Raw genomic sequence first — 72,089 nt, forward strand, 5'->3', positions numbered from 1 at the left:
TAAGCCCCTTCCGCACCAGCTACAATATCTCCCCCAGCAGCCAGCATCAGCCCACCCCAGCAACCCTTACCATTAAATACATTCAGTACTGGAGGTGCCAGAACTGCATTCCGCCACGTTCTGAAAACAAAGTCCCAAATTTAGTTGTGCTAGCTGTATTAGTTTTCTTTTTTAGGCTTTATTTTCACCTGGTGATTCAGCCAGTAACTGTGTTATTTTTCAACTTTAAACCGGTATTAAACCAAAACCAAAAACTTTATATATTGCAGCTTACCAATCCTTAGATATTGTGGCTGCATTTCTTTTCTTTTTTTAGGCTTTTTCCCCCTCTGTTTTCACCTGGTGACCTGGGCAGTAACACACCTCTTGTATTAGAATGCCTACACTCTGGATGAAGGAGCACAGAGGGCACAGCAGACAGAAGCATTGTCAGTCTGGGGGCAGGGGAGTGTTGGATTTACTAGCAGATTTAGATACAGTTGTGTCCAAAATTATTCAACCCCCACTGAAATTGAGTGTTTTGGCCAGTTTGACATTGCTTTTGATCATTCAGTCATCTTGCTTACATTTACATTAAAGAGGCACTTGTAGGTCAGACAAATATAACATAACAGTTATAATGAAATAACCACAAATGTCTTTTCTGTGCTCACAGCATTATCAGTTTTATTCAACCCCCAAGTGACATTCAATCTTAGTACTTAGTACAGCATCCTTTTACAGTTATAACAGCTTTTAAACGTGAAGCATAGCTTGACACAAGTGTCTTGCAGCGATCTACGGGTATCTTCGCCCATTCTTCATGGGCAAAGGCCTCCAGTTCAGTCACATTCTTAGGCTTGCGCACTGCAACTGCTTTCTTTAAGTCCCACCAGAGGTTCTCAATCGGATTTAAGTCTGGTGACTGCGATGGCCACTCCAAAATGTTCCAGCCTTTCCTCTGCAACCATGCTCTAGTGGACTTGGAGGTATGCTTGGGATCATTGTCCTGTTGAAAGGTCCAACGTCTCCCAAGCCTCAGGTGTGTGACGGACTGCATCACGTTTCCATCCAATATCTCCTGGTACTGAAGAGAATTCATGGTACCTTGCACACGCTGAAGCTTCCCTGTACCTGCAGAAGCAAAACAGCCCCAAAGCATGATTGACCCTCCACCATGCTTCACAGTAGGCAAGGTGTTCTTTTCATCATAGGCCTTGTTCTTCCTCCTCCAAACATAGCGTTGATCCATGGGCCCAAACAGTTCTAATTTTGTTTCATCAGTCCACAGAACACTATCCCACAACTTTTGTGGTTTGTCCACATGGCTTTTGGCATACTGCAGTCGACTCTTCTTATTCTTTGGAGACAGCAAGGGGGTACGCCTGGGAGTTCTGGCACGGAGGCCTTCATTACGCAGTGTGCGTCTTATTGTCTGGGCTGAAACTTCTGTACCCACATCTGACAAATCTTTTCTCAGTTCCTCAGCAGTCACACGGGGACTTCTCTCCACTCTACGCTTCAGGTAGCGCACAGCAGTCGAAGTCAGCATCTTCTTTCTGCCACGACCAGGTAGCGTTTCAACAGTGCCCTTTGCCTTGAATTTGCGAATGATGCTTCCTAAGGTGTCTCTTGGTATGTTTAACATCTTTGCAATCTTCTTATAGCCATTGCCCTTCCTGTGAAGAGAAATCACCTCTTCTCTTGTCTTCCTGGACCATTCTCTTGCCTTCACCATGTTTGTAACCACACCAGTAAATGTCTAGAAGGAGCTGAGTATCACAGTCATTTTAAAGCTGCCTAATTGGTGCTTATTATGCTTGATTGCTGCTCGGTGACATCCACAGGTGTTTTCAATACCTGATGGAAAGCACCTGTATGAACCTCTGTTCTTCAGAGTGGTAGTCTTTAAGGGGTTGAATAATTGTGGCAATGAAGAAACCACATAAGAACCATTTACTACTGTATTACATAAACAATTGATGTCATTTTAGTTGCATTTGGGTAGTTACAACGTCCTTGTAGGATTTGATTCTGAATACAATTCCAAATGTACACTATAGTCCCTAAACCCCTTTACAGCATTGGGGGTTGAATAATTTTGGACACAACTGTATACTAAACCAGTGTTTCTCAACCTTTTTTCAGTCAAAGCACCCTTTAAATGTATGCATAATCTGCAGGCACTCCATTCTAAAAATGAAACTAATAGTTTTACATAACACAGGTTTCCCTTAGAACAGGCTTCACTAATTGGTGGACCGTGATTCAAAGCTGAACAGAGTGACAGTCCTATACGGGCCACCAGCCCACCAGTCAGGTCCCCAGCATAGGTCCCCCCACAACAATCATTGGTTGTTAGGAGCACCAGGATCATAACAACCAATGATGTAAAGTGTGTGCCCCACCCCCTGCAGCCTGCTTTGCCTACTAGCTCCTGTCCTCTGCCTGCCTGGCGTAAATGGAAAATACTAGCAGCAGAGGACATACGTTAAGGCAGGGCTTAAAATGCCAAGTCCTGAGCTACTAGCCAGGCCTTAAGAGTTACTCGCCACCCAATCCCTGCCCTGCTACACCCCTAATTCCTCCCCTAAACACGCCCTTGTAAATTATTTCATGAAATGACACTGTTAAATGTTACCCACATTACATCAGGGCCTCCAATGTCCCCCTAAACACTACATGTATAATTACACACAGACATGTACATACACACACAGAAACATTTACACACACGCACAGAGACACATGTACACAAACACACATACAGACACATGTATACATACACAGACAAACATACATGTACATATACAGAAATACACACATACAGACACATGTATATACACACAGACACATGTACATACATACACAGACACATGTACATGCACACAGACACATGTACATACATACACAGACACATGTACACACAGACACATGTACGTACATACACACACATGTACACGCACACAGACACATGTACATACACGCAGACACATGTACAGATACACATGTACATACACACAGACACATGTACATGCATACACAGACACACACAAACACACACACAGATACATGTACATACACACACACACACATGTATTTTGTTACCTTCACTCACAGAGCCGGGTACTGCACTCTAGGGGGAGGCAGAGAGCACAGCACACACTCCTTCCTTTGCTTTCTCTTTGCTCAACTATTGAGCAGTCTGATGGCTCCCAGTGCGAGTGACAGATCCAGCCCTGAGTTCCGAGCCTGCTCAGTAAGACGTCCCTGGGAGGCACACTCGACCCCATCATAATTTCCACTCGCCAATGCGAGCAGGCGAGTGGAAACTTCAAGGCCTGCGTTAAGGTATGAAGGTACTCTGATGGGTGTACCAGATGTAAGGGGGTACCCTGATGGGGGCACCTGATGTAAGGGGGTACTCTGATGGGGGCACTTGATGTAAGGGGGTACCTGATGTAAGGGGGTACTCTGATGGGGGCACCTGATGTAAGGGGTACTCTGAAAGGGGTCACCTGATGTAAGGTAAACTCTGAGAGGAAGCACCTGATTTAAGGGGGCACTCTAATAGGAGGCACATGATGTAAAAGGTTACTCTGATAGAAGGCACCTGATGTAAGGGGGCATTTGATATAATGGGGTACTCTGATAGAAGGCACCTGATGTAAGGGGTCACTCTGATAGAGACACTCTACTGCACGCTGGATGGACTGCAAGCAAACACCCTGGGAAACATTTCCTACAAGTTTGAGTCCCACTCCGTGTACCTTTTAATATGCCAGCTCTACTCCTCCTTTTCATATTACTATCCTGTGTTCCCAAAATTTCATTTCTTTACCTCTCTGCTCCACTCCAAAGCTTATACATCTCACCCTCACTGCTACCATCTCCCTACTACTGCTCTCATCACCTCCTGCTGATACTTTACTCACCTGTTGACCAAAACACTAGGATAGGAAGGTATGTGCACTCATATACATCCCGCTCCCTCCTTACTTTCCTCACCGTCCTCCTTCTCCTAACCTCTGGGGATATCTCCCCAAACCCTGGTCCTCCACTATTTCACCCCCACACCAGGCATCCTCTTTCCTCCAGGAATAGCCGCAATCCGCTCAATTTAATATCAGCCCCCATGCTCCCAAAAACCACCCTCCCTTTTTCATGTGCACTCTGGAATGCCCGCTCTGTCCGTAATAAGCTCACCCCTGTCTATGACCTTTTTGTCTCCCGCTCCCTTAACCTACTAGCAATTACAGAAACCTGGCTTTAAGCAGCAGATTCTGCTTCTCCCGCAGTACTTTCCTATAGAGGCTTTCTCTGGACCCACTCACCCAGACCCAGTGGTCGGAAAGGAGGTGGGGTTGGTTTGCTTCTATCCCCACTGAACACCTTTCAAGTCCTCCCTAACCCTCCCTCTCTATCCTTCTCTTCTTTCGAGACTCACTGCATCCGGCTGTTTTCTCCCATTTCTCTGAGGATTGCAGTGATCTATCGGCCTCCTGAACCGATGTCCTGCTTTCTTGATGATTTCTCCGTCTGGATACCCTACACTCTCCTCTGAATTACCCACTATCATTCTCGGAGATTTTAACATCCCCATTAATGTGAACAACATCCCAACTCTTCAACCTAACCTCATATTTTGCCTTAACATAATGGACACAGTCCTCCACTCACTCTGATGGGAATACATTAGACTTTGTTTTCTCCCATTGTTGCACTCCCTACAACCTCACAAACACACCCTTTCCTCTCTCTGATCATGATCTCATCATCTTCACAGTGTCCTCATCTTCAAACACCTATCCCTCCAAGCAGCAAACAATTACCCGCAGAAACCTTCACAACTTGAACCCTTCTCTTTTCCACTCTGCAACTGACCAACTCTATGACAGAATCTCTCCCCTGACCTGGCCACTGCTGTCTACAACAGTTTGCTTTCATCCAAATTAGACTCACTTGCTCCTCTAACAACACGAAGCATCAGGCCTTGACCATTACAACCGTGGCAGACTGACGACACCAGAAATCTGAAACTACATAGTCGTGTGCTGGAGTGATTGTGGCATACAACCAAACCTCAGCAGGCTTTTACCCTATATAAATATGCTTTCTTAACATATAATTCCTCCCACCATGCTGCCTAACAAGCCTACTTTGTCACTCTCATCAATAGCTTGTCATCCAGTCCTCGTCATCTCTTCCCCACTTTTATCTCTCTTCTTTATCCACCTCCACCCAGTACCTCACTCACTGGTTATGGGATTGCAAATCGTTTCAAAAACATGATTGATGCAATTCATAGGCGCATCTCCACTGCACAGACATCCATACCTTATACTAAACTTCCCTCAACACTTTCCTCTTTTGACCTTGCTACTACCGAAGAGGTCCCTAAGGTTTTCTCAGAAGCCCTTCTCACTACCTACCCACTAGATCCTGTCCCCTCACAACTACTACAATCACCCTCTTCTTCCATCCTATTCTCCCTCACTCACATCTTCAATCTCCCCCTCTCTAACGGTGCCTTCCCTTCCCCTCTAAAGCATCACTCTCACACTTAAAAAGCCCTCCCTGGACCCCACCAACCTGAACAACTTAAAACCCATCTCCCTGCTCCCATTTACCTCTAAACTCTTAGAACTCTTAGTCTACAATCGCCTGAGCTCCTACATCACTGAAAACAACCTTCATGACCCTTTACAGTCTGGCTTTCGCTCACTCCACTCCACTGAAACGACCCTACTAAAACTCACTAATGATCTACTAACTGCTAAAACCAATGGCCACTAGTCCGTACTCTTACTACTTGACCTCTCCACGGCTTTTGATACTGTTGACCATCCCTTCCTCCTCAAAAAACTCCACTCTCTTGGCCTCCGAGACTCTACTCTCTCCTGGTTCTCCTCCTACCTATCGCAGCGCTCCTTCAGCGTTACCTATAACTCTGGCTCCTCCTCTCCACTCCCTCTTTCTGTAGGGGTCCCTCAAGGTTCTGTCCTTGGACCCCTACTCTTCTCCATCTACACCTCCTCCCTTGGTCACTTGATAAACTCCCATGGCTTTAAGTACCATCTCTATGCTGTTGACACACAAATCTATCTTTCTACTCCTCACCTCACCCCTTCAGTCTCCTCTTGCATTACTAACCTACTAAGCGACATATCGGCATGGATGTCACTCCACTTCCTCAAACTCAATCTTTCCAAAACTGAGCTCTTAGTATTCCCTTCAGCCCGTGCCCCGTCCCCTGACTTCTCCATCAAGATCAATAACACAATCATCTGTCCCTCCCCTCATGCCAGGGTACTAGGTGTAATCCTAGACTCCCATCTGTCCTTTCAACCCCAAATCCAATCACTGTCCAAATCTTGTAGACTTCACCCCCGCAACATCTCCAAAATACACCCTTTCTTAACCTCGGAAACTACTAAGCAACTTATTCACTCCCTTGTTATCTCTCGCCTTGACTGTTGTAACTCCCTCCTCATTGGCCTACCTTATTGTAGGCTATCCCCTCTTCAGTCTATCATGAATGCTGCGGCCAGACTCATCCACCTTACTAACCGTTCTGTATCTGCCACCCCTCTCTGCCAATCCCTCCACTGGCTTCCCATTGCCCAACGGATAAAATTCAAAACATTAACAATAACATATAAAGCCATATGTAACTCTGCCCCAAATTACAACACCAATCTTGTCTCCAAATATCACCCAAACTGGCCTCTCCGCTCCTCACATGACCTCCTGCTCTCTAGCTCCCTTGTCTCCTCCTCCCATGCTCATCTTCACGACTTCTCCAGAGCTTCCTCCATCCTCTGGAACTCTCTACCCCAATTTATCAGACTATCGCCTACTCTGCTCACTTTTAGACAATCTCTGAAAACCTATCTCTTCAGGGAAGACTATCCTGCCCTCAGCTAATAATGGAATCTTCTACTCCTCCTACCAGTCCATCCCACACAGTTACTACCTTTTGTATCACTAGCCCCTCCCTCTCAGATTGTAAGCTCCAAGGAGCAGGGCTCTCCTAACCCTCTTGTATTGAACTGTATTGTTGCTGTATTGTCTCCCATTATATTGTAAAGCGCTGAGCAAACTTGGCGCTATATAAATTCTGTATAATGATAATAATGTAAAAAGGGAATTTTGATAGGGGGCACGTGATGTAATGGGGTACTGTAATAGAAGTCACCTGATGTAAGGGGGCACTTTGATAAAGGTACCTGATGTGAGGGGGTACTCTGACTGGAGGCACTTGATGTAAGGGGAAACTCTAATAGAGACACCTGATGTAAGGTGTTACTCTGGTAGGGCAGCACCTGATGCAAGGGGGCACCTGATGTAAAGTGTACTCTGAAAGGGGTCACTTAATGTAAGGCGGACTCTGATAGGGAGCACCTGATTTAAGGGGGCACTCTAATAGGGGGCACATGATGTAATAGGGTACTCTGATAGAAGACACCTGATGTAAGGGGGCACTCTTATAGGGGGCACATGATGTAAGGGGGTACTCTGATAGAAGGCACCTGATGTAAGGGGGCAGTCTGATAGAGACACCTAATGTAAAGGGTACTCTGATAGAGGCACCTGATGCAAGGGGGAGCTCTGATAAAGGCACCTGGTGTAAGGGGGTATCCTGGTTGTGGGGAACCTGATGTAAGAAGGCACTCTGCTAGCAGGCACCTGATGAAAGGGGTACACTGATAGGAGTCACCTGATGTAAGTTGGACTGATAGAGAGCACCTGATTTAGGGGGGCACTCTGATAGGAGGCACATAATGTTATGGGGTACTCTGATAGAAGGCACCTGATGTAAGGGGGCTCTCTGATAGAGGCACCTGATGTAAGGGAGCACTTTGATAGAGGCACCTTATGGAAGGAGGCACTCTGATAGAAACACCTGATGTAAGGGGGTACTCTGGTAGGGGGCACCTGATGTAAGAGGGCACTCTGACAGCAGGCACCTGATATAATGGGTACATTGATACGGGTCACCTAATGTAAGGCGGATTCTGATAGGGAGCACTTGATGTACGAGGGCACTCTGATAGAGGACACCTAATGTAAGGGTACTTTGATAGGGAACACCTGATGAAAGAGGGCACTCTAATATGGGGCATTTTATAAGGGAGCACTTTGACAAGAGGCACCTGATATAAAGGGGTACTCTGATAGGGTCAGCTGATGTCAGGAGCTACACTGGTAGGGGGCACATAATGTAAAGGGTACTCTGATAGGGGTCACCTGATGTAAGGGGACGCTCTGACAGGGGCACCTGATGTAAGAGGTTAGTCTGATGGGGGCACCTGATGTAATGGGCTACTCTGATAGGGGGCATGTGCTGTAAGGGGGCACTCTGATAGAGGCATCTGATGTAAGTGGTTACTCTGATGGGGGCATCTGATGTAATGGGCTACTCTGATAGGGGGCATGTGATGTAAGGGGGCACTCTGATAGAGGCATCTGATGTAAGAGGTTAGTCTGATGGGGGCACCTGATGTAATGGGCTACTCTGATAGGGGGCATGTGCTGTAAGGGAGCACTCTGATAGAGGCATCTGATGTAAGTGGTTACTCTGATGGGGGCATCTGATGTAAGGGGCACTCTGATGGGGTACATATTGTATATCCTATCTGACTCATACTACAAACATGTGATTTTGACTTTTGCTGGAAGAAAATCTTATTGGCTGGACCTCTTCATATGTTAATTCACTACCTTGCTGTACAGGTTGCAGTGAGCAGTGTTGAAATCATTCTATGTGGTTCAGTCAACACTAACCACTTATGATAGGGGACACCAAAATGTTCACTGTGTTTCCTTTCTGTTATTATTAATCAATCTTAAAATGATTACTAAAATACAAAGAAATAGAAGGTGTGTGTTATCAAAAATGATCTGAGTGTGCAGTACTCCACTTATACCTCCTTCTTTACCTCTTTTATATAAAACTGTCTACAACTTCCTGATGAAGCTGAGCTGTAGGTAAAATCATTTTAGCATTTTAGCAAGGGTTCCCAAAGAGCTTAAACATTTTTTAGGGTTACTCTGGGGTAAATAAAAATGAGCAAGGTGATTTTTTTTTTTATGTGGGATCAAAAAATCGCCTGAAATGATACAAATTCATTGTAGTGTTATTGAGCAATAGAGAGCAAAACTGAAAGTTCCAAGTAAAACAGCTGATCGCTATGCCCAGTCCCGGCAGTAGGGGGCGTGTGGCCTATTTTTCCCCAGATATAAATATCAGGTCAGCTGTTTGGTATCTTTAGTTTGGAGACATATCACAACAAGACTAGAAGGGCACCGAGAGCAGCCCCACCTTGGCCGGTGTGAAACCTGAAAGTACAAATTGTCATAGCAGGAAAACAGGAATGTGTGGAAAGATCTGAAGAGGGACACTTATAGTGAACCTGCAGCAGGATAATCACTGTACTTGTTGAAGACCCTCATCCCACAATAGAGAGGAAGACAAGCGGCTCTTCTGAAGACCTCCACAGGGAAGCCTCCTCTGAGTATCAATTCTGGATGGATGAATTAAAAATACCTTCTGAAATAGACATACTTGCAAATGCTGCAGCCAGAGGAGACGTCCAACTGGTCGCGAAGAAACTGAATGAAGGGGTAGATCCAAATGGCAAAAATTCCTTTGGGAGGACACCTATCCAGGTAAGTGCGACGACAATTCTGCCGCTGCTCCTGCGCCGCACTGACTGACTATCATGGATGGGGATGGATATTCCATTCACTGCCAGCAGGGGGCGACATTTACCAAAAGGTTGATGTAAGGAAGTAAGGCATCCACCCACTAGTCCGGTCCATGAATATAGATAGGGGTGTCCTATCACTGGGGGTCTGTGAGGGGTGTCCGGGTCCTGTATGGGGGTCCTAATTAGTACGAGAGGGGCAATGTCAGCTATGCCCGAGTGATCGAGTGATCGTATACATAGTATAAATCGTATATCGCTTACTGTGTTCACTTCTCTAGACTCAGGAGTTTCTATACATAACGGTATCATACAGTAATACATATACACAAAATTTGTTTTTTAAATTATAGTTTGTGCTGATATAATATTATGAAATATTAAATGAATATACACAGTGTTTGTTTATTAATTTTTTTATAATCACATGATATTGTTAAATAATAAATACATATACGAATAATGTATTATTTAGATATTATTATTATTATTATTATTATTATTATTATTATTATTAATGCATACATATGCACAGTATTTATATTAATATCATTTTATAAAATAAATAAATACATATACATATTTATTTATTTATTTATTTATGCATTATTTATAATAACATGAAATTAAATAATAAATATATATAGTGTTTTTGTTTCTTCATTATTAATAATAATAATAATAATATATTAATCAATAATAAATACATCTACACAATGTATTTAATATTTAAAATAATATAATAGTAATATTAAATAAGACATACATTTACAGTGTTTTTATTTATTCAGTATTAATATTAATATAATATTATTAAATAATTTATATATATATATATATATATATATATATATATATATATATATATATATATATACACAGAATGTATTTAATATTTTTTATTATTATTATTATTGTATTCATTATTTATAATAATAATAATAATATTTAAAATAATATAATTGTAACATTAAAATCATACGTACATATAAACTGTGTTTTTATTTGTTCAGTATTAATAATAATTTAATATTATTAAATAATATATATACACAGAATGTATTTAATATTTAAAATAATATAATAGTAATATTTAATAAAACATACATATACGCAGTGTTTTTATTTATTCAGCATTAATAATAGTAATAATAATATAATATTATTAAATAATTAATATATAGACAGAATGTATTTAATATTTAAAATAATATAATTGTAACATTAAATAATACGTACATGTACACAGTGTTTTATATATTCAGTATTAATAGTAATAATATAATATTATTAAATAATTGATACATATACACAGAATGTTTTTAATATTTAAAATAATATGATAATAATAATAATAATCATAATAATAAATAATGCATACAAATACACAGTGTTTTTATTTATTCATTATTAATAATAATATAATGTTAATAAATAATAAATAGAATGTGTTTATTATTTAAAATAATATATTAAATAATACATATATGTACATAGTGTTTTTATTTCTGTAATATTATTATTATTAATAATAATAATAATAATAATACATTGTTAAATAATAAATATGTATATCTGTTGTTTATTTATTATTTATAATAACGTGATACAAATGCACAGACCTTATTTAATATGCATAATAATATAATATTTTACCTACATATACACAGTAGTTATTCATTCATTATTTTTTATTATTATTATTATTATACAGTATTTATATAGCGCTAAAAGGTTTGCTCAGGGCTGTACATTATAGTGGAGGACAGAACATGAAACAATACAGTAACAAAACAAAACACAAGGGGGTCAAGGGCCCTGCTCTTTGGAGCTTACAATCTAGGAGGGAGGGGATAGTGGTACAGGAGGAAATGGCTATGGGGGATGGAGTGGTGGGAGGGGTGGAGGAGATCGGCTGTTAGGTGAGGGCGGGGTAGGCTTCTCTGAAGAGGTGGGTTTTCAGGGTGCGCCTAAAGGTGAGGAGGGTAGGTGACAGAACATGATACATACACAGACTATTTGTTATTTATAATCGTGTAATTTTATTAAATAGTAAATACATATAACACAGCATTTGTTTATTCATAATTTTTTATACTATAGTACATATATATGGACTTTATTATTTGCAATAATGTAATATTACTAAATAGTAAATATATATAAGACGGCATTTGTTTATTCATTATTTTTTAATACTCTAATACATATACACGGACTTATTTATAATAATGTAATATTATTAAATAATGAATACCTACACAGTGTATTTTTTTATTCATTATTTATAATAATATAACATTATTTAACAATAAATACATATAGACAGTAAGGTTTATAAAAGCATGGAGAATGTTTACTTTAGTAAAGTGAAAATGATCTACTATATGAATCAGCTCTAGTAGTATTACCTTCTACCAGCTGACAATGAAAAGTACATTTTATCTTAGCCTGTACCCAGGTTGAATGATGTAAGAAAAAAAAAATAAAATAAAAGTTGTCCTCTGATCGTGAATGGGTGAAGCGGTAAATCAGGCCCTATAAAACAGACCATATACTATACAATTGAATTGTACAATCTTTTTTAGATCTAGAAACAACTATGTAATTGGAAAGTGCTGAGCAAACTGTTGGCGCTATATAGATCCAGAATAATAATAATAATGTAAAGACATTCACAATTGGATACATGATGAATGAATTATTTAGGTGTGTCCCCTTTTTCATAGTGTTGGTAAATTTAAAGGAGACTGCGCAGGGAATGTAAAATCAGATTGTGGTGTATATGGGCAGCCTTCAATCTATGAAAATAACTCTTGTGATAGAAAGAGCTTCACAAATGATCATCTTCTAAGAGCTCTTTCCTGTGAAACTTCACCTATGCAGAAATATTCTATCGACAAGAGATGATACATAGGAGGGCAAATAAATGATTCCACTCCAACCTGGAGAATGAAAACCGTGTTCTTCCTCGGTCTGTGTCTATACACGTCCCTTGTACCGTGTTACATCATCTGTACCTTGTGCACCGCCATATGGCCGTTTCTATTTCAGCAGTGTAATCCATGGATGTTGTTTTAATGGGTGTGTTTTTTAAGTTTCCAAACAGTAAAGAGAACATTAAAAGAAATTATACATTGTATCGATTTAGATTTCTAATATTGCAATTATTATTATTATTACTACTATTATTATTACTACTACTACTACTACTACTATTATTATTACTATTATTATTATTATTATTATTATTATTACTACTACTACTATTATTATTATTACTACTACTACTACTATTATTATTATTACTACTACTATTATTATTATTATTACTACTACTATTATTTTTATTACTACTATTGTTATTATTACTATTATTATTATACAGTATTTATAAAGCGCCAATAGTTCGCTCAGCGCTGTACATTACAAAGGGGGACAGAACATGTGACAGAACAATACCAATACAATGCAAAACATGAGGGGATTGAGGGCCCTGCTCTTTCGAGCTTACAATCTATTATTGTTATTATTACTACTACTACTATTATTTTTATTACTACTATTATTATTACTACTATTATTATTATTACTACTACTACTACTATTATTTTTATTACTACTATTATTACTACTATTATTATTATTATTATTATTATGGTGGTGGTGATGATGATGATGATTATTATTATTCAGTATTAGATCCAGCATTTTGCGCAGCGCTTTACAATATAAAGGGAGACAGTACAGTTACGATACAATTCAATACAGATGGGATAGAAGGTGCCTGCTCATGGAGCTCACAATCTTGAATCCACGTTTCACAGAGATCTGCACTCACTGTTTTAACGCATTTATAACTCTCCATAGGTGTTATGTGTAGAAGATCAGGCTGGCCATACGACCTGATTGTACAATCTCTGGCCATTCAAAACCATGCAATAACCTAATCAATCGATTTAATTAGTGTCAGATGAGGCAGGCTCTTATTATTATACAGTTTGTACACGGAAAGTGAGCCATCATCCAACCAGTTCCAGTAACCGCATGTCATTCATTGTAAGGCTGACCATACACTGATACATCACAGTACAATCGTGCAGCAGTCCCACTAAAATGTTCTATATATGTAGCATCGAATATACTTACAGATATGATCTACCAGTACACCAGGATTCAGTTGATTAAAAACAGAATACAATTTTCTTTAGATCTACCTTCAAATATATCGCTCAAGGTTACACCTACCGGATACTAGAATGAATGTTCAGGTTGGTAATTAAGGAAGATCGTATAATCAGATTGTATAGTATATAGATACAGCAGGGAAGTAGAGGATCAGCATACTGGCCTGTCCGTTGAAATGATACCTCATTCACATCTGCTATAAACGTACAGTAATTGTTTTGGCTGTCTGACCTAATGCATGTATTATATATGCCTCCATATGTAATGAGTGAAGTGCTGTAAAAGGACATCAGTCACCCTTCCATTTATAATATATAGATTATACACTGATAAAATCATAGTACTCTAATCAGTTTTAAGCAGCAATCACAATAACGACCGAACCGATGACAAGGCAGCAAATCCTCTAACGTGTCTAGTATATTCATGATTTTTGATAGAAGCTGCGACTTCTATGTCTCATGGAAAGGCGGATAAATTCTTGGCATTGTCTGCGGACGGGTGTTTTTATGTCCTGTATTACTAGACAGTTTGTCCAGCAATAGTATATAATTGTGCATCCTGCTTTCCAGGGGCCGGACTGGATTTCACCATACAGAGCGGATGGTATATTTTCTGTACAGCCTGTGTGTAATAAGCGGGCCATGCAGAATGAATAAAATCATGTTGTTTTCAATGAAGAATAATTGAAGAATCTTTCTCCTGTACGGTTCAGCGGTACTATGGTTTAGCAAATGCTCCAGGCTACTATACTGGATCAAAAGCAGGCTTTTTTTTAAAGGGAAACATAACAATTAAATAAACAAACAAAACAATCAGACATTTTGAACACGACACATTGGGGTAACCTCAGACAATTTGAACAAGACCTACTGGGGTAACGTCATATACACTTTTTTTTAATCTCGTCTAGATCTCAGATTTTTCAAATCTTCGAACTGCAATCTGCCAAGGAAGGACAAAAAACTAACATGTACTTGTCAACCATAACTAATGTACAGTAGTTAATAATGTGGAGGACATTAATATCTCACTATCCCTTTCCATGTCTAATATTGTATATATTACCAGCACTTTGCTTTTCCAAAATCCTAAATTATTATTACCTCCTCCCTTGTCGTTTTAAATTTGTGACGATTTTTTTTTTCGTCTCCCACAATTAAGCATGTTTCTATTCATGCAATGCTTTGGACATATGTCGTTGCTAATACAAATGTATTTATTGGCTATGTTATTTTATAATCATCAAACACCAATAAAAAATATCCATCTAGAAACAATTTCATATTTACCTAATTATTTTATGGCCTTGACCCCTTTTTTATACAGTTGAACATAAAAATAAAATCCAACCCTTTAGGCAATACGCATGTATCATACTGTATATGAACTGGGCTGGGTTCCACGATAGTGCTGGTTTGTGTTGTACTTTCCGTATAGTCTGTGTTAATACGTAGGAAATGCAGAGTGGAATCATGTTAGTTTTCAAGCAATACTGAATGATAATGCAAAAATAATATACTGTATACACAAACACACACGCATAGTCTATTATTAATACTATGATATATATTATATATACATACACACATATATACACACATAGTACTGTAATGAAAAAAGAAACATTGTATTTAGTATTACTGTTTATTTTTTATATATATATATATATATATATATATATATATATATATATAAATAATTATTTTTATTTTATTATTATTGATAATAACAATTATTATTATTATTATTATTATTAATAATAATAATAATAATAATAATAATAATAATAAATAGTAATACTGTATACAATATTTCTTTGTTTCTTTTTTCATTACAATACAATAGTGCAGTAGACCCACTAAAATGCTCTATATATGTAGCATCGAATATACTTACAGATATGATCTACCAGTACACCAGGATTCAGTTGATTAAAAACAAAATAAAATATATGAACATTCTCCTTATAACCTTTTCAAATACATGTAATATTGTAAATTGATTTATTTCATAATTCTTCATATCTCCATTGAATTGCAATGTACTAAGAGTACAAGTACTAATGTTTCTTGGAGGAATAGTGAACTTCCAGTCGGACTATTGTTTTATAATTTCATTACACAGCATGTACATGGTAAATCTATGGGAAATAGTTGAAACCAAACCAGTGATTAGAATTCTGGCTAGCATCTGACCTTTAATGCTTGTATACATTGTATATAAAGATAAAAGGCTCATTTTACAAATTATACACACCATAGTAAATAAGAGGACAGATTAACACATAAATCAATTTTATTACAAGTGTATGTGCAATATAGATATAATACCTATAGATATTAATATAATGTACTGTATCATAATTATAATATTATATCCATAATATGCACAGATAGATAGCTTTTTGATTTGGTATAAAAATATGTCAAATGAAGTGACACATTGTGCGTTTCTGTGCGATTCATATCAGTTCTGTGCAATGCGATTTTAATATTGCAGCACACCAAAAGTAGTGCATGCAATACTTTTGGAAACACGCTTGAGGCTTCACAGCCGGGTGCCCACTGCACATGTGCGAGAAGCGCTGTTCTTTGTGAATGGCCCCGTAGTCTTCTGGGACCTGTCACGTGACAGGGAGGGAGGACAGCTTCAGCTTCCGATTGCCTACGCCAGTGGTGGGCAACCTTTTTTTTCAACTGAGCCAAATCTCGCCAAAACCACGATTGAAATTTATTTTGAGAGCCACATTTTTAAAACTGAAAATACATAGGATGGTACACTGTTTTTAGTTTCAATAAGTTTTTATAGTAATTCATCCCCCATAGTAATTCATCCCCCATAGTAATTCATCCTCCATATAGTAATTCATCCCCCATATAGTAATTCATCCCCCATAGTAATTCATCCCCCATATAGTAATTCATCCCCCATATAGTAATTCATCCCCCATAGTAATTCATCCCCCATATAGTAATTCATCCCCCATAGTAATTCATCCCCCCTCTAGTAATTAATCCCCCATGTAGTAATTCATCCCCCATATAGTAATTCATCCCCCATAGTAATTCATCCCCCCTATAGTAATTCATCCCCCATATAAATTCATCCCCCATATAGTAATTCATCCCCCATATTAATTCATCCCTCATATAGTAGTAGTAAGTAAGTAGCAAGTAGTAAGCCAAGTCCCCCCTGTGTCAATTCACTTACCTTTGCTCTGCGCGTTCTCGCCGTGTTCCCGTGCCGTTCCGGTCTTCAGGGCGGACTGTGAGAGGAGCCTAGCTCCTCTCCCGTTCGTCACGCTGCCCCGCCTACACACATCCTGACAGCCAATCACTGGCTATCAGGATGTGAGTGGCAGCGAGACTGGCCAATCATTGCATTTGAGCGCGCTGCCCTGACTGTTTTATTTTTGGATCACGCTCCGCGGGCCGGATTAAAAGGTCCGCCGGGCCGTAGTTTGCCCATTGCTGGGCTAGCTGCAGAGTCCTGACTTTTGGGGCGGCCGCCCGAGAGGAGGGAGGGGAGCGGGCGCCCGGCACACAGAAGAGCCGCATTAAAGTGTGTAAAGAGCCGCATGTGGCTCGCGAGCCGCGGCTTGCCGACCACTGGCCTAGGCGATCGCAGTGAAAGTGGTTGTGGATACATGTCAAATTCGGGTACCCGCTCCCCAAAGGTGCCAATCCTTAATGGGGAGCAGGGAACAAAGGCTTAAAGCGGAACTTCCCCTTTTGGTTGGAGCTCCGCTTTAAAGTGTCTTGACTTTAGAACCATTTTAAGGTGGAACTGCACTGCATCTGAGCATCAAACACCAAAAATGCTATTCAATTCATTTTTAATATCCAAAGCAAACTTGCCCATCCATTTCATCTTGCTTTTTTTTTTTGCTGAGAAATCATTTTGAAAAACACCCCCCGGCATTTCTGACAATGGCCATCTTAAGTAAGGGCAGATGATCCATGTATCACTTACTTCCTGGAATCCATCTGCCCTTAGCTCAAGTATTGGATGAGCTGAGAACCCTCCCTCCCCTCCTGAAGACTCCTGTGATGTATGACATTATTTGCCTAGGCATAGAAACCAGGAAGTAACTGAAGAAATGAAAAAAATATATATCTTAGAACAAGTAAATATGATATACAGGTGAAACTCAAAAAATTAGAATATCGTGCAAAAGTTCATTTATTTCAGTAATGCAGCTTAAAAGGGTCCTTATGAAGGGTGTCATTGATGGTTTTCTGCACAACTGTCAGGTCAGCAGTCTTTCCCATGATTGTGATTCCTACTGAACCAGACTGAGAGACCATTTAAAGGTTCAGGAACCCTTTGCAGGTGTTATGGCGTAATTATCTGATTAGAGTGGGACACTTTGAGCCTAGAGTATTGCACCTTTTCACAATATTCTAATTTTCTGAGATTGTGGATTTGGGGTTTTCATGAGCTGTAAGCCATAATCATCACAATTATGACAAATCACAGCTTGAACTATCTTGCTTTGCATGTAATGAGTCTATATCATATATTAGTTTCACCTTTTAAGTTGCATTACTGAAATAAATGAACTTTTGCATAATATTCTAATTTTTCGAGTTTCACCTGTACTTTCCTGTCTATTTACTAATGCTAACAGCATGAGGATTAAAATAGTCAATTTTGATTAAGAGAGTAAAGTTTCACTTTTCACGTGTCCCAAAAGACTACTGAGAGAGAGGGAGGGATGACACCTTCCATTTCCTATCACCTAGGCGATCTGATCAGAAGTGGGAACGGGTACCTGTTAAATTCGGGTACCTGCCCCCCGCCCCTCAAAGTGCCAATCCTTAATGGGGATTGGGGGAGCAGTCCTTAAAGCGGAACTTCCCCTTTTTGGTGGAGCTCTGTTTTAAGGTAAAAACTGTCCCACTACTTACTCCATCCCCCAAAAAATATTTTTCTGAGCCCTCTCTTGATCCCATCTGCAGCAGTGCTGCTCTCTCTTCCACAGAGGCTGCCAATTAAAATCCAATGAGGGAGGGAGCATGTTCAAGTCACTGTGGGTGTCTATGGATGCACATAATTCACTTGGTAGCCCGCCTGCACAAGTGCCCCTTTAGCACACAGCTTGCTGAGGGGTCACTCAGAGGAGTAGAAGAGCAGAGAGCATTGGTACAGGACTCGAGAAGAGGAGGTAAAGGGCCATTCAGTGTTATACCATTGCACAGAGCAGATAAATATAACATGTTTATTATTTTAAGAAAAAAAGTAGAGCCTTTAGAATCACACAGATGGCTAATTAATCTATTTTTTTTTTTTTTTACAAAATGATTTCTTATTGTAGTTTTCTGCCTTCTTGTAAAGTCCTCAATGGGCTCCTGAACCTCTCATTTTCCCTCTCACTTCCATTTGTTTGTAACCAGTAGCATATGTTTGTTGCAGTTATATGCACTGCTTTATGTACACTACACATCCCATAGTCCATAATCCCTAGTCCATCTCATCAAGCAAGAGAGAGGATTGCTTCCTTCCTATACACAGTGGGACCATGGGGAATAAATGTAGCCACCCTCTAACAGGAAATCAGATAATCGCTGCAAAAAAACAAAAAAAATTGGAGGAGGCTGAGAGCAATAGAATCAACTTTTCTGAGTTAACCTCCCTGGAGGTATTCCCGAGTGTAGCTCGGGGTAAAGTTTCAGTACCAAAAGCGGTATCCCCGAGCTACACTCGGGCTTACCATGCGGCGCTGCTCCGGGATCTGTTCTTCACTTACCTTGTCCTGCGCTCACGCGATGTCCCTCCTGCGGTGTCCCCGGCAATGTAATCCGGCGGATGCCGCCATCTGTCATCTTGGTTCCGTCCCCTGCAAGCGTCGGGACGTACGGGGACGGAACGGTGGGAAATTTAAAAATGACCAAAAATAACATTCACTAAATACACTAAAATCACATAGTAAAACATTACTGTATCAAACCATTTCACATACATTTTGTCCCTAGTGCTTTGTCCTGTGCCCTGCCTGCATTTGTACCGTTCTTTCTGCCTGGAAACTGAGAAACGTCCATGGCGTCCAAAAAGCGTCCCTTTAGGTCAAAATCGGTTTTAGATCAGCTAGAGAACAGCGATAGTAAATTAGAACCACTTGCAGAATTGAGTGATAATGATTCGTGGGGAAATTCGTCATCAGACACTGAAAACGATTTTGCGACTTTGCTCAGTGATGTGCGAACTTGGCGCTATATTTCAAATTTCAGTGTTTTTGGTTTGATTATATTATTGAATTAAATTTATTATTATAATATTATTATTTTTTATGATTATTTATTATATTATAATTTATGATTTTGTGTTTCAAATTTTATCATACCCGGGATGTTTACTAGACTCTTGTTCGGACAGATTTCTGTGAGTTATTCCTAAAAATTACAGGCCTACAATAAAAAACTATATATTTCCATGCAAAAAAATGTACCGCTTTGAGCACAGAAATATGGACATAATCAGACCGCTAGGGAGGTTAATAAATAGTGAACAGCATGTCCTTTTTTTGTAGGTCCTTTTTTGTGGGTCCTGTCACAACATGAAATGCACAGGAATGAACATGCGATTCAGCTGCAGGGCAATTTCAGCCCATTCATTTGAATGGACTGAAATCATGCTGGAGCGCAGCAAAAGTATTGGATGCACTACTTTACAAAATGCACAGCACCCAGATTGTATTGCACTCAGGGGCGGACTGATCATTTGGAAACTCGGGCACTGCCCGAGGGCCGGGGTCAGTAGGGGGCCCCATGAGATGCCCCTGGTACCTTTTTCATAGGCTTTTTTGAGTTTGGGCAAGGACACATGGGCCTCATGATCTTCTATAGCCCAGGGGCCCCATGAGTTGACAGTCTGCCCCTGATTTCACTACTGTACCATGCAATTCGGTGCAGACAAATGCACTGCATTTTAGGATGTCATCATCATCACAACGACACCTGCTGCAGATTGCAAGTGCAATGCGTTTTGAACACGGTGCGAGAGACATTCACAGAACATGGGTTTCCATCACCGCGTTCTGGTATGAACTGGCCCTAAAACCACAGTTTAGTGTCACTTAAAATTTCCTGGGTCCTGATGTACAGTTTGAAAGATTTTGCTAGAATGTAGTGCTAGAAACAAGAAAAAGAAAACTAACTATAATTGTAATATGACGTTTCATTTCCTGATATCTGAAAAAAGAAACATTTCCTGGAAGGGTACATCATGTTCACTTTGTGAATTTTTACCTAGAATGAAGGGAAACTCCATTTTGAAAAGAATACCCAATCATGTGCAATCATAAACACAGACAGGTAGGGTTTCTTTTATGACAGAAGAACCCCTATCGGTCTCTTCTGTCATAAATACTTCTCCCGGCCTGTCCACTATAATGTACACTGAACATTTGCAGCTTGGTGTACATTTATGGCACTGCTCTGTGCCATGATGAGTGATGTCCAGGGGCAGGGACTGACCATTTGGAAACTCGGGTACTGCCCGAGGGCCCGGGGTCATAGGGGGCCCCATGAGATGCCCCTGGTACCTTTTTAATAGTTTTTTTTGAGTTTGGGCAAGGACACAGGGGCCCCATGATCCCATATTGCCCGGGGGCCCCATGAGTTGTCAGTCCACCCCTGGTGATGTCCTTATCTTATGTAAGGAGGAGGGATCCCTGTACCATCATGAGAGAAGCTTAACATTTTTCTCCTGTGCGCAAAATAGAACAAAGTCTGCCAGTCAGCAGCAGACAAATCTTTCCCCAAATCTTTCCCCATATTCACAGACCACACTCTGGTATAAGATGGAAGGTCAGCATGAGTCGAGGAATGCAGTACTTTACAGAGGGAGGCTAATAGATGTGTGGGTAACACAGAAAGGGAGCACAACCGCTCATATTCAGTGAGTGGACGATGAATTTGAGAGCTAGTGTGCAAGTATCTACAGAATGATGATAGATGGAGAGCAGTAAGCCAGTCACCCAAACCACCCAGAAGGTTAGGTAGGCCCAAATGAGGATTAATAAAAGAACAGGCCACCGACTATGTAGCACAAGGAAGGGGACCAATCAGAGTAGACCCCAAGCCTTGTGGGAAAGGTTATCAAATAAAGGTGTCAAAGGGGATGGGTCTGAGGACAGGATAGTGTTAAGTATGTGCTTATACCAAAGACATAGGGTGGCCTCCGTTAAGGGTGAGAGGGAATGAAGTTGGTGTAAGTCCTTCCTATGACCCCAGGGAAGGGCCCTGAGGTCAAGAAGAGACAGGTCCTGTTCCACCATAGTGGATGCCTTGCTGAAGGGTCGTGGGAACCATTCAAGCATGTGCACCATCAAGGCGGCTTTATGATAAAGATCAAAGTCTGACAGGCTGACCCCACCTCGAAGTTTCGGGTAGGTAAGTAATTGTGTTTTAGTCTTGAAAAGCCGCGGTGCCCAATAAAATGAATCAACATGGAACATAACATGAGGAAGAAAATTCCTAGGTACTGAAATGGGAACAGTCTGGAAAATATAGATACATTTTGGAAGAGTATCCATTTTTAGGGTGTTAATACCTCCAATCCAGGGTATGGAGGATGCTCCCCAGGATGCTAAATCTTTATGGATGTCAGATAATAGGTGGATATAATTAAGGGTATATAGATCTGAGAGATAAGAAGGAATGGTAATGGGATGCTATTCGAGCGGAAGTGGGTTGCCTGGAGAAATAAAATTTGGGATCGAGCTTTATAAAAATGGTACAGTATTTGGCTCCATTTCTCTACAGTTCATGGAAGAAAGTCTTACTTGGTTATAAACCTCCATGACAAGATGAAAAAAGGGAGGAGGGAGTCTCATGTAGTGCCACCCCGTCCTGGCCATGACCCTCAACCACAGACCCTGTGCAGGGTAGGTCATGGATGAAAGCAATAAGCAATAACAGAGATGGTATCTACCCGAAAATAAAAAATGAGGGAGCCACTAGGTGGCTCTAAGGAATACATTAAACATACAACAGATAACCAACAGACATAGATTTGTCTAAACATCGAACCATGCATAACGGTAGAACCGAGAGGCCTAGGTGGGGAACATGAAAGGCACATAAAGCAGATCCCAGCCCAGGCCTCCCATGGGGAATGAACGGAGTGGAAGACCACTCACCTGTTTCAGGAACACATAAGTTGAAGTAAACCCTCGAAAAAAGAAAAAATTGGTTACAACATATTAAATGTGCTGCATAAGTAATTCCAGGGTGCACCCCAGAGACAATAATTTTGATATTCCCTATGTGATTGTAGAAAGCTCCACGCCAACCAACTAGCGGACACATACAAAGGGACATGGGAGCGTACTGCAATCTAAGGTGTTCTAAACATAAAATCACCAGTGGAATTCAACAGGAGTAATTGACTAGCAAAACCCAGTAAGGTTTCAAGTCGAGGGTAGAGACCCTCAAGGAGGGGGCAAAGAGGGAAAAAACCCTAACTTAGGCAGAGAATCAGTCAGTCATCTGGGGCCTTGTGGGAGGAAGACATTGAATGTTTCTTCTTGCCCTGTCGAGGCCATTGCAGGGTGAAAGGAAATCCTGCAGTTGTTGGTGGAAAAGGCCAAACCAGCAAAGACACTTGGGGCAGTTCTAACATGCCAAGGAAGCTCGGGAGATTCCCAAGAGTGCGGAACTGTGCAGTCTTGCCATTTTGGGAGGTTCAGAGTTGAAAAGGGAATCTCCACTGGTACCTGATGTGGCAATCTTGAAGTAGTTGTGTGAGTGGTTTTATGGCCCTTCGCATATTCAGTGTCTGACGGGAGAGGTCTGGAAGGAGCATGACAGGAATCTCACTGAAAAGTATGGAGTCTTGCATACTGGCTGAGCGCATGATGGCATCTTTGACCTTGTAAAAATGAACTCTGCATAGTGTGTCACGCACAAATGAGGTGTCGGGATTTCTCAGGCCCAAGGTCCTATGTACCCGATCCAATTCAATGGGTGCATCTTTTGGCTGCTGCATTAGTTGATTGAAAATAGCAGTAGTTGCTGCTAGATCCTTAGGTTCCACTGATTCCAGAATGCCCTAGATTTTGATGTTATTGCTATGGGTCCTATTTTGTCCTGTTGGTACAAAGGTTTTATTCTATTTTATTTATTTATTACAAGGACTTATATAGCGCCATCAATTTATGCAGCGCTTTGCATGTTTATATATATTGTACATTCAAATCAGTCCCTAACCCTCAAGGTGTGTACAATCTAAGGTCCCTAACACCCATTCATACATATAGTAGGGCCAATTTAGACAGGAACCAATTAACCTACCAGCATGTCTTTGGAATGTGGGAGAGAACTGGAGTACCTGCAGGAAACCCACACAGGCACAGGGAGAACATGCAAACTCCAGGCAGGTGGTGTCTTGGTTGAGATTTGAGCCAATGACCCTAGTACTGCCAGGTGGAAGTGCTAACCATTTAGCCACTGTACTGCGCACTGTTGTTGTAATAAAACTGTGTGGGAGTTAAGAGTCTCTGCATCCCATGTAAATATCTCCTAAACACCACAAGTTTAGGAGATATTCACTGTACCTACAGGTAAGCCTTATTATAGGTTTACCTGTAGGTGCAAATTCAAAAGCAAAGTTCACTACTGCTTTAAAGGCTATGGCTTATTATGTAAGTACTTATGCACCCCTGCATTTCTATCAGATAATGCACCACTTTGCCCAGAAAATTGTTGCAATTACAAATGTTTAGCCATTCACGTATGTACAGTATTTCTTTGGTTTGTATTGGTGCAACACAAAAAAGTGGAGAAACAAAAAGCCAAATCTGACACATTCCACCCAAAACCCCAGAAATGGACTGGACAAAGTTATTGGTGCCCTCAATTTAATATTTGGTAGCACACCCCTAGGAAAAAAATAACTGAAATCAGTCTCTTCATTTAACTATCAGTGAGTTTCTTACACCTCTCTACTGGAATTTTGGAGCACTCTTCTTTTGCCAACTGCTCCAGGTCTCTCAGATTGGAAGGGTTCCTTTTCCCAACTGCTGTTTTGAGATCTCTCCACAGATACTCTTTGGGATTGAGATCTGGACTCATTGTTGGCCAGTTGTCTGAAACCATTTGTGGGTGCTTTTTGATGTGTGCTTTGGGTCATTGTCCTGCTGCAAGACCCATGACCTCTGATGGAGACCCAACTTTCTGACACTGGGTCCTACGTTGCCCCCCAGAATTCTTTAGTAGGTTTCAGATTTCATAATGCCATGCACACGGTCAAGATATCCAGTGCCTGAAGCAGCAAAGCAACCCCAAAACATCAGACTGTTTGACTGTGAGGAGTGTATTCTTTTCTTTAAAGGCCTCATTTCTTTTTTTTTTTGCTTGTTAAAAAACTACAATTACATTAGTAAAGAGGGTGGGCAGAGTAGGATTTTTCAGAGATAAGATTATGAATATGGGTATAGTATTTATTTATTTCAGGTACTTATATAGCGCCGTCAGTTTACACAGCACTTTACATATATAATAATATTGTACATTCACATCAGTCCATAACCTTCAAGGGGCGTACAATCTAAGGTATACTGTATATGAATTTTGCAGATGCCAGTTGATGTTTTTGTACTATGGGAGCCATACAGCAGCCATTACTGACTTTATATACAGTATCCAATAGTATTTCATAACAACAAGCAATGATTTTGCTTGCATGCAGTAAGCTTACAGGGTATTACAGGATTTACAAATTTAAGATGAAGAGGAGTGAACTAGTTCAAGGCTATAGCATACTTACAGTGTTTTATATTTTGGATACTTAGTTGCAGATTTTGTTATACTGTATGTGTTCATTTGTAACTAGTAACTGTTTACTTATAAGGAAGAGTGTGTAGCAGTTTTCATTGCATCAGAATAAATGGCTAACGTTTTTATTTCCCCTGTTGCAAATTCTCTGATACACAGTAGGGGAAATTGACTAAAACTGGTGCAGCCGTGCATAGTAACCAATCAGCTTCTAGGTTTTATTGTCAAAACATAATAAGCTGATGTTAGTAGCTGATTGGTTACTATGCACAGCTGCACCAAATTCTGTGTGCAACAGTTTTAGTAAATCCCCCCCAGTATGTTATTTAGTTGTAATAAAGGTGTCCGCCTAGCCTGCAATCCTCTCTATGACTAAGCTCCTAGCAGGTGGATTGCCCTTGTACCAGATAACATAAATAAAATTCATTCTAGGCTTTTACAAGATGAGCAGCTCTACTTTGTTTTTGGTGTTAGAATTGTCAGCGGATCACAAACTGCTTAGCGCTAGCAACCATCAGTTGGTGGAGCGGGGATGGAAAGCTTGAAGTGGCATGATTGGGCTTTGAAGAACCAAACATACCTGGATTCAGGGCGGGTTTGACAAACATTTCTAAAGTTTGGGTGCTGAATCTGGACACCACTGAAGTCAATGGGATTACAGAGCGTTTAGAGCCAGCACTCATCAGTTGGTGGAGTGGGGATGGAAGGCTTAAGCAGCGTGATTGGGACTGTCATGAATCAAACATATCTGGATTCAGGGCAAGTTCTGGGTGCCAAATCCAAACACCACTAAAGTCATTGGGAGCCAAATGGTAAAAAAGAGTGATAACGATTTTCTAGACTAACATGCAAATGATTTTTTTTTTTTTTTTTTTTGCTTTGGTACATGCCCTGGGGGACATGTACCAAAGCAAAAACAAATTGTAAAAAAAAATCTGTTTGGCTGGGAGCAGTGAACCTAGTAATTCTGAGACAATGCTGAAGATTTAAATTGGTAAAATCTGTGGAATGACACATCTGTACAATTCATTTTATCTGTAAACAAACCAGCTAGGTATTCCCTTCAGCTATACCAGACCATTATCCAAGATGCTCGTATCCAGGACTTCTCCAGAGCTTCCTCTGGAACTCTCTACCCCAATTTATCAGCCTACTCTGCTCACTTTTAGGCGATCTCTGAAAACCTATCTCTTCAGGGAAGCCTATCCTGCCCTCAGCTAATAATGGAATCCTCTTCTCCTCCTACCAGTCCATCCCCCACAGTTACTACCTTTTGTACCACTAGCCCCTCCCTCCTAGATTGTATGCTCCAAGGAGCAGGGCCCTCCTAACCCTCTTGTATTGAACTGTATTGTCTCCCGTTATATTGTAAAGCACTGCGCAAACTGTTGGCGCTATATAAATCCTGTATAATAATAATAACAATAATAATAATAATGAGGGTCTGGTATAGGTGTTAAAAGGGGACCCCCTAATACAAAATAAAATGACACGACGTTATCCCCTAGTTCACACCAGAGCATTCCAGTCTGGTATGGGTTTTAAGGGAGAACCTCATGCAAAAAGCAAGGAAAAAAAAAACATCCCTAGCCTGGTGATCATGAGGGTGTGGGCAGGGGGCTATCAGAATGTGGCAGCCCCAATAATAATAAGTGGGCCCCCAGTTAACGACCCAGCCTAATCAATTACAAAAATAAATGCAGAGTGTAAATAAAGGATAGAGATAGTTTTTGACAAGTCCATTAATTAAAAAGCCTCAATCACATTGTCCATTGATACAGATCCATGTCAGTCATAATACGCGATGCACCAAAGAAAAACTCACTAACACACATCTGGTCCTGTCACTTCACTCCCACTGAATGAAAGGTCCGGTGAATGACAGCTGATATAAACAAAGGGGCAGTGTCTTCTGTGTGGCATCATTGACCATATATGGACATGGCCATATATAGTCAATGCTGGGAGCCACTAAATTACCAAAACTTATTTAAAGAGTCCTCCTTTCTACCCCCTATCTCCCTGCTGAATTGATGAGGTCTGAAAGGGCTATTAAGTCCTAGCTCCTCCTCCCTGCCCCCAATGGTGTGTGTGTGTGTATATATACACACACACACACCATATATATATGTATATACACACCATGTATATATATATACATTTTTTTCAATTATTTATTTATTTATTTTACTTTTTTTGTGGGGGTGGGGGCTCACAGGATTCTTACCTAGGTGAGGATGATGTTCAAGTCACCTGCAGCCTCCTAGAATTGCACATCCCAGGAGTCCTCTGTATACTCTGAAAAGCATGCACTGTGGCACATCATTAGGGAGAAACTGCCTCTTTCTGATTCTTGCAAACCACCCCAGATTATGTGCCATGGTGCGTGTTGTCAAGTAGGTTGTACAGAGCTCTGACTTGGGATTTGGGTGATCAGAATCTTTATACACTATAACTGTGTTAGGTTGTGAATCATAAGTAGGAGTAATGGTCTCATCCAGTGGCGGTTGCACTTGCGACCGAGCCCTGGAGTTCTGCTACTGCGGGTAGGAGGCCCAAGACCCCAGACTGTGGTTCCCCAGGCTGCAGGGCTCTGAGCTGTGAGTGTCTCTCTCACAGCCCAGAGCCAACACTGTCAGTTCTCCCCTCCCCACGCATGAACGGGAGAGGAGAAGAAGAGCTGATCAACTTCTCTCCTCCTGTGTCTGCCCTGCCCACACTGTCTGGCAATGTTTTGCCTCAGAGAAGGGGAAGTGTGGGCAGAAAATTTGAAGCCCAGCAGGCAGAAGAGAGAGGTGCTGACAGATTCTCTCCATCCATCCACTCTAAGTGGAATGCCCCCCCTGCTTCCTTCCTCTCTCCTGCCTCCTAGTGAGTACTAATGTAAGAGGGACTCAGATGTAAGCAGAGCTCTGTGGACTCAGAATGGGAGCTCTGTGAACTCTGATGCTTTGATGAGCAGAGCCCCCCTTACATCAGAGTTCCCCTTTGCACTAGAGTCCAAATCCCACTTACAGTGTAAGTGGAAATTCTGCAGACTCTGATGTGAGGGGACATCTGCAGCCTCTGATGTAAGAAGGGCTCTGCCGACTCTGATGTAAGGAGGGCTCTACAGAATTTAATGTATGGGGGGCTCTGCGGACTCTGATGTGAGACGGGCTTTGCAGACTCTGCTGTAAGGAGGGCTCTATGGATTCTGATGTAAGGGGCCTGTGCAGACTCTGATGTAAGGGTCTGTGCAGACTTTGATGAAAGGGGGCACTGCAGACTTTAATGTAAGGGGGGTTCTGTGGACTCTGATCTGAGGGAGGGCTCTGCAGACTCTGCTTTGGAGGGGACTCTGCATAATCTGATGTCAGGGGTTCTGCATACTCTGATGTCAGGGGGGCTCTGTGGACTCTGATGTAAGGAGGGTTTTGCAGACTCTGATGCATGGGGGGTTCAGCACATTCCAGTATAAGGGGTGCTCTGTCTGCAGACTCTGATTTAAGGCTGCTCTGCAGACTTTAATATAAAGAGTGCTCTGGGACCCTGATTAAAGGAGAAATCTGGGAACTCTGATGTAAGAGGGGTTATGGTTACCAGAGACCCCCTTATATCAGAGTTCCCCTTTACACCAGAGTCTGCATCATTCCTTTTACATCAGATTTCCCTCCTTAAATCAGAGTTCTTAGTGTTCCCCCTTAAATTAGAGTTCCCAGAGTTCTCCCTATATCATTGTAAGGAAACTCTACAAGTTCAGATGTAGGGGGAACTCTGCAGATTCAGATGTAAATGGGAACTCTGTGGATTCAGATGTAAAGGGGAACTCTGCAAATTCAGATGTAATTGGTGAACTCTGTGGACTCTGACTCTGACATGGGGGGGGGGCTCTTGTAATTAAATCCATATGATTAGAAATGTTATTTTATCACAAAATGTATGTATAGTGTATACTACAAAAAAAATGTTGTGTGCCTCTAAAGTGTTTGGGTTTGGCTTGAAGAAAAGGTGGCAACCCTACCCAAGACAGTAGGAAGGGGGCCTGCTGTGGGACCATAATAAAGGGCCCCGCGATGGGACTAAAGAGCTCCATGATCAATGGGAAGAGCCCTGGGCTCGGAGGGAAGAGGGAGGTCAGGGGCATCCTTCATGGATTCTTGCACCAGAGCCTTGAAGGTTTTAGTTATGCCTCTGGTCTCATCTGTTGTTTTACTATACTGGATGTGAAGCCAAACACATAGATGCTTTATGTTTGGCAGAACCAGTAGTAATGTAAAAAGAACCACTTTATTAATAACTTTTATGTATTCTACAATTCATCTGGCATGTCTGTATTCTTTAGAATGTTCTCTATGTGCAGCCAGGCTTTTGTAGAATGTTTTACGTTTGTGAACATCATTATATGGAAGTTATGAGTTATTATTAGCAATTTGTATGCATACACATAGACTGATAACCAGTGAAAATGTGCTCACGGGCCCCTGCTGGGAAGGTATTAAAAATAAACACATTTCCTCCATTTTTATACTGTAGTGCTAAAATGTCACATATATTTAGAATTAGCTCCTTCCTGGTTGGACAAGGAGAGATTTGTACTGTGATATAACAAAAGGCTTTTTGGGGAATCATCCAATATATGACTCAGACATACGCAATCTTATTTGAATCATAACAGAATGGTAAACATATCTAAATGTGAGTGCTGACTGTTACATCAAACAAACATACAAAAACCAAACATGCTGTAGATTACTGAAGCCGGCAAGCAGTTTGTTTAAAGTGGCAATTAGCACTGCCATTAAGATTTTAAGATCTGTTTTTGTTGAAAGTCTGGAGTTTAAGTGATACCCTTTATTATTGGGTGATTTAAGATATATTTAATAAAGATGCAAACCTTCAGGATTTCTTAGATTACTTCATCGGGCTTTTACATTTCGCTTACATTTGTTATAACTTAAAGTGTTTTTAAAGTCTATTTCATTAAAATAATAAACATGTTATACTTACCTGTTCTGTGCAGTAGAATTGCACAGAGCGACCCCAATCCTCCTCCTCTACGGTCCTATGCCGGCGCTCCTCCTTTTCTCCGTGTGCCCCCATAGGAAGCCACTTCCTATGGTGGCACACCTGCAGGCTCGATCCTGAAGGCTCTGCAAATGCTTTGCAAGCTATGGTGTCCTTTTATGTAACTGAGATCAGCAGCGATCCTGAGGATCGTTGCTGATCTCAGATCATTAATGGTTTAGGAAACAGAGATGAAAATGTTCTCCACTGATCATCTCTGCACACAGAGAATCTGTCACTGACAGCCAGTGTATGAAGGAGTGATGTCAGCTCTTCACTGGCGGTCTGTGTGAAAATTCTCCCTCTAGATTCTCCAGCCCAGATGCGGAGAATAAGGGAGACCGCAAACGAAGTAGTGGTAATTTACCGCTGCTTTGTAAACTGTGTGTTTGACTGATCTCTTACTGTAATCTCGTGAGTTTCTAGCGTTCAAAGCGATTGTAGATTGCTTCTCCTAACAAGGAGAGAAGCGATCCACACTGCTTCATGAACAGGCACTCACAGAGAGAACTGTCTTCTCTGAAAATGCCGAAGAACTGAGCAGCAGCCATTTACCACTGCATGATAAAATGACACCTATATTCCATGTGAACAAAGCCTTACAGTTAGACAAAAAAATAATTATCAGGATCACTTGTATGATTTTACTTATTTTGCAGTGGAAACCATGGTATGCTATTTGTGTAAAAATAAAAAAAAATAAAATAAAAAAGGTTTCAAAGTATAACATGTTTTGCAAACATATGCTAAGTGTTTTTGGTTGCATTATTAGTCACTCACATAATCTGATGCAGTGTAGAAACTTGCTAATATGTCTCATATTTATCAGAGATATCAGCACAGTGCATACCGTACATGTTTCAAAGTGTGGTTTTTCATATTTTAGCATGTGTTTCAGGCAGTAACTTTCAATTTGGATGGGGAGCAACACACAGCAATTGTCAAAAAAGTTCCTGCAGCCTTTTTTAATGCAGCACACTACAACACACAACATGAGCATCATTGCATTGGCACATACTGTAGTTGAATGCTGGGACAACAAAGCACTACACAAAGTGGTGTGTGTTACTGCGCATTGCAATAATGCAGGCATTTTATTATTATTATTATTATTATACAGGATTTATATAGCGCCAACAGTTTGCTCAGCGCTTTACAATATACTGGGAGACAATACAGAACAATACAGTTCAATACAAGAGGGTTAGAAGGGCCCTGCTCCTTGGAGTTTACAATCTAGGATTACAGCTTACTATTAACACATGACAGTGAAACCAGCTCAAGGCCTTGTTCTATCTAGTTCATTTCATTGTGTAACCACTCTAGAACCACGTTTATTTCCTTCACAAGGCAATGCAACCAACAAGAGAGATCTTTGTAAGGAAAAACCAGGGGATAAAGAAAAATGTGATAATTTTAGTGTTTCTAGGTAGTATGGACTACTTAAAATAGTGTGCTGACAGCAATAACCCAGCCTTTATTCTGCCTGGGGTCAGAATCCAGCTTAAGGTTGGGTTCACACTAATGCTGTGCAGTACATCGCATATGATTCACACAGGAACCGCACCGCATTCCTATGCAAATCGCATGCGAATTGTGTGCGGTGCAATTGGAGCCATACATTTTGTATGGCTCAAATCGCACCGCATCCACACAAAAAGAGTGCAGGACCCTTTTTTTGGTCCACACTAGAATCGGATCGCACGGGTATTCACACCAATGTGATCCAATTCTGCACATTGCACTGCATTTTGCAGACCAATTTCGGGGTGTTGTTAACTTAACATATACATCCTCAGCAGTTCACATGAACAGGATGTGATTGTGATGAGGTGCGGAATTCGTACAGAAAACGCTGCAAATTCTGCCCCGCATCAGTGTGAACCAGGGCTGAAGGAGCGGTCATTATTTATGGGCAATGCACATCACAAATACATGATTTTATTGCTAGTATAAAAAGCTAAATCCTAGACCATCTGCATATGGATAAAGTAACTTCCAGCCATTGTGGAATTTAAAGAACAGTCATACAAGACTATGATGCCTTTTGAAGTGTTGTCTGTGATTTATAGCCTGGCTTCAGCTCCTCTAATTGTGTGGAAAGGAAAAAAGGGGAAATAACCAGGTCTCTGGGGAGCGACTAGAGCAGAGCTTGTTGGCAGATCCTTCACTGGAAAATGGTTCATATAGTGAGGAGTTCATATGTGGCAGGGTTGTCTGTAAAGGGTTCGCTTTAAAGTGTTGGAACAACAAACTGCTTGTTCTTAATTTATTAGGAAATCCCCTTCTCAGTTCAATGTTACCATACAGATGTTACAGCAAATGATTCATTTAAAACACATCTTAGAAAATAAACTCCTCGTCACACCACTTCTGTAGACGTTAGAAAAAAATCATTGGAAACAAAAAATTTAAAGGTATATTACAAACAATTTATTTTCCTACCCTTTGTTATTAACCAAATGTCGCTTCTAACAAAAAATGTCCCATGGTGCAATATCAGGTAAAAGAAGTTTTCCCTGGCGGCTTCATGTCAGCACAGCTGGGTATGGGTTGTCCCCCCATGCTTCCAGAACCTTACTCATTAATTTGAGCCCACCTGTAGTCTCTGACATTCCTCTTTTTTCCGCCTATGTGCAGGACCTAGGTGTGCTCCTCTACCTGGATGGTCTAAAGGGCTTAATGTGTATCCATGCGTGTGAGTTTAGGCTAGATGAGGTCCCTGGTGTACTCGCTAATTGACCCATAATCCAGGGAGCCCTGCTGCTGGTTCTCAGGGTAGCTTTTATCACAGCTAACAGCCTTGTTTGGGGTCTGCTGGGTCCACGTGAATTTGACAATGATGTCAGCAGACTCTCCCCTAGGCACATGCACCCATGAAGTGCCAATGTTTAAAGTCAGACGGCGGAGGTTGGATGAGCTAAATTTAAAAATGCTTTGTATCCAAATGAATTCTGCATTGCTAGGTATTGTTTTTCCTTGCTCCGTGCAGCTGCTGTGCACACGCTGAGCTCCTCCAGATGTAGTACTCTGCATAACAGGTGCACAAAGTAATACTTTGTTCACACATAGCATTAACCCGTTGGCGGTTTTTCATGTTTTCTTTACTATTGTGCCATTATGACAACCCCCTCAAAAGACCAGCATTTCCAAAGCAGGTAGATGAGTTGCCTGTGGAAGACTACTGTAGCCAGCTATAGCCTATTGGAGTTTCTCAGCCAAAGAAAAAAGAAGAGAAAGTCTTTATGATGTCAACTATTCCCTTGGATGGTTTGTGTACATTGCAAAATATTATTGTAATTATGTTGTTGCAGATTCCTTTTTGTTGCTTTTCTGAACAAAACTTTTTCATCTCTCCCTGGCAAACCACCTGCTTAATCTTAGGGCTGTAGTTGGAAGCTGCAGGATCAGCCATCCCTTTAACAGTAGTTAACCCTTTAGAGTTTGTTACCAATCAAGCTATTTTCTACTGCATTGAATAGTTTTTTTAGCTGCTTTGTCAAGCAGCAGGCAAAACCCTGTGAAAAGATTATCTATTCTAGAAATGAGCAGTCTCAGAGCTTTTCCAAGCAAAACGGCCCTCTTCAGGCTTTTCAAAAAAAGAAGATGTAGATGAACATGAATATATGAATCGTGCATTGTTCAAACAATAGAGCTGAGGATGATGACATCTACAGGTTGTCGCATTTATTAGACAAGTGGCGAGTACATTCAAAGGAGTCACCCTGTGAAAGGGTTATATTTACTGGCAATGAGCAGTCTCATAGCCTTCCCAGGCAAAACAGCCTTCCCTGGCAAAATAAACTCTCCAAAGATGAAGATGCAGATAACTATGACTGTATGAATCTTGCTTTGTTCAAGAAACCAGAGATGAGGATGATGACACCTAACAGGTTGTCACATTCATTAAACAAGTGGTTAGTACACTCAAAATAAGTTGTTTCCACTCACCCTGTAAAAGGGTTTAATGTTCTGGTATTGAGCAGTCTCATAGCCTTTCCAGGCAAAACAGCTCTGTTCAGACACTAAAAAGAAGAATCTGTGGATGAGCATGAGTGTATGTATCCTGCTTGTTCAAGCAGCCAGGGACAGAGATAATGCAACATAGCAGGATGTCACATTCAATAAACACATTGTAAATACACTGTTAAAGTAGTGGTTTCAACTCACCCTCTGAAAGAGTTATCTGCTCTGGCAATGAGAAACCACCTAGCCTTCCCAGACAAAACAGCCCTCTTCAGAGTTTCCAAAGCGGATGATGTGGATGAACATGACAGCATGAATAATGCTTTGTTCAAACAACCAAGGATAATAATGATGAGACCTAATAGGTTGTCACATTAAATTAGTGTTTCCACTCACCTTGTGAAAGGGTTATCTATTCTATCAAGGAGTAGTCTCCTAGCTTTCCAGACAAACAATCCTCTTCAGACTCTTCCAAAAAGAAGATACAGGTGAGCATGACTGTATGAACCCTGCTGGTTCAAGCAGCCAGGGATAAAAAAATATAAACACCTAACAGGTTGTCACATTCATTGAACGTGTGGTCAATGCATTCTAAAGGAGTTGCTTCCACTCACCCTGTGAAGGGGTCATATATCCTGCCAATGCACAGTATCAGAATCTTCTCTAGCAAATCAACCCTTGTTAGATTCTTCCAAGGAAGATGTGGATGAACATAACTGTATGATTCCTGCTTTGTTCAAGTATACAGTTTTTAAGATAATGGTGACCAAGTTGTCACAATTAATTAAGCATGTGGTCATGACACGCTAAAGGAATTTTTGAAAGTACCATCTGCAAGGGCCATCTATTCTGACAATGCCCAGCCTTCCATTCAGCGCCATTAAAACTTGTCTTTAAGCCTTCTCAAGCCAATAGATCTTATTTAATCTCTTTGAACAAGAAGATGAGGATGACCTTTGTCCAGGCTTTTGATCTCTCCTTTTGTATGGTTGGTGAAATACCTTTAAAATAGAAGCAACGTTGTGGAAGTATTCAAGTGCCTCCAGAGGAAGACTTGACAGCGGTGACTAAATCAAGTGTTCGTTCTACACAACTGAAGCATGTTGTCACAGCAGGAAGTCAAAAATATACCTTTCGAATAGGAAAGTGTTCAAGGTTTGGAATCACTTGTTTGGTTGATGTATCCCTTATGGAACTGGCCAGATACATGACCTCACCATTAGAAGATGCTGTGGCCTTCAAGGACATACATAATAACTGCATTGTTCCTGATCTTAGAAGGTGAAGCCTATATTAACAGTGGTCAGTTTGGCTTCCTGTCTCAAGATGAATGTCTGTTGGGTTAAAGGAGACCAAAGTTCAATAGTCAGTATCCATGCTCACTCCAGATAGGTTAACTTCTGTATTTCTGGTTGGGAGTCCAGGTTAAACTGGTAAGCCAGCACATAATCCAAGACATTAGCGAAAAGCTCCATATAAGAAAGCTTTTTGGTATTTTGGGGATTGTGCCACCCATACATGTCATATGGGCCCTTAGTGGCTCCTCTTTGGACATAGGTGTGACAATCACGGCATCAGACCCCGTCCTTCTCACCAAACTCGTGACCGAAGGACTGGCCAATCTAAAATCGTGATGTCACGTGCGTAACAATGCCACACCCAGCTGCACCCTGCACAACGATTCTCCAGCTAATGGACCACAAATTGATGCACTGGCAGCCTGAATGCGATTGTTACTGGGTCAGGTTAATTATGCAATTAACCCTTCACACTGCCACTACCTCCTTTTTGTACAGAGAAAGAGGAAACTCGGCAATCTCAGCAATAACACTATAATGGTTTAGATAATCGTCTGTATAGCACGGTCACCGCAGACAGGTTATACAGAGGGTTAAACAAACACAGTAGCGCTCTTTTAGAGGCAGGAATTCATAAATTGCATTAAGGAGCTTTAGAAACAGTTCAACACTTTCAGAAAGAAGGATTTATTACTAAAAGGTCAAAAGGGTGCAATAAAAATATTTACAGAAAAAAGATGTAACCAATATATATATAAATATACAGAGAACAACAGCACAGCAAAAAGGTAACAGAAAGGAGGTTAAAGGGTTAACGTACTTGCCAATCAGCCTTGGGTTAAGCAGATCAAGATTCAGAGTGAAAGGACACGATCTCCCACGGTGGTTCTGATGTTAAAAGGGAGAATTCTTCAACTTTCCTTCTCTTAGGCCTGACAGCCCATTTTGTTGTCCCCCAGCAGGGGGTGTCTCTGAAGTCAAGGACCAATGCCTCGTTTAGGGAGGGATCGTCTGGGCAGATACCTAAACTAGAGCCAAAATATCTCATAGTTCATATTTTGCTCATAACTTTCCGTATGCACAAGTGACATACCAACCGCGGGTACATTAATATGCAGACACATCTGAGGAACGGCTACATATGAAATACATATTTGAAGGATTCAAGAGATGTAATTTTCTGCTGTCCTAGGTATTCCAGTCAGGGAGTGTGACCTATCAAACTGTTTGTCTTCTCGTGGGCAATGTGAAGATAGGCCTGGTTTTTATGTAAGTCTCTCATATTCCAAGATATAAGACATAGCAGAAAAATGGATTTTAACAGTGTTATCTAGTTCCTACTCCTCAGGAATGTCTTTGAACTCAGGGGCAGGCTTTGTTTATCTTTTTATAATGTGCTAGATTGCACAGGTTCTTTGGACAGCCCCAGCTCCCTTGGGGGTTTTATAGCTCGTAGCCCCTGCTGGGCTCTGGCCTCCTGTGACACTGCCAACACACAGGCCATATGTCACTGTGGCTGAACAGAGAGGAAGAATGAGAATGAGGGGGATATGTTTGTACAAGATGGAGGATCCTTTGCCAAGATAGAGGTTGGAGCCAAAATGGTTGAACCGCATCCATCTCTGTGGGCATGATTGCTACAATAGGTACAGCTTTGGTGACAGTTGACTCTCAAGGCAAACATTTCAGGCCATATTTTGAGAAACCGCTTCGCTCTGGAAGGTAGGCTCAGTTGAACTCTCGTTCCCTTTCAAGTTGGGTTTCTGGACCAGTGGCAGTCAGAGGGCCTAAGTCAGAAGATATGAATTACACCCTCTATGAAAACAAGCCTGACCTGGTGGTTGGAGAAGCTTTTTCTTCTGCCATGTCATTCCCTTCTAATGCCCTAGTGGCTGGTGGTGCAGTCAGACACCAGCAAAGTACTTGGGGAGTCCTATTTCAGGAGCAATGAGCTCAGGGTCAATGGCCATTTTTAAAGGTCCAAGATGGTGTCCAACATACTGCAGTTGAGAGCAGCATTTCAGACTATCACGTACCTGGTGATGGAGGCCAATGGAGAGAGGGCTTCCCTTGCGGCTAAGTTCCAGACTCCCCTGAGAGTGGGACAGCGGAAATCAGGCCCAAAGTGACACAGGTCGCCTGTAGAAGTACTTTTTGGTGGTCCATCGAGAAGCACAGCTGATGCACGGAGATGAGGTCTGCAGACAGGTGACGCCTGTGCGAGGTATGCAAGCCCTTCCTGGAATAGAGGATTACTGAATAGCCGGTTCAAGCCAAGGTCAGGTACCAGGTGGGAATCAGAGCAGACATAGTCAGATGGGATAGCCGAGATCATACACAGAGGAGTGACAGAGAGTATCCGTTAGCCAAGCCGAGGTCAGATCAGGGGTTAAGCACAGTAGACAGGTCCAAGAGCAAGCCAAGTCGGTATCAGGAAATCACAGGTCACAATAACACAGAAAACAGGAACAAGGTATGGGGAGCTAGAGATCATCCAGCAACTTGAGTAAGTGATGAGGCTCCTTATAAAAGCCTTCCTATATCATTCCTTTTTTGGGGGGGATGCTGTCTTTTATTATTTTGAGTTTTCAGTTATCTTTATATGGTCAGTTTCATCTATCTTTGCCCCCAAAAATATGGTGCCTGAACTGTTTTGTGTCATACATCTTTACAGTGTGAACTGAAATCCAACCAAATTGGATCTTTGGTGGGAACTAAGAAAGAAAGCACCAACTAATAAGTATTGTAGCGTCCATGAACACTGGCTTAACCACTTCAAGTCTGGACACTTTTACCCCTTTCCAGTCCAGGCCAAATTTCAGTTTTCGGCACTATCACACTTTGAGTGACAATTACTCAGTCATGCAACGCTATACCTTTATGAAATTTGTATCCTTTTTTTAAGACAGTTAGAGCTTTCTTTTGGTGGTATTTGAACACCACTGGGTTTTTTGTTTTTGCTGTATAAATTAAAAAATACTGAAAATTTTGAAAAACATTAATTTTTTGCATAGTTTTTATAAAATTTTGCAAATAGATAATTTTTTAAAATATATTTAGGCGAAAATGTAATGTGCTACATTTCTGGGGCAAAAATAACCCAAAACAGTTTACATTATTTAGTCTGTGTGAAAGCTATAGAGTCTGCAAACTATGGGATATGCATTTGAAAATTGATTAGCTGAGATCCTAAAATGCCAGATGCTGTTATGGCATCTGGTATTGATCAGGATGCTGGTATGGGGTATGGCAGTGATCAGGTCATTAGCATGAGGTATGGCGGTGATTGAGACACTGATATGGCAGTAGCTAGGATGCTGTTATGGGGTATGGGGGTGATCAGGATGCTGGCATGGGTATGGCTGTCATCAGGATGCTGGTATAGGATATGGCACTGATAAAAACACTGGTATGGGGTATGGTGGTGATCAGAGTGATGGTAAGGGGTATGGCGATGATCAGGACACTGGTAGGGCATATGGGGTGATCAGGATGCTGGCATGTTGGTGATCAGGACATTGGGATGGTGTATGGCGGTGATCAGGGCGCTGGTATGGTGTATAAAGGTGATCAGGGTGCTGCTATGGCGGTGATCGAGGTGTTTGTTTGAGGTATAGCGGTGATCAGGACATTGGTATGGCAGTGATCAGGACATTGGTATGGTGTATGGGGGTGTTTTGTGTGCACCGGGACAGGGTCTCCCTGCATTATTTATTATTGATATTGTGGGCAGTGATCAGGGACACATGGGCACTAAAAAAACTGTGGGAAAGCTATAGAGTCTACAAACTATAGGATATATATTTGAAAATTGATCAGTTGAGATCTTAAAATGCTGAACACTGCTATGGCATCTGGTATTGATCAGGATGCTGGTATGGGGTATGGCGGTGATTAGGTCATTAGCATGAGGTATGGCGGTGATCAAGACGCTGATATGGCAGTAGCCAGGTATGGCGGTGATCAGGACACTGGTATGGTGGTTATCAGGGCATTGGTATGGTGTATGGGGGGGTTTTGTGTGCACTGGGAAAGGTGACAAGGCCTCCCTGCATTATTTATTATTGATATTGTGGGGCAGTGATCAGGAACACAGGGGCACTAAAAAACTGTGTGAAAGCTATAGAGTCTACACAAATATGAGATATATATTTAAAAATTGATCAGTTGAGATCCTAAAATGCCAGACACTACTATGGCATTGATCAGGATGTTGGTATAAGGGTATGGCGGTGATCAGGTCAATAGCATGAGGTATGGCGGTGATCAGGACACTGATAAAGCAGTAGCCAGGACGCTGTTACGGGGTATGGGGGTGATCAGGATGCTGGTATGGGGTATGGCTGTGATCAGGATGTTGGTATAGGGTATTTAGCTGATCAAAACACTGGTATGGGGTATGGGAGTGATCAGAACACTGGTATGGGGTATGGTGGTGATCAGGGTGATGGTAAGGGGTATGGCAGTGATCAGGACACTGGTATGGGATATGGTGGTGATCAGGACACTGGTATGGCATATAGGGTGATCAGGATGCTGGTATGGGGAATGGCGGTGATCAGGATCCTAATATGGGGTATGGCGGTGATCAGGATGCTGGTATGGGGTATGGAGGTGATCAGGGCGCTAGTATGGTGTATGGAGGTGATCAGGGCACTGGTATGGTGTATGGAGGTGATCAGGGCGCTGGTATGGTGTATGGAGGTGATCAAGATGCTGGTATGGCGGTGATCAGGGTGTTGGTTTGGGGTATGGCGGTGATCATGACATTGGTATGGTGGTGACCAGGACATTGGTATGGTGTATGGAGGTGTTTTGTGTGCAATGGGACAGGTGACAGGGTCTCCCTGCATTATTTATTATTGATATTGTGGGGCAGTGATCAGGGACACAGGGGCACTAAACTGGGGCACTGGGGTGGCTGGCACTGCAGTGTGTAAGTGTACAAGCAGCCTGACAAGCTCCTGTACACTCACACACTGCAGGATCGCTTTTCTCTGCTTTCACACTGAGAGCAGAGAGAAGCGATCTTTACTTTTAGTTTCAATGTTTACTATATGAGTTCTGTGATTGGTCACAGCAGTCTGTTAAACATTAATTCCAAATTCATAACTCAGCACTTATAGGAATTATATTATATTTATGGTACGCTTGCAAAATATTTGGTTTTTATGATTAATCATAATTAATATTAAAATGTGTGGTTGACCTTGACAAGTGATAGTGTTGAATTCTTCCATTATAACTGAGCCAGAAAAATGTCAGAGTATTTGGCGTTATGTTAACTAGCTGGAAGCTGAGTATTTAGGACATTTCTATAGATGGGCATAGCTGGTTAAAAGATCTTTTGGTGTCGGTTAGTCAGAAGTGAACCAAAATAGAATCAGTATGAAATAATATATATTCTAATAATATAATATTATTATTTTTTTGAGCATCTCCCTATAAATTTAGATCAGCTCATGGGGGAGATCTCTGATGGGGGGCACAGTCCCTGATGGGGTGCTGCTTCTGATTGAGTGCGGCTTCGAACGAGTGCATAGAAGAAGCAGTTAAACGCAGCAGTTGAACTAAAGCAGGAGAACCCAAGCAGCAGGAAGACACAACAACAGCAAGAAACTCTACTGCATGCTGGAAGACTGCAAGCAAACACACTGGGAAACCTCTTACATGCCTGAGACCCACTCTGTGTGCCTTTATATAATACGCCCCTCTTCTCATCATATTACTACCCTCTGTTCCCAAATCTCATTTCTCTACCCCTCTGCTCCACCCCACAACCTGTACATCTCCCCCTCACTGCTATCATCTCCCTACTACTGCTCTCTTCACCTCCCCAAAATGTCTCCTCCACTCCTCCTTCTCATTTTCCTCTCCTCAGTTCCCAAATTCCATTCACTATATCCCTCTGCCCCTCCCAAACATTTGTATATCGTGTCCTCACTGTTTCCCTCACCCCTCTATGGCACCCACCACCTCCTCCTATTACTCCTCTCTCCCACTGACCCCAACACCTCCACTAGGAGTTTCTCACGCTCCTGCACATCCTGCTCCCATGCCACCTTTCTCACCCTTCTCCTCCTCCTAGCCGCGGGGGACATCTCCCCGAATCCTGGCCCTCCACCTCCCTCACCCGCTCAACACCCTCCCACCTCCACGTCCTACTGCAACCCCCGCAACCTAGTATCTGTCCCCCTGCTCCCTAAAATCTCCCCCCCGTTTTCATGTGCACTCCTGAACGCCCGTTCGGTGTGCAACAAGCTTACCGCCATCCACGACCTCTTTGTTTACCACTCCCTCAACCTCTTAGCGATTACGGAAACCTGGATCCAGCCCACTGATTCTACCTCCCCTGCTGCACTCTCCTACGGAGGTCTCACCTGGACCCACTCACCCAGGCCTAACGGTCGTAAAGGTGGTGGGGTTGGTCTGCTCCTGTCACCGCAGAGCACCTTCCGAGTCCTCCCAAACCCCCCCTCCCTATCCTTCTCCTCCTTCGAGGCCCACTGCCTCCGACTATTCTCCCCAACCCCCCTGAAGATTGCTGTGATATACCGGCCTCCTGGATCCATACCCCGCTTCCTAGATGACTTCTCCTCCTGGCTACCCTTCTTCCTCTCCTCTGAGCTACCCACCATAATTCTTGGGGATTTCAACATCCCTGTCAACCTCGACAACCCGGACACAGCCCGTCTCCGCCACCTAACCTCCTCCTTTGCACTTGCACAGTGCATACAATCCACCACCCACTCCGACGGAAATATCCTTGATCTTGTCTTCTCCAACCGATGCGCTCCCCACAACCTCACTAACACCCCCTTCCCTCTCTCTGACCACAACCTGATAACCTTCTCTATCTCCTCGTCCTCCAACGCCTACCCCTCCAAATGTCACACTACTACCAGCCGTAACCTCCGCAACCTTAATCCTGCCTCCCTCCACTCTGCAGCTGATCAACTCCACGACCGCATCCTCCCCCTGTCCTGCCCCGACTTGGCTTTGACCGCCTACAACAACGCGCTCTCAACAGCCCTTGACTCACTAGCGCCTTTAACCACACGCAACATCAGACCCCGACCGCTCCAGCCCTGGCAGACTGATCACACCAAAACCCTCAAACGACAAAGTCGTGCCCTGGAGCGACTATGGCGCAAAACCAAATCCAAACAAGCCTTCACCCGCTACAAATCTGCCTTCCGCACCTACACCTCCTCCCTCCATGCTGCCAAACAGGCCTACTTCTTGACCCTCATCAAGGCCCTCTCCTCCAATCCTCGCCGACTCTTCTCTGCCTTCAACTCTCTACTCTCTCCACCCCCACCTCCACCCAGCACCTCACTCACTGCCCTTGAGATTGCCAATCACTTCAAAAACAAAATTGACACAATTCGCAAGGACATTGCCGCAACTCACACGCCCTCTCAACCTGTCCCCTCTCACACAGCTACCCCCTTATCCCCACTCCCCCTCGACTTAACCCGCAGGGATTTCGTCGCTGCTCAAACTCTCTCCAACCCCCTTCACCCTCACTCAGCTACCCCCTCATCACCCCTCTCCCACGGCCCCACCACTGCTCTGACCTCCTCTTCCACCCCACCCTACATTCCTCATACTGAAGCTCCCCCAACACTCCGCACCTTTGACCTTACTACCATCGAGGAAGTCTCCAAGATCCTCTCTGATGCCCGCCTCACCACCTACCCCCTCGACCCTATCCCCTCACAACTCCTACGACCTTCCTCCTCCTCCATCCTACGCTCCCTCACCCACATCTTCAATCTCTCCCTCTCCTCAGGCACTTTCCCCTCCCCTCTGAAACATGCACACATCACCCCCATACTTAAAAAGCCCTCCCTGGACCCCAATGACCCGAACAACCTCAGACCCATCTCCCTGCTCCCATTTACATCTAAACTCCTCGAGCGCCTCGTCTACACCCGCCTATGCTCTCACCTCAACGACAACAACCTCCTCGATCCCCTACAGTCCGGCTTCCGTCCCCTACACTCCACCGAAACTGCCTTACTCAAACTCTCCAACGACCTGCTAACCGCCAAAGCTAATGGCCACTATTCAGTGCTCCTACTCCTTGACCTCTCTGCGGCCTTCGACACAGTCGACCACCCCCTCCTCCTCAAAAAACTACACTCCCTCGGCCTCAGAGATTCTGCTCTCTCCTGGCTCTCATCCTACCTGTCACAACGCTCCTTCAGCGTTACCTATAATGCTACCACCTCCCCCTCACTCCCCCTCTCTGTTGGGGTCCCTCAAGGCTCTGTCCTCGGGCCCCTTCTCTTCTCCATCTATACCTCCTCCCTTGGCCAACTCATACACTCTCACGGCTTCAACTACCACCTCTATGCCGACGACACACAAATCTATCTCTCAACCCCCCACCTCACCCCCTTGGTCTCAGCCCGAATCACACACCTACTGAGCGACATATCAGACTGGATGTCGCTCCACTTCCTTAAATTGAACCTCTCCAAAACCGAGTTTCTTGTCTTCCCCCCAGCCCGGACACCACCCCCCATTGATTTCTCCATCACATCCAACAACGCTACCATCAAACCCGCCCCGCAGGCCAGAGTACTGGGTGTCATTCTGGACTCCAACCTATCCTTCCAGCCCCAAGTCCAATCTTTAACAAACTCGTGCAGACTCCACCTCCGCAACATCGCCAAAATCCGCACGTTCCTAACCCCAGAAACCACTAAACAGCTCATCCACTCCCTCATCATATCACGACTCGACTACTGCAACTCCCTCCTCACTGGCCTGCCTCGCCGCTGGCTATCCCCTCTTCAGTCCATCCTGAACACGGCTGCCAGACTCATTCACCTTTCCAACCGCTCTGTCTCCGCCACCCCCCTCTGCCAATCCCTCCACTGGCTTCCGATTGCGCAACGGATCAAATTCAAAATCCTAACGCTGACGTACAAAGCTGTCCACCATACTGCCCCGTACTACATCTCTGACCTAATATCCAAGTACCGCCCAACACGCACACTCCGCTCCTCACAAGACCTCCTTCTCTCTAGTTCCCTGGTCTCCTCCTCCCATGCCCGCCTCCAGGACTTCTCCAGGGTGTCACCCATCCTCTGGAACTCCCTGCCCCAACCCATCAGATTATCACCTACTCTCCTCTCCTTTAGGCGCACCCTGAAAACCCATCTCTTCAGGGAAGCCTACCCCACCCCCTGCTAACTTGCCGACCTCCTCCACTCTTCCTACCACTCCATCCCCCACAGCTATCTCCTCCTGTGCCACCACCCCCTCCCTCCTAGATTGTAAGCTCGAAAGAGCAGGGCCCTCGATCCCCTCATGTTTTGCATTGTATTGGTATTGTTCTGTCACATGTTCTGTCTCCCTTTGTAATGTACAGCGCTGAGCGAACTATTGGCGCTTTATAAATACTGTATAATAATAATAATAATAATAATCTGTGTGTATTTAATTTATGTTTTATAAGTTGGTAATATGTGTTACATAAGTAGATTTTTGGTTATACAACATTATTGAGATACTATTTTGTAAAGATAGATGCTTAGTTATACTATCCTTTAAACAGAGAAATTTGTCACATGAGTAGACTGATGTAACATTGTCAACTTATGAAGCCACGTTTCAGATCAAGAAGAATGTTACATATGGGCTTGTCAATAAAAAGACCATATATGAGTATCCCCTACCTTCAATGAAATTGCTCTACTAAGCAGAATTGTTTGCCATACAAGGTTCTGAGTTATGAGAATTATGACGTCTACATGTAACATAAAAAGACATCCTTAGAGATGCGTAGGACACAATACACAATACAACACATACATCCATCCATTCACACACATACAGACATACACACAACCATGGCATGGTTATTCGCATACTGACAAGCTGAAACTGGTGTATTCTCTTAGATCACGTCACTTCCTTTTTCTTGCTCAGACTCAGCTGCTCAGAAGCACATGGTAGGGCAGCCATGACAATAAGGTTGACACATCTTTATAACCTCTGTTTTTATATTTTTGTTTTACCTACACTGAACTGTTATTCATGATACATTTTACATTGTTTTTTTAACCTCCTCTGATTATGTCCATATTTCTGTGCTCAACGCGGTACCTTTTTTTGCATGGAAATATGTAGTTTTTTTATTGTAGGCCTGTAATTTTTAAGAATAACTCACTGAAATCTGTCCGAACAAGAATCTAGTAAACATCCCGGGTATGTTAAAATTTGAAACACGAAATCATAAATTATAATTTAATAAATAATCATAAAAAATAAAAGTATAACAATAAATTTACTTCAATAATATAATCAAACCAAAAACACTGAAATTAGAAATATAGCGCCAAGTTCCCACATCACTGAGCAAAGTCGCAAAATCATTTTCAGTGTCTGATGACGAATTTCCCCACAAATCATTATCACTCAATTCTGCAAGTGGTTCTAATTTACTATGGCTGTTCTCTAGCTGGTCTAAAACCGATTTTGACCTAAAGGGACGCTTTTTGGAAGCCATGGACGTTTCTCAGTGTCCAGGCAGATAGAACAGTAAAAATGCAGGCAGGGCACAGGACAAAGCACTCGGGACAAAATGTATGTGAAATGGTTTGATACAGTAATGTTTTACTATGTTATTTTAGTGAATTTAGTGAATGTCATTTTTGTCATTTTCTAATTTCCCGCCGTTCCATCCCTGTACGTCCCGACGTCGCAGGGAACGGAGCCCAGAAGACAGAAGACATTACAGGGGACACTGCAGGAGGGACATCGCGGGAGCGCAGGACAAGGTAAGAGAAGAACAGATCTCAGAGCAGCGCCGCATGGTAAGCCCGAGTGTAGCTCGGGGTTACCGTTTGTGGTACTGACACTTTACCCCTTACACTTTATTTTTACTTTGCCAGCTCTTTAATTATCTGAAATCGCCTAAAGACACTAAACATGATTACATGTGTCTCTGAAAATTCTACAGAGTCACATGGTAAAACATCACATGATCACACAAACACAGCGCTAATGTGATCCGCTGTGCCTGGGTGACACACCGATCACTAGGCTCCGGGGTGTGCGCTCTGTGAGTCACGCAGGATCCATCTATGCAGGCTAACATACAGGAATGGGCGGATGGGAAGAGGTTAAAAAACGCTGCTCCTAGAGGAGTTTTGCTTGTGGAAGAAACTAATGTTATCCTATGTGTTCATGCACATTAGGTAGTCAAAGCATTTTTTTAAGCTCAGCATTTAGAGGCAGAAAAAAAAATCCTTTCTGTTTTGCGTTTTTGAGAGCGTTTTTCTGGGGGAAGAAAATGCTGAACGCTGCTAAATGCTGCTAAACACTATTACAAAAAAACCACTCAAAATTAGCACTTTTTTCTGCCAGGAACACTGGTGTTTTTTGAGCCAGTGTGCATGAAGTCTAAACTTCTTACACAGTCTTTGCACCTTAGGATCTATAACAATTATTACAGAGGCCTTTGATTTTCAGTAGAGATGTTGGTACTTTGATGCTGATATATAAGGATGATAATAATGTCTAATTGTTAGGGGTACAAATGACTGAATTAATAATCTTTCTCTCAATTTCTTTCCTCTCTGTTGTTTCCCTCTCTCTGCTTTCTCTACTTCCTATTTTTGAATTGTAAATGAAGGTGATGATGATGGGATGTCCACAAATAGCCCAACTACTTATTGAGCATGGTGCAGACCCTACAATCCCTGACCCATCAACTGGCACATGCCCAGCTCATGATGCCATTCGTGAAGGATTTGTGGACACACTTGTTGAATTCTTAAATGGAGGAGCAAGTTTATACAGCCCTTTGGACATCTATAAGAAACGTCCCATTGATCTGGCTTCAGATTTCGTTAAGGAACAACTGATTCAGCTAGGAATCCTACCTCAATGAGAATCATGATTACAGATTTACTATTCTGGACAAGATACATAGAACATGTCACTTTAAAATAAATTAGTGTATTATATCCTGCAAGAAATGGACATGGTAAGAATTTGTTCAATAGATGTACCATGATTTTATCCATTTGCTTCTGGTATTCAATCTGCTCATGTCAAAATCCTGTGCTACTGGGATATTGATCTCTATTCCTTTAGTCCTGCACACATAACCATTGTCATCAGAACCTCTTTGGGAGAATTCATGCTTTTGTCTCACAAGGACAGGTGAGCAACAGTTTTGAAAGTGAAGAAAGTTATTCTTTACAGACATTTTATTGCTTTTGCTATGTTCTATATTTTTTTCTATTGTAAAATATGTAGGCCTAGAAAGATGTCACTGAGCTAAAAAAATTTATCCTATAATATGTATTTATATTGAACCTGTTGCTATGCTGGTTCAGGGCCATTTGACAAGCTTTAACACTGTCCTGCAGGGGAAGGGAGAAGGTAATTAACACTTGCTCTGACACTAACTAAGGCCTTGTTCACACAATACTTACTAAATCTAATGCCCATGAATGTGGATACACAGATGTTACATGCAGGTAGTCCTATAGATGTAATTTTGGACACACCCGTTGCTCCCAATATGACATTTGTGCAGGTGCACAGACCCCAGCACAACGTGTACATTTGGGGAGATGCACCTGCACATGTCAAATGGGGAGCAACATCTGTGACCTTGTAGACGCTGCATCCCAATTGACATCAATGGAACTACAGTTGCAAGAAAAAGTATGTGAACCCCTTGGGATTACGTGGAGTTTTGCATGAATTGGGCATAAAATGTGCTCTGAACGTCATCTAAGTCACAACAATAGAAGAACACAGTCTGCTGAACATAATACTACACAAACATTAGATGTTGCCATGGTTTAATTGCACATAACATGTAAACATTCACAGTGCAGGGAGGAAAAAGTATGTGAGGCCCTAGCTTAATGACTTCTCCCAGAGCTAATTGGAGCCAGGAATGAGCCAACCTTGACTCCAATCAGTGTGATGATATTGGATGTGTTGCTGACAGCTGTTCTGCCCTTAAAAAACACACACCTGTTTTGGGTTTACTGGTTTCAAGAAGCACTGTCTGATGTGAACCATGCCTCGCAGAAAAGAGCTCTCAGAAGACCTACGATCAAGAATTGTTGACTTGCATGAAGCTGGAAAGGGTTACAAAAGTATCTCCAAAAGCCTTGATGTTCATGTGTCCACGGTAAGACAGACTGTCTACAAATGGAGAAAGTTTAGCACTGTTTCTACTCTCCCTAGGCGTGGTCGTCCTGTAAAAATGACTGCAAGAGCACAGTGCAGAATGCTGCATGAGGTAAAGAAGAATCCCAGAGTGTCAGCTAAAGACCTACAGAAATCTCTGGCACATGCTAACATTTTTGTTGACACATCTACAATAAGGAAAACATTAAACAAGAATGGAGTACATGGGAGGACACCACGGAGGAAGCCATTGCTGTCCAAAAAGAATATTGCAGCACGTTTGAAGTTTGCAAAAGAGCACCTGGATGTTCCACAGCACTACTGGCAAAATATACTGTGGACAGATGAAACCAAGATTGAGTTGTTTGGGAAGAACACACAACACTATGTGTGGAGAAAAAAAGGCGCAGCAAACCAACATCAAAACCTCATCCCCACTGTAAAACATGACGGAGGGAGCATCATGGTTTGGGGCTGCTTTGCTGCCTCAGGGCCTGGACGGATTGTTGTCATTGATGGGAAAATGAATTCCAGAGTTTATCAAGACATTTTGCATGAAAACATATGACCATCTGTCTGCCAACTGAAGCTCTGCAGAGGATGGGTGATGCAACAGGACAATGACCCAAAGCATACAAGTAATTCAACAAAACAATGGCTGCAACAGCACAGAATACGCCTTCTGGAGTGGCCCAGTCAGAGTCCTGACCTCAACCCGACTGAAATGCTGTGGCATGACCTTAAGAGAGCGATTCACACCAGATATCCCAAGAATATTGTTACACTGAAACAGTTTTGTGAAGAGGAGTGGTCCAAAATGACTCCAGATCGTTGTGCAGGTCTGATCTGCAACTACAGGAAACGTTTGGTTGAGGTTATTGCTGCCAAAGGAGGGTCAACCAGTTATTAAGTCCAAAGGTTCACATACTTTTTCCTCCCTGCACTGTGAATGTTTACATGTTATGTGCAATTAAACCATGGCAACATCTAATGTTTGTGTAGTATTATGTTCAGCAGACTGTGTTCTTCTATTGTTGTGACTTAGATGACGTTCAGAGCACATTTTATGCCCAATTCATGCAAAACTCCATGTAATCCCAAGGGGTTCACATACTTTTTCTTGCAACTGTACCTGCACGGGGAAGCATGGAACACCTTTGCATCCCTGTGCAGGTATACATGGCCCTCCACAGGCAAACGCTTTAAAACACACAATGTGAACAAGGCCTAATATGGACCTTACACAAGGATTAGACTCAGCTCTCCAGTAGGCAATTTGAGCAGAAGAGGGGTACAGGGAAAGAAAGCCTCATGCGGAAGGGGGTTAAAAGTGTATACAGTTGGACCTGCCACACATGACCCTAATAAGCATGCCCCTGTCATATATTGCACAATCAGGAGGATGACACCACTTTACGTTATGAACATTGTGGTATAACCATCCTGTCCAAGCCCGAAGATGAACGAGTAGCAGCACAGTCCTAGAGAGCTGGTCCTAGAAATCAGTGAATAGCTCTGGCACTGCCTTACCTCAGGGAGAACACTAGCAAATGGACATAGTTTTCTAACATGCCCAATCACTTTGTTCTGAAAATAGTAATTCTGCCTTATGGGTGGTTAACCCATAGATTCAAGATCATTGTCTGGTCCAGTCAAAAAGGCCAGATCAGGATACTATCATCGAATCTCCTTTTTGCACCTTTAGGCTCCGTTCACACTAGTGCGACTTGTCATGTGACTTTGGACACATAAAATTCCATGAAAAGTAGCAGCCCATTGATTTCAATGGCACCCTTTCCAATCTATGCAACTTACAGTTGCAGCAACTTTAAAAAGATTCCTGCACTACTTTGATGGAACTTTATTGTGACTTGAGTGCCAGAGAGTGTAAAGTGGTACTCCAAAGGCGCACAATTTCCAATGCCTAGTGTGAATCGAGCCTTAGATTGATAGTACTGTATCAAGCAATACACACTGACAGTCTGTGTACTGCTGTACATGTGATTACAGGCAGCTGGTGTAAAGACAATTTTGGGTACCTATACCAGCTGTATTTAAAAAATATTTAATTGTTTTTGATGAATATGTACCTCCAAAAAATTGTATTCTTATATAAGCCTAGAGCCCAGCTTTCATTTTAGATGACAATCACTCTACATATAAAACAAATACTACTGTATATTTATTTTAAATTGTATGTACTCAGTTATGGTGTTTAACAGTTGATATATATGAGATCACACATATCGGAGCTGGTAATGGTGTAAAAAAAAAAAAATATATATATATATATATATATATATCTATGTCATGTAAAAATAAACTTATAGAATGAGGAGCAATGTGTCGACATTTTTATTAATTAATATCTAAAGGCTCACGAGAAAACTGGAGAACTCATTTATATTTTTCATGTTGACCAAATGGGCATCACTATTGTACATACTGAAGGAGTTAACAGTTATATAGTACCTGACTTAAGCATAATTAGAAACAGTGTGGTGGCACACCCCAAAGGATCCAGTCAGTGATTAGCCTACAGGCAATTTTTGAGATTCCAGACAGTAGCCTTTGATTTCTCCAGACATTCTGCCTGACGCAAAGCTCCAAACACCCTCCTCTCATACATATGTAGTGCACTGGTTCTGTTCTGTAGAATATAGTGTTTCAGCACCTGGAATTAAATTCTGAAGCCACATAACTGGAGAACTGCAGAGGATGGGAGTCTTGGGATATTGGTCAATTTGCCTTTCCCCTATAAGGGTCTCCAAACTTTGTAAACAAAGGGCCAGTTTACTGTCCTTCAAACTTTAGGAGGGCCAGACTGTTGCCAGCAGGAGTAGAAAATGTCTTGTTGTCAGTGGGAGTAAAGACTGTCCCCATTTTGATATTAGGTGGAGGAATAGTGTCCCATCTTTGGTGTCAGTGGAAGGAATAGTGCCTCATCATTGATGTCAGCAGGAGGAGGAAAAGTATCCCATCTTTGGTATCATTAGGAGGAATAGTGCCCTATCATTGGTGTCAGCAGGAGGAATAGCACCCCATCAATGGATCACTGGTGTCCGTGGGAGAAAAAGTGCCCCATCATAGGTATCAGTGTATCACTTACCTGGTGATGGAGGCCAATGGAAAGAGGGCTTCCCTTGTGGGAGTTCCAGACTCCCCTGAGAGTGGGACAGCGGGAGTCAGGCCCAAAGTGGCACAGGTTGCCTGTAAGAGTGCTTGTTGGTGGTCCATCCAAGAGCACAGCTGATGCACGGAGATGAGGTCTGCAGACAGGTGGCACCTGTGCGAGGTATTCAAGCCCTTCCGGGGATAGAGGATTACTGAATAGCCGGTTCAAGCCAAGATCAGGTGCCAGGTGGGAATCAGAGCAGACGTAGTCAGATGGGATAGCTGAGGTCATACGCAGAGGAGCGAGAGAGAGAGAGTATCAATTAGCCAAGCTGAGGTCAAATCAGGGGTTAAGTAGAGTAGACAGGTCCAAGAGCAAGCCGAGTCGGTATCAGGAAATCACAGGTCACAATAACACAGGAAACAAGAACAAGGTATGGGGAGCTAGAGATCATCCAGCAAGTTGAGGAAATGATGTGCCTCCTTATAAAGGCCGTCTGGCACCAAACTGAGGCTGATGCGTGCTTCTGTGGCCATGCAGGGTACTGGCAGAAATGCCAGATCTTCCAGAGCTTCTGCCGTGGACAGGACCCTGACACAGTGGGACCAATAGTGCCCTATCTTTGGTGTCAGTGGAAAGAATGGGGTCCCATAATTGGTATCAGTGGTAGGAATAGTGCCCCATCATTGGTGTCAGTGGAAGGAATGGTGTCCCATCATTGGTGTCAGAGGGAGGAATAGTGCCCCATTGTCACTGGCAGGAACTATGTGCTGCTGTTGCTGACAGGGAAATAATAGTCCAAGGGCCGGATAAAAGCAAGCAAAGGTCCTCATCTGGCCCCTGGGCTACAGTTTGGAGACCATTGCCTTATAACCTAAGGGTCGAAATACAATTTTGCAATGCAATGTACAAGCACATTGATACATGTTTTGTGCATTAGCTTAGTGAGGTGCCATTGCATTTGAATGACAACCCAAAACTCTAAGGCAATGCAGCACACCACAACGCACACCACAATGCAAACACACTGCCATTTGTTGTGTATGCACTGCTTTGGAAAAATGTAGCAGGCCCACTTTTTGTTATTATTACTATTATTATACAGGATTTATATAGCACCAACAGTTTGCGCAGCGCTTTACAATATAAGGGAGAAAGTACAATTACAATACATTTCAGTACAGAAGGAATGTGAGGGTTGTCTGTTCTTGTGGATTGGCAGCCTATTCACGACTTGGCTGCCTTAACGTAAGATAAGTTCATGTCTGATATTACACATGGTAACACATGTGTGTTAACGCAAAACAACAAAAACACCAAAGTGTTTTAAGTGACCTTAAATGTCTGTGACCTGTTGATGTAGTACAGGCAGTAGAAAAGTTCTGGTCTTTCTGATTTACAAGTTCTAGTTATCTTTAAAGGTTAAGAGAAAGAAACCCGGACAAAAAAACAACGTGGAACCCTAACGTATAGAAACCAAACCTTCAGGAAGCAGAATTTAAATCTAACACTAGTACTCCAAGTTGCTTGAAAAATGGGCCTCAGAGGAAAAAGTGGGATGAACTGAGTGCACTAAATAACAAGGATCCACATTTTGTGTACTAAAGGAAACCTATTCAAGTCTAGAAAAAGATGATGTCACTTTGGTAAATGACTGTAATAACTGTATTAATCCCTTGATATATCTTGTGAAGCACTGAGAGGGCCACAAAAACACTATTGTGACATACAGTACCTTCCCTGGATGATGCCTATACAAAGAGGACACTCCTCCTTCGAGGGAGAAAGTTAAAAGATGGCAAGCGGAACAATGTGATCTCTTGGAAGGTAAAAAATAGCTGTAACTGTTACTCATAAATGCACAATAATGCTGTGTGTTATCAGTCCACAAAAGAAATTAGGATTTGGGTATATTTCAGGTACACCAACAGATATCTTTTTGCACTTGCAGGGTATCTGAGGGTACATTTACACTAATACATGCTGCATTACATACATGGATCAGCCAAACATGGATCAAAATTAAGCCAGTTCAGAAGGTACCAGGCAAATTTTGATCCATGTATCTGATCGACTTCTCTACAACCAGTCTGTCAGATTTTTCCCACTTCATAACCGCTGGAGGCTATAGCCAGCAGCACTTATCAGTGTAGTCTGACAATGGGGAAGTCTCCCCACTGTCAAAATACAATAGCTTAGTGGGGAGTTTCCCCCCTCTACCTCTAATGTGTAAATGGAGAAATCATGTCATTTTTTAAAATTAAACCCATTGTTGAACGAAAAAAAATTAATACTGTATGGGCTGCTTTACATTTTACAATGCAATGTGATGTTTACCTTTTTATACTTGCTTTAAACTTTAATGGAAGTGTACAGCCCTACTCGACGGTGTTGTGACCTGCGGTGCTATCCAGTATGTTGTGGAAAAATGCAGCATGTCTGAACTTTTCAGCACTGCAGTGCACCACACTGCACCTCATTTCAGTGCTGAATACTCAACTGTCCTTTCGTTAGCAGTCTCTAAATATATAGCATTCAAGTCCTGTGCCAAGCAAATGATAATAGATGCTTTACCATACAAACATCTAATTGTCCAAGTCAAGTAGGAAGATATATTTACTAAATTTGCTTAATTAAAAAAACTTGACTTGTTTGCCTTTTTCATATTTTAGTTTTACATTGGTTTACATTATAAGTAGATCAAAGTAATGAGTACTGATTTTGGAATGTAGAAATACGCCATGAGATCAGATGCAACAGCAAGAACATTGGAAGATATATATTTATAACTTTTCATGTCAGAAAATAGCAGACCTGAAATTGCTCTTCTGTAAGCATTGGAGGTGACCAAAAGGGAGGCAGAATAAGAAAGAACTCTGTGCCATAGGTGTGTGAATATTGCTGAGCTGCCAGGAGCATTTCTGGCACAGAGGCACTCATGCATAGACTTGCTTTTTTATTTATTCATAGAGTTAGAGAAGTTTTTAATAATTGCTGTACAAGATTGATGCAGAATGTCTGGAATGATTGCACGTCCTATAGGTCAGCTATTTACATTGCAGCAATTTCAATTCTTCCTCAGTATCATTGTGAGCATCCACTAATTCATTATGGGATGTAGCGAATTCTCCCATTTTATTGTTGACATGTACTCAATCCTCCCAGTCTAATTATTCTGATTTAATTTGAGAGACAAAAGAAAACTTGTCCTTATACACCCCCATTCCAACTTGTCCTTGAGTGTATTATCTATTATGGACTGACCCCTTGTAGGGAAATCATCAATCTTTCAATAAGATTAAGTAAATTATATTCATCATCCAGGTGCTCAACTGTCCCTTGGCTCATAAAAAACTTCTTCATCTTGGAGTTCTGGGGACTAATGAAAAGCGAACTGTGAGCTGAGGAGCAGTTGTGTCCCTTACTGGATATGCTGGAGGTGGAAGGCAGAGAGCCACTGGCACCATCTTGGACAGATGAGGCACCAGCTGAAGAGAAGAAACTGGTGAGTTTTTGCGGTCTATACCGCACTTTTCAATTCCACATGCTGGTTGTGGTGGTGTAGGGGATCTTCCACTGCTATCTCTGGTGGTGATTGCTGCCCAATTTCACTGGTGCTCTCCTGGAGCTCACTCAAATAGTGGCCATCTTCCTGGCTACCTTCACTGGCTTTTCCCTGGCCAGTACCTCACTGTAGGGGGAAGCAGATAATACAGCACACACACGGCAAGACAATTTACAGTTCAGCTGAGCATCGGTTTTACAGTCTCATCTGACAGCTTTTCTCTACCAGGATTCCACAGCACCCCTGGTGACCTCAGGTGGTACCCCAGAGTGCTGTGGCACCCTGGTTGAGAAAGGCTGCTTTAGAACATGCGCCAGGCCAAGACAAGGACTAAGTTAAGATCCATCTATACAGGCAACTGACCAGGAGAGGAGAACACTTTGGAATGGTTCCCTAAATATTTATCATCTCCCAAACAGATTTTAGAATGTTGTTGTTTTTTTTTTGCTTGCTCACAACTAGATGTTTAAATTGGAACTTTAGTCAGAAAACTAAGTCCCGCTAGATCATGTCATGCTGGCCCCTTTTGCAGGTATAGCTATGTAAAACATTAAAAATAAGTGCCTATACTGATTCAAATCCAGTAATACACCTTCTCACCCTGCTCTGCACATGCTCAGATGTTCTCTATTCTCGACACTGTGCCTAAAATAAGAGCCACTAGAGGCAATTCTGCTGACAGCTTCAAGATCTACTGCTGCTCAGGGGCTCTGGGTTTTAGAAAAATGGCAGTCTCTAGCAGAAGAAACAGGAGCAATGCTACAGGCAATTCACAACACACACTAATTTTGGTAGCATAATTATTAACCACTTCAATACTGGGCACTTTCACCCACTTCCTGCCCAGGCCAATTTTTAAGCTTTCAGTGCTGTTGCACTTTAAATGGCACAAATGCGCAACATTGTACCCAAATGAAATTTTTATCATTTTTTGGAGACAGATAGAGTTTTCTTTTGGTGATATTTAATCACCACTGGGGTTTTTAAATTTTTGCTAAACAAAAAAAGACCTAACATTTTGAAAAAAAACTTTCTTAGTTTCTATTAAAAACATTTGTGCAGAAATAAGTACACTTTCTTCTTCATTGATGTGCACTGATGAGGCTGCACTGAAGGGCACTGATGAGGCTGCATTGATGAGCAACGATGAGGCTGCACTGACAGGCACTGTTGGCCACTGATGAGGCAGCACTAATGGGCACTGAGAAGCTGCACTGATGGGAACTGATAAGTGGCACTTTTGGGCACTGATATGCTGCATTGATGAACACTGATATGCTGCACTGATGGACATTTCTTGGCACTGATGGGACTGCACTGATATTCTGCACTGATGGGAACTGATATACTGAGCAGTGCCCTGATTATCAATGTTAACCTCCCCTGTCACAAGAAAGCTGGTTATTGTTATTATGGTTTTCCTTTCCTCAGTGTTGTGACAGCGCTGAGAAAAGGAAATGCCAATAACTGGCATTTGTTTACATGTAATCAGCTGATCATATGGTAAACAGCCAACATCATTGGCTCTTTACCCTGATCTGTGATGAGCTGTGTCCAAAGGACACAGTTCACCACAGATCACTGCACATAAGTGGCGTGACCAGGAGGACATCATATGACATCCACCCAGAGGGAGGAAAGGCCCGCTTGGTCATCAATCTACTGTTGGCCAGGTGGGAACCAGGTAATGTGAGATATACTGTATGTTGCCTGCTAAAGAACATTATTTTTTATCACATTGCTATGGGTAATGTGATAAACACATTGTCAGATCACTGCCCTTTTCACCACCTTGTGACAAATGAGTTAACCTCACACCGCACTGTCATTGATTCACAACAATTACGCTCTCAGATTCAACCTGCACAAAGATTTTCCAACCTGTGGGACCCCAATCTAAGTGCCAACAGGTTGAGAGCGATTGTCACTGAATTTAGTTAACTAAGCAAATAACGTTTTAAACCACCTACATTATTTTTTTTTACCGAGAAGTAAGAAACCTCACAAGATTTGCAATAGCAACTATTGTTTTAGAATAAACATCTGTAACGCACACTGTCACCACAGACAGGTATATTCAAGTAGCGCTCTTCAAGAGACAGGGATTCTTTCAGTTTGTGTTAGCGCATTAGAGACAGTAACACTTTTCAAAATGGGGTTTAATAATAAAAAGGTCAAAATAGCGCAAATAAAATAATTACAAAAAAAAAAGTATTACAAAGAAACAAAGAGACAACAATGCAACAGAGAAATGAATTGAGGGTGAGAATACTTAACAATGTCCTGGTTCAGAAGAGTTCAATCATTCAGTCAAGCCACATTAGCTCTCATATGAATTGACAGGTTTTCCTCGGTTTGATGGTACACAAGAGCTGACAACTGCAAGGGCAGCCCCCTTTTATTGTTGGTAAGGGTGGCATTGACAACAATTATTTGACCAATTAGGCATCTGAGGAGTAGCCATGGAAGGTCGCTGTTTAGGACTGTCCCTTACACAAAGTTTTATACCAATATTAATACCTTCAGATATGTATAGGTTGCATTCTGGAATCTGGTAGATTATTGTTCAGCATTAAATTTCATGTTCAGGGATACTGAACACGGGGTCTCTCGGATAGGCCTGTCACCCATTAGGTAGGAGTCAGCTATCCCACTTTCTGTATACTATAGCTTTGTTCGATATGATCTTCTCCACTCAGATACATACTTAAAATTAACATGTCTTAGTCCTGTCTGATTTTATGAATTGTGTGTAGATTTTTTTAAACTGTGAGTTAGGAAGGGGTCTTGAAAGGTCGCTCCAAGTCTGACTGGCTTTACAATACCCATTAGCCCTGTTTAAGACATTTTACTGTGCGCTGTGTATTCCTAATAGGTTATTTTTTAACAATACGTTTATTTGATGGCAACAAAATTACAGCCAAAGCAAGTAGGCATAAAGGTAAGAAAAAGAATTGGCATACAAGTTTACAATACCAAAATGAAACACGTACTTTTGACAAGTGGACAGATCAGTGCAAAAATCTGCAAACAACATATCAATGTACAAAGGAATTAAACTCAGAGTAGCATAGTAAAACATTTAAATATTCAGGTCATCCCCAGGGAGCGAGACAGAAAATAGAAAGGGAGGGGGGGAAGAGGGGAAGGAAGAAAAGAGGAAAGAAAGGGGGGGGCAGAAGAGGAAAACCTGTGGTGATCAGAGTAGGGCAATTCACCATAGCAATAGCAGTAGGTCATAGTGTTAAGTCCCTGGCCGTGATCCAGGCTCCCCATATTTTTTAAAATTTTGTGAGGTGGTTATGTCCCAAGTACGTGCGTTTATATAGAGGCAACACTTGGTTAACCAAAATACTCCACTGTTGCAGTGTGTGGGGAGTATCTAAGGCACTCAGGTCAGATACCACCTCACTCCAAAATGCTTGTATAGTAGGGCAAGAACAGACCATGTGTAGAAAGGTACCAACATCCCTTTTACATTTAGGACATGTGGGATCTAGTGTAGGGTATATCGAAGAAAGACATTTGGGAGAATAAAATACCCTATGTAGAAATTTAAGTTGAATCCATCTATCCCTAGCAGAGATCATAAGGGGGATATATTGCTGAATACCCTCTTCCTAATCCCCATCTGTCAGGTTGGGCAAATAGTGGTGCCATGCGTCATAGAGACAAGTGACCTTAGAAGTATCTACTTAAGCCAAGCAAAGATATATAGAGGAGAGTGGCTTGTCTAATTGATCCTTAATAATAAATTTTCAACGTGTGAGGCCAAGACACATGGAACGGTAAACTGGGACTGGGCAGCGTGTCGGAGCTGGAGATACCTAAATAACATATGATTGGGCATTGCAAACCGAGGCTTGAGACTGTCAAAAGTCAACAGCTGACCATGAAAGATTAAATCTCTCATCGTTTTGATACCACGTTGAGTACAGAGAACCGGGTCAGGTATTGTCTGGAAGTGGGGCAGATGGGGGTTTCCCAAAAGTGGAGTGTAGGGTGACACCTACCCCTCAACTGCCAACAGGGATTCCACCTGTCTCCACACCATCAGGGTGGTTTTCATAGGTTTAGTTACATCGGGGTTGGAACCTAGTCCACAGAACAGTAAATTACTCAATTCCGCATAAGACCCTAGCAAGCCCGCTTCCAAGTCTCCCCCCAAATTGCCTTTCATTTGGGCAAACCACCAGCAGACAGGGACCAGAACAGCAGCCCAATACCATTTTTGAAAGCACAAGAGGACCAAGCCCCCCAGTGTAAAGGGCAAATGCAGAGTGGTCCTAGCTACTCTATGGGTAGTACCCGCCCATATAAAGAAAGTAAGAACTTGGTCCAGCTTCTGAAAAAAGGATTTAGGTATAGGTACAGGTGTGGTGAAACACACACAAAAACTTGGGAAGGAAGGTCATCTTTATAAGATTGAGCCAACCTACAGGAGTAAGAGGCAGGGACCTCCACACAGCACACCTCTAAAGTCAGCTGGGACATCACAGGTTGCAAATTTAAAGACAAGTAGGCCAAAAGCTCCCTCTGGATGTTAATCCCTAGACAATTAAACTCAGTAACCCATTGGAAGGGGGTAGTGGAGGGCAGGGGGATCCCCGCCGGACCCAAGGAGAACAGAACTGATTTGTCCCAATTCATTCTAATGCCAGAGGAGCGCCCAAACAGATCTATCAATTCCATGGTTGCAGTAAAAGACAGGGAGGCGTCCCCAAAGTACAGTAAAGTCTTTTTCTTCCAAGGGGCCAACAGCTATTCCCCTAGCCTTCTCAGAGGCATGCAACAGAATGGCCAAGGGTTCTAGCACCAAAGCAAACAAGCCCAGAGATAACGGGCAGCCCTGTCTGGTACCCCTGTGCAAGCTATTCCTAACAGGTTTGATTGACCTACAAACCATGGGTGACAGAACTGAAGAATTTTTTGATTGTTTTACAATGGTTCAGAGGGAAATGATAATCTGTAGATGTTTATGTTTAGCAGAAATGAACAGACATCCTGCCAGAACCTCAATTAGCTATGTACAGTGTTGGTAAATGCCTGTGTACTTGTGTCTGCTGTCCCTAAGTTGAGGTAACAGGCTCTTTGAAATATGACTAATGTAGCACCCTCTAGTGTACAGTTACAGTAGGTTAGGTAAATGTATGCTGACTCACAGTAGTCATTTGAGTCTGGGTGATTGTTGTGGGTTCAGCTTTAGGTCAGGCTGAAAGGCTCTGCAGATCAGACCTCTATCTCCTCCCCCTGATTCTGGAGGTCTTTGGAAACCTCTAGAAACTAGTGGGTGGAGGTGCAGAGGCAAGAATCTGAGGCAGGAGGCTTGGCAGGGTGGTAAGATAAGTCCATAAATATTTAGGAGCCTAGCCAGAGAGAGTAGTGTGTGGTCAGGTGGAATATGGAGAGCTGACGGTTGTGAGGCTTGGGAGCGGAAGGGGGAGGGGGGTACTGCCTCCAGGCTGAAGCTGTGCAAGGAGCTGGTGAGAGGGTTATTCACTACCCTCTAGTCTTATCCAGGAGACATCCTGTCTAGCATGGGAAGACTAGCACTGCAGAAGGCCTGCACAGCAGTCTTATCCAAAGCAGCAGGATACAGTACCTCTACACCCCCAGGGCCTTCAGGGGAGAAGGCTGCCATATGCAATATCCAGCATGCTTTCATTGGGACAGTGTCACCGCTAACCTAAATCCCTTGCTCTGGGACATTTTACAAGGCAGCCCAGTGGGCTGGTATTTTTCTGCTAGTATTGGGAATTTTTGTGAGTGTCATCCAGAGGACATAGAGCTCCTAAAAGGGAAACTTTGCTAATGATCTTTTAGAGACTGTCAGATGGGAGTACAGTCCAGGATCTGCATTTTCATGCATATAGAGAAGGAAGTTTCTCCTAAAATTGTTCTACCAAGTCAAGTTGGGCATTCATTATTCCCTTATCCCCATCCAAGTTATTTCTCCTCAATAAAACAACAAAAACAAGCCCATGGAAGGGTTACTGACTCCATGAGAAAGTTGCAAAAATGCATGTTGCTCAGCTGTGCAAAAGGGCGCCCAAAATCCAGCGGCTCCTTAGTGGTATGGAGGTGCACTCGCAGCTGCTGCAATGTGTACTGTTCTACAAAACAGTCATGGCTGACCTATGATTCCTGTACAACATGGCCGTCAGACGCAGCTTTTCGTGTGCCCAGTACGTGATTTCAATACAGGTAAAGTTTCACTTTAAAATGAACACAGCATTGTCTTTTTTTACTTTTCTAATTGAACGGTCATTATTCCTTTAATAAATCAACCCATTTATCACACTGCCTTTTTCACACACCATTTGCTGTTGGTTTATAAATAATGTTCATATAAAGTCACCAGATAGTTCTAAAGATCCATTTTTGGTAGAATTTCCACATTTCCCAGTTTTCAACTAATGATAAATGTGTTTTTGAAATGAATTAAAATGTTACTAAACCCACAACAGTAAAATCTGTATATGAAAATAAACCTGGCTTGTTATACTCACTGTGGAACCTGAGGGGTTAATCCTCTGCATTGTGTAAAACGGATGTTTGATCCTGTCTTCTCTGATTCTCCCCTTCTTCCACATTCCCCATTTCATCTCCTGACAGAACACAGCTTTGGTGACACTCTGCACATGTCCAGTTTGCTATGTACTGCAAGAGAGTTTTTTCTATTCTTGGGAGGGTGCAAGTGATCAGCACAGGGACAATCAGTACTGTCCAGACAGAAGGTCAGGGGTTATGCAATCTCATAGGACAGTCAGGGGAGAATGAAAACTCCTCCTACAAGCTTTAACCTGTGCTCTGTTGGACACTTATAGAAGTCACAAGACTGCACAAACTGCTGATGAGAAAAGGTATTTAGCAGTTTACAGTTGCAAGAAAAAGTATGTGAACCCCTTGGGATTACATGGAGTTTTGCATGAATTGGGCATAAAATGTGCTCTGAACGTCATCTAAGTCACAACAATAGAAGAACACAGTCTGCTGAACATAATACTACACAAACATTAGATGTTGCCATGGTTTAATTGCACATAACATGTAAACATTCACAGTGCAGGGAGGAAAAAGTATGTGAACCTTTGGACTTAATAACTGGTTGACCCTCCTTTGGCAGCAATAACCTCAACCAAACGTTTCCTGTAGTTGCAGATCAGACCTGCACAACGATCTGGAGTAATTTTGGACCACTCCTCTTCACAAAACTGTTTCAGTGTAGCAATATTATTAGGATGTCTGGTGTGAATCGCTCTCTTAAGGTCATGCCACAGCATTTCAATCGGGTTGAGGTCAGGACTCTGACTGGGCCACTCCAGAAGGCGTATTCTGTACTGTTGCAGCCATTGTTTTGTTGAATTACTTGTATGCTTTGGGTCATTGTCCTGTTGCATCACCCATCCTCTGCGGAGCTTCAGTTGGCAGACAGATGGTCGTACATTTTCCTGCAAAATGTCTTGATAAACTCTGGAATTCATTTTCCCATCAATGACAACAATCCGTCCAGGCCCTGAGGCAGCAAAGCAGCCCCAAACCATGATGCTCCCTCCGCCAAGATTTACAGTGGGGATGAGGTTTTGATGTTGGTGTGCTGTGCCTTTTTTTCTCCACACATAGTGTTGTGTGTTCTTCCCAAACAACTCAATCTTGGTTTCATCTGTCCACAGTATATTTTGCCAGTAGTGCTGTGGAACATCCAGGTGCTCTTTTGCAAACTTCAAACGTGCTGCAATATTCTTTTTGGACAGCAATGGCTTCCTCCGTGGTGTCCTCCCATGTACTCCATTCTTGTTTAATGTTTTCCTTATTGTAGATGTGTCAACAAAAATGTTAGCATGTGCCAGAGATTTTTGTAGGTCTTTAGCTGACACTCTGGGATTCTTCTTTACCTCATGCAGCATTCTGCGCTGTGCTTTTGCAGTAATTTTTACAGGACAACCACGCCTAGGGAGAGTAGCAACAGTGCTAAGCTTTCCCCATTTGTAGACAGTCTGTCTTACCGTGGACACATGAACATCAAGGCTTTTGGAGATACTTTTGTAACCCTTTCCAGCTTCATGCAAGTCAACAATTCTTGATCATAGGTCTTCTGAGAGCTCTTTTCTGCGAGGCATGGTTCACATCAGACAGTGCTTCTTGAAACCAGTAAACCCAAAACAGGTGTGTGTTTTTTAAGGGCAGGACAGCTGTCAGCAACACATCCAATATCATCACACTGATTGGAGTCAAGGTTGGCTCACTCCTGGCTCCAATTAGCTCTGGGAGAAGTCATTAAGCTAGGGCCTCACATACTTTTTCCTCCCTGCACTGTGAATGTTTACATGTTATGTGCAATTAAACCATGGCAACATCTAATGTTTGTGTAGTATTATGTTCTGCAGACTGTGTTCTTCTATTGTTGTGACTTAGATGACGTTCAAAGCACATTTTATGCCCAATTCATGCAAAACTCCACGTAATCCCAAGGGGTTCACATACTTTTTCTTGCAACTGTATATTTACTAAAATAATTGCATTTCCATGTTGTGTGTACTGTGGGAGACCAGATATAGTCAATGCAGGGTCCTGGGTTTAGTAACACTTTAAGGTCATAAGCAACTAATTATATCTTATAAGAGGTTAGCTGGGTAAGATAAAACTCAACTCTGGACATGTTGCATTTTATCACAGCACACTGTACCACTGCTGTGCATTGCCATAAATGATCTGTACATTTTGTTCACTTTAAATAAAGTTTGTGCAAAACAAACCAAAAGAAAAGGGAGCCGTGCAATGCGCTGAATCACGCATCGCACTACCCCCTACCGCAGCTGGGAACAGTGGTGTATTTAGGTTTTGTGCTGCCCTAGGCAACACAAAAATTGGCGCCCCCCCCCGCAGAAAGAGCCTGACATTGATTGGCCAAGAGCACCCCTGCCCTCCACCTGAGCCTTCCACTACCACTCTACCCCCTCATACACCAGCCACCATCCCCATGGCGAGAGAGAAAGACACCCACCTTCACAGCTCCGAACATCCCCAGGAATGAGAGTCGGGCTCTGCATACACCGTCATGAAACCCACAGCATCTCTCAGAACCCACCAGATCCTCATGCCGCGTGTGTCCCTTCTTTCGTCCCTTCTTCCAAGAGGCAGTGCTGCCCCCCCCCCCCTGAAAAATGCTGCCCTAGCCAAATGCTTTTTTTGCCTTGTGGTAAATACACCCCTGGCTGGGAATGGACAGCTGTCAGAGTGGTAAAGCTCTCCTGCAGCTCTCCATTCAGTCTTCAAGACATCAGAGGACCTTGGACAACTGGAGTTTAGGGAGAACAGCTTGCAGTGACCAGTCTAACAGTGTGGAGAAGCCTGTGGTAGCAGAAGATTGGCCAAGTAAAATAGCTGTACCGGATCCCCCAGACATGGTAGAGCAGTTAACCCTTGCAGTGTGAGCACAGCTTCACTGCAAGTAATGACTTTTAGTTTTCTTGGAATTTAGCTTTAACGTTAGCTTTATTAAGTGAAATATTAAACTACTTCCACCATTTATCACATACAATATACAAGGGTGGCATACTGAGGGATTGCCAGAGAAACCCTTGATGCATAACTTTGTGAAGATTTGTTTAGGTCAAATACCCAAATGTGCAAGGGAATTAAACACAACTTCAACTTTAGTAAATTAACCCCACTGTATCAAATTAATCAACAGTCAAGATATACAAGAAAATACAGTTCAAATTCTCATTTTTATTTGCCACTGCAGTGATTTCAGCAAGGAAAGGTATTTTTTAAGGACAAGTGCATGCAGGTGCATTTTCATCCATTTACTATAATTAAAACACAAAACACACATTTTTTTTCAAGATTGTATACCTTCCAGCTATAATGGCTGGCATGTAAAAAATCATGTTAGAGCAAGCTTGAGTAACATTGTGATGTGCAAAAAAATATTTAAATTCTTAATAATGGGTTCTACAGGAATATAGTATATTCATGAATATGCATGTGTAGAAACAGTGTTCCATCATTTCATATATATACTGTATATACACAATACTGTGCAAAAGTTTTAGGCAGGTGTGAAAAAATGCTATAAATTAATCAGTTCCCACCGGGCTGTCATTTGACAATAGGCAATAGTCGTTTCAGGTGGACGTCATATGACATCCTCCCCAGAACGTGTCTTGCACATGCCCCAGTGCAATCTATCACCAATTAGTGTACTGTCCACTTCCAGTACCATATGATTGCTGTCAGGGGCGTATTTACCACAAGTCTAACAAGGCACTTGCCTAGGGTGGCATTTTTCAGGGGGGCAGCAACTCCCCCTCAGAAGAAGGGATGAAATAAGGGACACGCACACCATAGGAACCAGGTGGGATCCAAAAGAGGCTGCAGGCTGCTTGATGGTGTATGTAGAGCCTGACTCTCATTCCCGGGGATGTCCAGAGCTCTGAAGATGAGTGTCTTTCTCTCTATTGCTGGGGGGGGGGGGTGTAGTGGAAGGCTCTCCCAGGTGGGGGGCAGGGGTGTTGTTGGTCAATGTAAGGCTCTCTCCCCAGGAGAGGGAAAGGGGGGGGTGATGGTCAGCGTCCGTGGGGGCAGACGATATTTGTGTTGCCTAGAGTAGCACAAAACCTAAATACACCACTGATTGCTGTAACCAATCACAGCAGATCTCATGACAATTGTACACAATGGATGGCAATTATTCATGCCATCCATTGTGTACTATTGTGTTGATCTCTGTGATTGGCCACAGTGCTCACAAGGTACAGGCAGGGCCAATCACAGCCTATCTGTACTATGTAATTAGCTGTGGCCAATCACAGCTAACAACAATAGTAAATACTGAATGAATCAGTTTCATTCAGTAAACATGCTTGCTTATACCAGTGGAATGCACTGGTATAGGTAATCACAGTGTGTAAAAAAAAAAAATTCTGATCACTTTCCCAGTAGTACAGTGTTACTATTGCATACTGTCACCAGTCAGTGTCCCTGATCACCACAACACCAGTTATATGATGGCACTGTATTGCACTGGTGACAGTATGTAAAAACAAAATGGTGAAAACAAACTGTTTTTGAATTTCTTCATTTTTAAAAGATTTTGAAAAAAACCTACAATTTAGCAGTCATTTTTCATTGTTAAAAAATAAAGAAAAAATATATTAAATATCATGCCTGAGGGATCCCCTAAACTACCTGCACAACTGTACAATGTATAACAATGTATAGTACCTGCTGCAGCAGAACTGACATTTTTTTTAAAAAAAATTACATTTGTATAAAAAAAACAAAAAAAAAACGGCATCCCCCTCCCAATCCATACCAAGCCCTTTAGGTCTGGTAGGAAGGGTAGGAGGGACCCCACAGTAATTTTGTTTTTTTTTTAAGAGTGCATGGGGTTCCCCCTAAAAGGCATACCAAAAACCATACCAGACCCTGTAGGCCTGGTAGGAATTTGTTTTGGGGATGCCCACCTCCTATAAATGGGGGAAAAGTGCATGGGGTTCCCCCTAAAAGCCATATCAGCTTTAGGCCTGGTAGAAATTTTAATGGGAACCCCACCCCCCAATAATGGGGAAAAGCATGGGACCCCCTAAAATTCCTACCGGACCCTTGATCTAAACACAAGCCTGGCAGACCAGGAAAAAGGGGGGGGGGATGAGTGAGCCGCCCCTCCTGAACCATACCAAAGCACCTTGTCCCCATGTTCCCCCAATGGGGACAAGGGCCTCTTCCCCACAACCCTGGGTTGTGGTTGTGGGGGTCCACTGGGAGTGACTTATTGGAATATGGATGCCACCTTTAACAGCTTCCCCCATTGTGAATGAGTATGGGGTACATAATACCCCTACCTATTTGCTAAAAAAGTGTAAAATGTGAATAAAAACACAAGTTTTTAACAAATCCTTTATTTAAAACAAAAAGCCAAAAAATGGTTCCATCATTGTCATCCATAATCAATCACAGTGTCCACAATGTCCACAATTGTCACAACATTGCCAACTGGCCGAAATTTATAAAAAAAACAACACCCGCTGACCCGTCCGCACCAGCTGAGCACTCAATGCTATCTGACATTTGTGAGTCAAATGGAAACAAATAATTGGGTGGAGCTAGCAGTGATGTCACCACTAGCTCTGCCCAATTGTGCTGTGATTGGCCAACATACGTTCGACTCGAACATCAAGGACATCCCTACTCATAATTATCTAGCAAGAACTCATCTATGTGGTCTTATTAAACTCTCCAGTGTTTTCCTGACTATGGAACTTAAAGTGTTACTAAACCCCGGACCCTGCATTCACTCTATGTGGTCTCCCACAGTACACACAACATGGAAGTGAAATTATTTTAGTAAATATAAACTGCTAAATACCTTTTTCTCATCAGCAGTTAGAACAGTCTTGTGACTTCAGCAGAGCACTGGTTAAAGCTTGTAGGAGTTTTCTTTCTGCTCTGACCTAACAGCCTTTTTACACAATGCAGAGGTTTAACCCCTTAGGTTCCACAGTGAGTATAACAAGCATGCTTTACTGCATATACAGACTGATTTTACTGTTGTGGGTTTAGTAATACTTTAAACTAACATGTCTATAATTATTTGGTAAAGATTTTGATCCCTTTTTAAATATTGGCACCACATTAGCCTTACACTAATCCAGTGGTATTGTGCCAGTCATTGAAGAGTCCCTAAAAATTAGAAACAATGGCTTTGAAATGAGAGAGCTCAATTCTTTTAGGACCCGTGGGTGTATGTCATCCGGTCCAGGTGCTTTTTTCACCTTTATTCTGTATAACGTTTTCTGAACCATATCAATTTTCAGCCATTGGGATTTATTTTGGGGCTGTGTCAGTATCATCCCCATTACGGACTTATGCTCCCCATGCTCCTTTACATACACAGAGCTGAAGAAGGTATTTATTAAATTTGCTTTCTGTCCCCAGTCATCCACTCTAGATCTTTTTGTAAAGGCCTACATCCTCAGACATGATCGTTTATTATTAATATATTTGAGGAATGTGGGGAGTTTTCCTACTTTCTTTTTCAATCCGTCATTCATTTAGAATTTTGCGGCCTTGATGTCCATATTCTGGAAATTACAAATTCTGTTTTATTCTTTTTAATGTTTAAATGATTATAGTGTTCCTTCATTTTTACAATTTTTAAATGTTCTTTTCTTATTACTTAAAGGTTTCTTCAACTTTGGCCATGAGCTACAGGTTTTATTGCTAGCCTTTTAAAGGTATTGCCAATGGGAATATATTTTGCAGTGTGTTTGCATACAGTCATTTTGAAGAATTCCCATATTTATTCTGTGTTCTTTGATGCCAATATTCCCTCCCAGTCTAAGTCTTGGAGAACAGTCCTAAGCTGTGGAAAAATTGCTAAAAATATGCATGCATCATACATACTAGGGGGTGTACAACTGGGGGAATCAATGGTGGAGAAGGATCTGGGAGTTCTGGTAGATCATAAGCTTAATAATGGCATGCAATGCCAAGCTGCAGTTTCTAAAGCGAGCAAAATCCTCTCTTGTATTAAAAGAGGTATAGACTCCAGAGAGAAAGATATCATATTACCCCTGTACAAATCATTAGTAAAACCTCATCTGGAATATGCAGTTCAGTTTTGAGCACCAATTCACAAAAAGAACATTGGGGAACTGGAGAAAACACAGAGAAGGGCAACCAAACTGATAAGAGGCATGGAGGAGCTCAGCTATGAGGAAAGATTAGAGGAACTGAATTTATCTCTCTCTTGAGAAGAGGATATTAAGGGGGGATATGATCAACATGTATAAATACATCAGTGGTTCATATAGTGAACTCGGTGTAGAGCTGTTCACTTTAAGGTCATCACAGAGGACAAGTCTGGAAGAAAAGAGATTTAACCTCCAACTATGTAGGGGGGTTCTTCACAGTAAGAGATGTGAAAATGTGGAACAGACTCCCTCAAGAGTTGGTTCTGGCCAGCTGAGTAGATTGTTTAAAAACAAAAGCCTGGATTCTTTCCTAAATGTACAAAATATAATTGGATATTGATATTTATGGGTAAAGTTGATCTAGGAAATATCCGATTGCTTCTTGGGGGATCAGGAAGGAATTGGATTATGCTTTATTGTTTTTGGGGGTTTTTTTGCTTTCCTCTGGATCAACTGTGGGTAAAGGATTGTGTATATGGAGGTTTTTTGATTTGTGTGTGTGTTTTGCTTTGTTTATTTTTTGTTTGTTTGTTTTGGTTTGTTCTCTTCTCTATGGGTTGAACTGGATGGACTTGTATCTTTTTTTGCAACCAGAACTATGTAACTATTTTGTTGCATTCTTGAAAACTATAAACTGTGACATATTGAGATTCATAGACAAAAGTAGTTTCCCAAAGTTATTCAACATTTCTCATTGTAGTGTATACTTCTTTGGTCTTTTGCCTGTAAAAGGTACCTGTGATTTACAATGGGCAAAGAAAAAATGCTCTCAGCAATTGCTTTTAAGATCCTCAAAGCTTGTATGAATAAAAATTCCAAAGCTTTCCCCAACAGTTCCACCAAGAATGCACCCACAGCCTTAAACCTAGTACACACTGGGGGAGATTTACTAAAGCTGAATCTCAGAATCTGGTACAGCTGTGCATGGTAACCAATCAGCTTCTAACCTCAGCTTGTTCAATTAAGCTTTAGCAATAAAACCTGGAAGCTGATTGGTTCCCATTTCCATGCAGAAGCACACGAGATTCTGAGTGAACCAGTTTTAGTAAATAAACCTCACTATGCATTTCTTTCATTCAACCCAGCAGGCTGATCGAAAAAAAACTGAAGAGCTCAGGAGGAGCCGCTGTACTAACTATACAGTGTTAGTACAGCGATCTCCCCACTGAGCTATTGTGTTCTGACAGGGGAACATTGACAGACCTTTTTTGGTCATGCTATACACACAAGCCGAATATCAGCAGGTCTCTGTTGAACCAGTCAATACCACCCAATATTCGGCCCATGTGTACAGGGCATTATGGTGGCCACATGCATTAGAATCTGAATGTACAACCAGTACTATACCAAAATACCCCACACTACCACACAAAACGTTTTAACAAAATGAATAAACCATATAAATGATAGCAGCAGTTGTTGTCATATATAATCAACTCATATGACTGATTAAATAAATATAAAAAACATTATCTCAGTATTTATCATCATGAAATTTACAGTGCAAAATCCATAATTACAATGGGTATAGGAAAGAATCACCTCCCTTTAAAATAATCACATTTTGTTGCTTTGCAGCCTGAAATGAAGACAGCCACAGTTATGTTTTATCCAGCAGTAAAAGATATAACACCAACATGTCAGAAATTTTTTTCCACTCGCCCAACATAAAAAGAGTTTTCCTGGAGCACTTTAGTCCCTGAGAGTGCAACTGAAGCAAACAATCAACTACAGGTGGCAAGGCACTATCAAAAGATCTCCAGGATAAAATTGTGGACAGGCATAAGTCAGGACATGGATACAAAAAAAATTCAAAGGCTTTAGCAATGCCTAAAAGCACAGTGAAGGCTGCTATTAAGAAGTGCAAGGTATTTGGTACAACACAGACCCTCCCTGGATCAGAACTTCACTCCAAAATGGTTGAAAGGGCCAGGAGGAAACTGGTCAGAGAGGCTACCAAGAAGCCTACAGCAACTCTGAAGCAGTTGCAGGAATTTATGACTATGGTGTCCTTTTATGACACAGAGAATAGCTGCGATTCAACAGATCTCAGCTATTCTCTGGTCATTCACAGTTTATAACACTTAGGAGATCCTGTCAGCCCTTCTCTGGAGATCTGTGTTCTCCGTCCAGATTCTCCAGCCCAGAGCTGGAGAATCAGAGGGACCGAAAACTAAGCAGAGATAATTTACCTCTGCTTAGTAAACTGGTCTTTTACTATAATCTGGAGAGATTATAGTAAAATGAGCCGTTTTTCAGAGTTTGTAGACCGTTATCCAGCGTTTGGAAGCCGTTCTCCCTTCGTTCGGAGAACTGCTTCATAAACTGCATTCACAGGAGAACTTTGTTCTCCGAGAATGCCGGAGAACTGAGCAGCGATCTATTACCTCTGGTTCACAAACGGACACCAAAGAGTGGCCATTGTGTGCATGTGACAACAATATCACAAATTCTCCACAAATGTAGCCAGTATGGGAGGGTTACAAGAAAAAAGCCACTCCTCAAGAAAGGCCACATGCAGTCATGACTGAGCTTTGCCAAAATGTACCTTGAAGATTCTGAGGCCTCA

General features: G+C 42.0%; 1 protein-coding gene across 1 annotated transcript; it reads left to right on the plus strand.

The window, feature by feature from the left end:
• The first annotated feature begins 9,268 nt into the window (after positions 1 to 9,268).
• On the plus strand, positions 9,269 to 48,670 carry LOC149458170 (cyclin-dependent kinase 4 inhibitor B-like). The gene is made up of 2 exons (XM_089682598.1): positions 9,269 to 9,651; positions 47,621 to 48,670. Exons 1-2 carry the CDS (start codon positions 9,511 to 9,513, stop codon positions 47,876 to 47,878), a joined length of 399 nt encoding a protein of 132 aa, XP_089538724.1. The 5' UTR covers positions 9,269 to 9,510; the 3' UTR covers positions 47,879 to 48,670.
• Positions 48,671 to 72,089: the final 23,419 nt, after the last annotated feature.

This window comes from Staurois parvus, unplaced genomic scaffold (assembly GCF_062004578.1).
Source record: "Staurois parvus isolate SC_StPar_1 unplaced genomic scaffold, SC_StPar_1.0 ptg000292l, whole genome shotgun sequence".
Taxonomy (NCBI): Eukaryota; Metazoa; Chordata; class Amphibia; order Anura; family Ranidae; genus Staurois; species Staurois parvus.

Coding starts and splice junctions, on each gene's coding strand:
- LOC149458170 (XM_089682598.1), top strand. CDS start 9,511: ATGGATGAATTAAAAATACCTTCTGAAATAGACATACTTGCAAATGCT. Junction 9,652..47,620: donor TTGGGAGGACACCTATCCAG/GTAAGTGCGACG, acceptor TTGTAAATGAAG/GTGATGATGATGGGATGTCC.